Below are 72089 nucleotides of genomic sequence, written 5' to 3' on the forward strand. Positions count from 1 at the left end.
AAATATACAAGCATATGGAGGAAAACTAAAATAGCTTTATTGATAGAAGTAGTAGAAGAGAGGATTACAACCAGGCTGTCTGATCCAGCATCATCCTTCCAGCATGAAAGCCCTCTTCACCTCATACAAATCAAGATCACCCAACAATGTCTTCAAAGAGAAACCAACAACACTTCCTTGCAAATTACAATATTCCAGCCTCCAGATCTCTTGGATGAGGGATCCATATATAGATGTTTACAAGAGAGTGAGTCAGCTTCTAGGATTTTGATTAGTTTCATTTCACTAATAGTTCTTGGTTCCACTTGGAGATTTCAGATCTCTTACTCATCCCTGGGCAAATTTAGAGAGGCAAGTGTCATATGAGCAGTTTCTAGAAGATTCTCTGGGTTTCCGCCTAGCAAACTGCTTCTACCATTTGTCTACTCTCGCTCATCGCACCCTACAGAAGGGCTTTCCAGTATGCATCACACCCCCCATGTGTAATAGGTGAGATGCATCGCACCCTATGCATGGAGCAGTCTGTATGGTCCAGTTTTGACCAGTTCTAAGTAGTTTTTCATGGAGAACTTCTGGGAGATGATGTAATCAACTGACCTTGTTCCTTTAGGGTATGAAACAACATTTTTAGGCTTTAGAAGCCCTTGGTTTATGGACATATATGATTGGGGTTGCAGTGCCAAAATATGTCTATAAAAACTACGATTCAGTTTGGCAAGCACAGTGAAGTTTCCTGTGTTCAAAGGTTTGGGAAACGAAGATCCGCACCAATTTTGGTTTGTTGTAAGAGTTGTATGTTGGGTTGTTTTATATTATTTCAATGACTAGCCCACGTAGTTAACCGGGGGGTTAGAGGTGGGGTGGAGCCCCCCTTCGTTGCTCCGATTGTGTAGCGGGGGCGGGGGGGGTTCACAGGGGGTTTGAGGCATACCCGTAACCCCACTTTATGGGGTCTGGGGCGGACCCATCTATGGTTTTGTGCATGATTTTCACACTTGTTTTTGGATGCGATGGTTTTCGGTCCATGGTATTAGACACGATGCTTTTTTGGTCCATGGTATTGGATGCTTCGACATGTATAAATATGTATTATAACATTGAAAGGAAAATAATGAAAAATCAAGCTGGTAGTCCCAGTTTTGGGATCCAGGGGAAATATCTGTGTATATGTGTTTTATGTGTTATGCTCTCGCATTTTTTATTTTCCGTGTTTTTAGAATTCGTATGCAGGTAATTTCTATACGGGGTTAAAACCTACATTTGGTATCAAAGTTGTTTTGGCTTCAAGGGGACGCCTTTGTTGTTGATGGGTTTCGCTCGGGCCTGTGGTAAACCTTGTTCAATGGGAGATCTGCGAGATTGATTCTGGTGGTGAAAGAAGATGGTGAGCAGTGGAAATATAGAGATCGAGAAATTTAATGGTCAGAGTTTTGAGTTTTGGAAACTCAAGATGGAGGATCTGTTGGTGGATAAAGATCAGTGGATCGCAGTAGATCCAGGTACTAAACCAACAGGAGTGTCTGATGAAGAATGGAAGAAGTTGGATCAGAAGGAAAAGAGCACAATATGATTATGTGTCTTAGATTTGGTATTGCTGAATGTATCAGGGGAAGCTACGATGAAGGCTTTGTGGGACAAGTTAGGGACTTTGTACCAATCTAAGTCTTTGGTGAATAAACTGTTCCTGTGGAAAAGGTTGTATAACCTGAGGATGAAAGATGGAGACTTGGTGACAGAGCATTTGAACGCATTTAATACTGTGGTAAGTCAATTATCATTTGTTGATATTAAAATTTCAAATGAAGATAAGTGCATCAGTTTGTTGTGTTCTCTACCAGATTCGTGGGATAGTCTAGTTATTGCAATAGGTAGCAATGCAACTGCCTTGCAGTTTGATGAAATAGTCTCATCCTTGCTGACGGAGGAGATGAGACGGAAAAATATGGAGATCCAGAATGGTAATGCCTTGTCTGTACGAGGACAATCCTAGAACAGAAACAAAAATAAGCCATCGAGTGGGAGATATAAATCTAGAGGGAGATCTAAATCTCCAGGAAAACCTGTAAAGGTGGTGTGATGGAAATGTGGAAAGGAAGGGAACTACAAAAGGGATTGTAAATCTAAAGTTCTTGATAAAGGAAAGGGATCTAATGACGCTCCTTCTGCAGAGGTGAAAACCACCTCAGATGAAGGTGGGGATGTGTACTTGGTTTCTTCAAGTACACATGTAGATCATGAGGCATGGTTGATTGACTCAGGTGCATCCTTTCACTTCACTCCCCATAGAGAGTGGTTCTGCGGGTATGAGAAATACGATGGTGGTGATGTCTTCTTGGGGGATGATAGGAGGCTAGAATAATTGGTTGCGGAAAAGTAAAATTGAATTTGCAAGGTGGAAGGGTTAGAACACTTCTAGGTGTTCTACATATTGCTACATTGGCTAGAAATATAATTTTTGTAAGCAAGCTGGATGATGCAGGTGTAAAGACAGTGTTCGAGAGAGATACCTGCAAGATGGTTGGGGAGCACTAGTATTGATTCGGGGAGTTTGGATTGGAACTCTGTACAAGCTACAAGGTAGCACTGTTATTGATGGGTGCCGCAGTTCTGTGGTTCCTGAAAGTGGAGCAGAAAATCTAGTGGTCTCTGGAGCGAAGACCATGTTGTGGCATCAAAGGCTTAGACATATTGGAGAGAAGGGCCTTTGAATACTTCATGGTAAAGGTATGAGTAATAGCTCTTTGGATTTTGATTTATGTGAAAGTTGTGTATATGGGAAGCAGAATCGGGTGAGTTTCCCCTCTGGTGGTAAGAGGGCGAAATAGTTATTAGAGCTTGTGCACAATGATGTGTTTGGACCTGTGAAGGTTCCATCATTGGGTAAGTCTGTGTACTATGTATCATTTATAGATGACTTCTCAAGGAATACATGGATATATTTCCTTAAGAAGAAATCTGAAGTCTTTGACAGGTTTAAAGAATTTAAGGCTCTGGTAGAAAACCAGGAAGAGAAGAAGATAAAGGTGCTAAGGACAGATAATGATGGAGAGTTTTGCAGTAAGGAATTTGAAGAATTCTGTAAGAAGTGTGGTATATCATAGCAGAAGACTACTCCATATACACCTCAGCAAAATGGAGTTGCAGAAAGAATGAACAAGACGTTGATGGAAAGGGCAAGAAGCATGCTCAGTAGTGCCGGGTACGGACAAGAATTCTAGGCAGAGGCAGTGGATACTGCATGTTACCTGGTCAACAAGTCACCTTCATCAGTGTTGGAGGATAAAACTCCATAAGAGGTATGGACTGGTAAGAAACCCTCTCTTTCACATTTGAGGGTATTTGGATGTGATGCATATGTACATGTTCCAAAGGAGAAACGAACCAAGTTGGATAGTAAATCTGAAAAGTGCATCTTTATTGGGTATAAGGATGGTTTAAAGGGTTATAAGCTTTGGAACCTTGTAACAAGGAAGGTTGTGAACAGCTGAGATGTGGTGTTCAGAGAGGTGAAAGATGTTATTAAACATGAATTCCAACCAAAGGAACCTGAGGAGATAGAGTTTGAGCTTAAGGAGGAAGAATTAGACTCTACAACAGAGGCCGAGGTGGAGGAGGATCTGGGAGAGGTCGCAGATAGTTGATTTGTTACAATTGCGGAGGGCCAGGACACTATGCCCACGATTGCACCAATCCAACATGCCCGTCGTGAAAGTATTGCATGTTGTTCGATCATGAGACAGAAGATTGTCCTATGTTGATAGCTAGGAGATGCGACAAAGGAGCGCTACCGCCTCCCCCGACTCAGAACCTGTAGATGATGAGGTCTTAGCCACGCGAGGAAGAACCGAATGTGAACATTGTGCTTCGAAGTGGAATTGCGACGAGAGATGACAAAGGAAAACAACTAGAAGATAGTACTTGGGTTCACAATGCTCCAGTGAAGGAAGAAAAGTTTGATTTGGAGCGTACTCGGGAAACTTTCATGGAAGCTAAGAAGAGCTTCACTGATGCCTCCACTTCAGGAAGCATAGATAAACCAGAGCCGAAAATGGACCCATCCATGCTGACAACTTTCCTTGAAACATGTATGAAGTTACTGCGTGACAGTAAGGCTGTGAAAGAGTTACAAGAACTCATCAACAGATGCGCTGGGACTACGCCAGGAGAACCGCGCGTAGTTCGGAAGATCAAAAAGCATAAGACAAGGGCATGCCAAGAAATGAGACTAAGCATGTAGATTGGAGAATACGAGATGGACCAAGTCATTCTGGATTTTGGATCAGACGCAACTGTTTTACCAAAACATACATGGGAGTGAATGGGGAGACATGTGCTACAATGGTCTCCGATTCAACTGAGAATGGCAAATCGACAGAAAATAATACCTATGGGGCGATTGTAGGGAATAGTTGTGGATATTGAGGGAGTGAGCGCGCTGGAAGATTTCGAAGTAACAGAGATTATTGATGACAACAATCCCTACCCCACTCCGTTGGGAATTGACTAGGCCACTGATATGAATGGGGTAATTAATCTGAATAAGTGAAAAATTATCTTTGAAAAGAAGTCACTGCATGTAATTATACCCCTGGACCCTGCTGAAGGATCACGCTATACGGAGCTAGTCCACTACTATGAAAGTGATGATGATATGGAATGCATCTTCAAGATAATAGCGCGAGACCAAGACTGGGTGAATCCCACCACAGATGGACGGATTACAAGGGAACACGAGAGCTCTTGCACTTCAGATTCTGATGAAGAAATAGAGCGATGGTAGAATCAGTTACAGGAGGTAACCATACTGAATTGCAATATGATGACAAGGTCACTGCGCTGTGTGTCGATAGAAGTAAGAGATCTAGCTACTTATGATGGTCTAAATGAGGTAGATACCTTCTTGGAAGCCTTTGAAAGGGAGGTGCCAGAAAATAAACGCTTCCAGGCCTTGGATTGGGCACTGCGCGCTACACCTGCAAGATGGTGGGGTACGCACAAAGGAAGCTTTGATGATTGGCGTGAATTTAGGAGAACGATGTGAGTATGATTTGGGAAGCCTAAGGTGAAACTGACCAAAAAGTATGATGGGCAGGATGATCCATGCACGCATATGGCCAAGTGGACGCAGGCCTATGGAGAAAATCCACAACCTGAGTGGGTGCACCTGTTCTGTCATACCCTAGATGTTATACCAATGAACTGGTATATAGAAATAGAGCTCCACCATGGGACAGGTGAATGGATATCCTGCGTAAAGGGTTCACGATGACCTTTAGTTTTGAGGATGGGTGGGACAGTATTGATGAAGCACTACAAGAGGTAAAAGTAGCCATCTTTAGGATACCACAGGAGCTGGTAGACTTGATTCAACTTGAATGGGCTACTCAGCTGAGTCGCGCGCTGGAATGTTATAATGTCACTGCTGAAGAGGAGGATGAGGATCCACAGAATATTAACATTCCAGAAACAGAAGGCCACCATGAGGTTCACGGACCACAGATTGAGAACCTTGATATAACCGCACCGGTGAAAACTAAGTAGGTAAACATTGGTACGGAGGAAGAACCCAAATTTGCGAAGGTCGAAGACTATTGGGACGACACAATGGTGGATAAGGTTGCTAAATTACTCCGCAAATATAAGGACTTATTCCCAACCAAGTTTACAGATTTGAAAAGAATAATCGAAATCTAGGAGTGATGAAGATCACTTTAAAGCCTGACGCAAAGCCAGTCAAGCAGAGGCCTTACCACTTAAATCCGAAATAAAAGGAGAATGTCCATGTAGAACTAGACAAAATGCTCACAGCAGGCATCATTAAGCCTGTGGAAGAATCTGATTGGGTAAGCCCAATGGTGGTACACGAGAAGAAATAGAAGGACGAGATAAGGATATGCGTGGATCTCAGAAAACTGAATGAGGCTTGTGTGCATGATCCATTCCCAACTCCATTCACGGATGAAGAGTTGGACAATTTAGGAGGTTAGGAAGCATATTCTTTCATTGATGGGTTCTCGGGGTACCACCAGATCAAAATCATGCCGAAGGATAGGAGAAAGACAACCTTCGCGACTGAGTGAGGTTGCTTTCAATATACTGTCATGTCGTTTTGATTGAAGAATGCCCCTGCTATCTTTTCACGCGTGGTTGTTTCCGCATTCAGGGAATATATTCATAAGTTCTTAGAGGTCTATTTTGATGACTGGACTATATTTGGGCTAGTTAGGTGCCATGTAGTGAGCTTGCGCTTGATGCTGGATACCTACCGAAGATACCAAATCACGCTCAACCTCAAGAAGTGTTTGTTCCTCGTTCCTTTTGGGAACTTGTTGGTGCATGTGGTTTATAGACAAGGGCTGATGGTAGACCCTGCGAAGATCACGGTGATTCTAAACTTAGAAGCACCAAGAAGTGTGAAACAACGGTGCGCCACTTTGGGACATATGAGATATTACAAAAAGTTTATCAAAGGCTATGCCCAGATCACCGCATCGATGGAAAAATTATTGAAGAAGGATGTCACATTCGATTGGAACGATGACTGTAAGGAAAGCTTGGATATATTGAAAGAAAATATGGTTACTGCGCTGATTCTAGTCTTTCTGAACTGGAAGAAAGAGTTCCATGTACATGTCGATGCGTCATGTATAGCGTTGGGGGCAGCACTAATGCAAGATGGTGGAGAAGGCTTGGATCACCTCTCACGTTCACAAGTCGCAAATTATCCAAAGCAGAGAAGAACTATTCCACCACTGAGCGCAAGGTACTAGCTATGGTATATGCGCTCCAGAAGTATTGACACTACTTGCTAGGAGGCCACTTTAAGATGTATGCATATCACTCTATGGTAAAGTACCTGGTTAATAAGCCTATGTGGGGGGTGCGCATTTGCAGATGGATTTTATTACTCCAAGAATATGATTTCGAAGTCGTTGTGAATCCTAGACGATTAAACGCGGGACCAGATCACCTATCTCACATTGAGACTGGGGAGGAACCTACTGATTTGGAGGCAGGATTACCCGACGTGTAGCTCTTTGTTGGGCGCGTAGCAGATGGACATTTTTAAGATATAATACACTTTCTAACAACTGGAACTGCACCAAAAGGATACTCTGTCCAGCAAAAGAAGGAATTAGTGGTACGCGTGGCAGATTTCTCTGTCATCGCTGGGTATCTATATAATATGGGGAATGATGAAATACTGCAAAGACATGTATTGAATATGAAAAAAGCATCATCCTTACAGATGCTCATGGGGGTGCTGCGGGAGGACATTATGCAGGAAGAGCAACCACATAGAAGATTATACGCACTGGGTTGTGGTGACCAACCCTTCATCAGGATTCAAAAGCATGTTCCAAGGCATGTGATGTATGTCAATGGACAGGTAGGCTATCATGGAGGGACGAGATGCATTTGAATCCACAAATGACATTGCAACCTTTCAAAAAGTGGGCAATAGATTTTTTAGGACCTATTATACTCAAGGAAAGACAGGCTCGTGGTACATTATCACTGTGACAGAGTATCTAACTCGTTGGGCAGAAGCACAGCCGGTGAAGGACTAAATGGGCACAACTGCCATGAAGTTTTTATTTGAATATGTACTGACACGATTTGGATGTCCGAAGATCTTGATGAGCGATCACGGTACACACTTCCTAAATGAGACGATCAATGCAGTAAAAGAGGAATTTCATGTGTATCACCAGAAGAGCACACCGTATCACCCACAGGCTAACGGGACAGTAAAAGCGTTCAACAAGGTACTGGAAACCGCGCTAACCAAGGTATGCAATTTGCAACGAAGTGATTGGGACCTACACATACCTGTAGTGTTATGGGCTTATCGAACGACATACAAGAAACAAACGGGACAGACACCTTTAGGCTTGTCTATGGAGTGGAAGTCGTAATGCCTATGGAATACATTGTGTCTAGTCTACGCATAGTAGCGCTCACAGGTATGATGGAACACAAAGCCCTGGAGGAAAGGCTCGTGCAGCTGGAAGAGCTCAAAGAAGAACGATTTTTGGTTGGATTCCACCGGCAAGTCCAAAAGTAGCGCGAAAAAGCATGGCACGATCGACATATTAAGTTGTGCACTTTCAAGGTGAATGATTTGGTGTTGTTGTATGATAGTAAGTTTAATAAATTCCCGGGAAAGTTCAGAATGTATTGGCTAGGACCGTATGTTATTAAGGCGATTACCGATGGTGGCGCGGTACAATTGGTCAAGTTAAATGGATATCCCTTCCCAGGAAAAGTGAATGGCAGTCATTTGAAGCCATACATAGGTGGCTTGACCACCTGACTAGCTGACTGAAGCACAATATTAGCAATCCAGGCAGCTGAAAGGAGGCGCAGGACTATAAACTACTCTGTTTGGGAACTGCGTGATGTCAGGACTGTGCACAGTAGCAAAGTGTCACAATGAAGACAGTTGCACTGACGCATAGGTCTGCTGGAAAGTGACTGTTACAGTCACTATTCACGATGTGGTTCTTTGTTTGAGGCCAAATGTAGTGGGAAACATAAATTTAAGGCAAACTTTATGGGCTAGATTCTTGAAAATCTGCTGCCAATCTAGCATTAATGGATCGAATGTGGGGGGAATGGTTAAATTCAAATTCAAAAGAATCTATAAATTACAAAGGGATATCCACCAAACAACACTTGGAAATTTGAGAACTGAGTTGTTGTGCACTCAGATATTCATGAACCAATACTTGTTCGATATTCTGAAGGAAAATTCGTTACTTGAGAAATTACCAGAGAGAACTGTGGAATCGTACTATGGTAGCACCCGAAGAAGTCATGGATACCAGAGCAATGACCACTGAGGAAGCCGCGCAGGCAATTACGGAAGTGGAAGCCCTAGAGAGCGCCGGGATAGTCACTGAGATCCCTAAATCTGTTGAAATATGGCAACAAGAATATTCCAATTTAACTTGTCCTTGAATTAAATTGTGAATTAAAATCGAATTTATTCTTAACAACTACTTGGAAATAATTAATTAATTTATTTTAAATTAATTAGTTGGAGAAATTCAAGTTAGAATTCTTTCTGAAGTCATGCAAGAGTTATCCCTTAAAGTAAGGAGATAAGATTGGGTTATATTTGAGTTGTAATTAATTAACTCAATTTACTGAATTAAGTCCAATTAAATTAGTTCCAAACTATTTGAGGAACTAATAGTGAGTTAAGAGTCAGTTGATGCATTAATTCACTCAACTAGTGCTACTCCAGTTAACTGAAGATTCCCTCATAAAAAACTCATGCATGTCTATTCTGAGAAAGACCCAGTTGAGGTTAATGTTCAAGGACAATGTACTATCGTTGCATGTGTTTTCTTGTGGAGAAAACTCATGCATGCAGTCAAGGATTCATCCTTGAGGATTGTAGGTTTTAACCCCGTACAGAAATTACCTGCATATATATTCTAAAACACAGAAACTAAATAATGCGAGAGCATAACACATAAAACACATATACACAAAGATTTTCCCCTCGATCCCAAAAATTGGGACTACCAGCTTGATTTTTCATTTTTTATTACTTTCAATGTTACAATACATATTTATACATGTCGAAGCATCCAATACCATGGACTGAAAACTATTGCGTCCAATACCATCGATCAAAAACCATCGCGCCCAAAAAACATGTGCGAAAATCATGCACAAAACCATGGGTGGGTCTACCCAACCTAACATAGGGTCCAAAATCAAAATTTTCTGGGGTGTTGCCCGAGACCCCATAAAGTGGGGTTACGGGTATGCCTCAAACCCCCTATGACCCCCCCTGCTACACAATCGGTGCAATGAAGGGGGGCTCCGCCCCCCCAAACCCCCCGGTTAACTACGTGGGTAAGTCGTGGAAAGAATATAACAAAACCCAACATTATCCCACTTGTTGTTTTCTTTCCACAGGGGGCCACAAGAGAGCTTAGTCATTTTTCTATCCTTGAAATGCCCATTGTTTCTCTACACCAAGAGAACTTCTCAGAGCTCACAGATTTTGTCAATGCATCTGCAGTATTCTTCAAAGTGTCACCTTTACCAGCAACACCTTTTTTTCTTCTATCATATCCCTCACAAAGTGATACTGAACATCAATGTGCTTTGTATTTGAATGATATGCAGGGTTCTTTGCCAAGAAAATTGCACTTTGGCTGTCACAGTCTATCATTATAGCTCCCTGTACTAACCCCATATTTGAACACAATCTCTACAACCAAACTGCTTCCTTGCTTGCATGAGTGGCTGCCATGTATTCTGCCTCTGTAGTTGATAGTGCCACTACAGATTGTTTCTTAGTCATCCAACTGACTGCACCTCCAAATAGGTTAAACACATACCCACTTGTAGATCTTCTTTGATCCAGATCTCTAGCCCAGTCTGCATCAGCAAAGCCATGAATATACAACATTCTGTCCAATCCTGATCTTCCTTGGTAGCACAAGCCACAATCACTAGTGCCACACAAATACTTGAAAACCCGCTTCACTGCTATCCAGTGCTCCTTCCCTGGTTTTGACATAAACCTGTTCAATAATCCCATTGCATGTGCAATGTCTGGTCTAGTACAAACCATTGCATACACCAGGCTACCGACTGCACTTGAATATGGAACACGGGAAATGTCCTCTTCCTCTTCTTTGTCTTGGGACACTGTTCAGCAGATAACCTCACACCTACAGGAATAGGAACCTTCACCGGTTTACTATCCTGCATATTAAACCTCTGCAATATTGTCTCGACATACTTCCTCTGGTTTAACCAGAGCTTCCTCTTTGCCCATTCTCTTTTAATTTCCATGGCCAAAATATAGTTTACAGCACCAAGATCTTTCATGTCGAATTTGGAGGACAATTGGGTTTTCAAATCCTGGATAATTTCTTTGTCATTTCCAACCAGCAACATATCATCCACATACAAGACCAGATAAATAACACGGTCACCAATTAATTTAAAATACACATAGTGATCTTCTTTGCTTCTAGTGAAGACAAGTCCTCGTATAAATGTATCAAATTTTTGATACCACATCCTTAGTGACTGTTTTAACCCATACAGAGACTTCTTTACCTTGCATACTAGTTCTTTCTTACCCTTCACCGCAAAGGCTTCAGGTTGCTTCATGTATATTTCCTCTTCCAGATCCCCGTGAAGAAATGTTGTCTTCACATCCATCTGTTCTACCTCAAAATCAAAAGCAACAACAACAGATAAAAGTAATCTAATAGAAGTTACCTTGGCAACAAGAGAAAAATATCACCAAAATCAATTCCCGGCACCTGGGAATAACCTTTTGCTACCAACCGAGCTTTGTATTTGTCCACATTTCCTTCTGCATTTTTCTTCTTCTTGAACACCCTTTTGCTGCCAATGGGTTTCCTTCCAGCCGACAACTCCACTAGATTCCAAGCCTCATTTTTGTGCAAAGATGCCATTTCATCAATCATGGCCTCTTTCCAGAGTTTTCCATCCTCTGAATCTACTGCCTCCTTCATAGTTCTAGGATCATCGTCAGTAATAGATAAAGAAAAATTTGAACAAAAAGCAGATGGACTATACCTTTCTAGCTGCCTTCTTTCTCGAAATAATCTTCTCACACTCAGAGTTTGTGGCTCTTCATCTTCTAATTCCTTCTCTGTTGTAGAGTCTGATTCTTCCTCCTTAAGCTCAAACTCTATCTTCTCAGGTTCCTTTGGTTGGACTTCAAGTTTAATAACATCTTTTACCTCTCTGAACATCACATCTCAGTTGTACACAACCTTCCTTGTTACAAGGTTCCAAAGCTTATAACCCTTTAAACCATCCTTATACCCAATAAAGATTCACTTTTCAGATTTACTATCCAACTTGGTTCGTATCTCCTTTGGAACATGTACATATGCATCACATCCAAATACCCTCAGATGTGAAAGAGAGGGTTTCTTACTAGTCCATACCTCTTGTGGAGTCTTATCCTCCAATGTTGATGAAGGTGACCTGTTGACCAGGTAACATGCAATATCCACTGCCTCTACTCAGAATTCCTGTCCTAACCTGGAAACATTGAGCATGATTCTTGCCCTTTCCATCAACGTCTTGTTCATTCTTTCTGCAACTCCATTTTGCTGAGGTGTATATGGAGTAGTCTTCTGCCGTGCTATACCACACTTCTTATAGAATTATTCAAATTCCTTGTTGCAAAACTCTCCACCATTATCTGTCTTCAGCACCTTTATCTTCTTCTTTGTATGATTTTCCACGAGAGCCTTAAATTCTTTAAACCTATCAAAGACTTCAGATTTCTTCTTAAGGAAATATATCCATGTATTCCTTGAGAAGTCATCTATAAATGATACATAGTACACAGACTTACCCAGTGATGGAACCTTCACAGGTCCAAACACATCACTGTGTACAAGCTCTAATATTTGTTTTGCCCTCTTACTACCAGAGGTGAAACTCACCCGATTCTGCTTCCCATATACACAATTTTCACAGAAATCAAAATCTAGAGAGCTATTACTCATACCTTCTACCATACCTTTACCATGAAGTATTCGAAGGCCCTTCTCTCCAATATGTCCAAGCCTTTGATGCTACAACATGGTCTTCTCTCCAGAGACCACTAGATTTTCTGCTCCACTTTCAGGAACCACAAAACTATTGCACCCATCAATAACAGTGCTACCTTGTAGCTTGTACAGAGTTCTAATTCAAACTCCCCACATCAATACCAGTGGTCCCCAAACCATTTTGTAGGTATCCTTCTCGAACACTATTTTTACACCTGCATCATCCAACTTGCTTACAAAAATCAGATTTTTGGCCAATGCAGGAATATGTAGAACACATGGAAGTGTTCTAACCATTCCACCTTGCAACTTCAACTTTACTTTTCCATGACCAACGATTCTAGCCTTCCTATCATCCCCTAAGAAGACATCACCACCATCGTATTTCTCATACTCGCAGAACCAATCTCTATGGGGAGTGAAGTGAAAGGATGCACTTGAGTCAATAAACCATGCCTCATGATCTACATGTGTACTTGAAGAAGCCAAGTACACATCCCCACCTTCATCTGAGGTGGTTTTCGCCTTTTCAGAAGGAGCATCATTAGATCCCTTCCTTTATTAGGAGCTTTAGATTTACAGTCCCTTTTTTAGTGCCCTTCCTTTCCCCATTTCTAGCACACCACCTTTACAGGTTTTCCTGGAGATTTAGATCTCCCTCTAGATTTAGATCTCCCACTGGATGACTTATTTTTGTTTCTGTTCTGGGACTGTCCTCGTATAGACAGGGCATCACCATTCTGGCTCTCCATATTTTTCCATCTCATCTCCTCCGTCAGCAAGGATGAGACTATTTCATCAAACTGCAAGGCAGTTGCATTGCTACCTATTGCAATAACCAAACTATCCCATGAATCTGGTAGAGAACATAACAAACTAATGCACTTATTTTCATCTAAAATTTTAATATCAATAGATGCTAACTGACTTACCACAGTATTAAATGTGTTCAGATGCTCTGTCACTGAGTCTCCATCTTTCATCCTCAGGTTATACAACTTTTTCTGCAGGAATAGTTTATTCACCAGAGACTTAGATTGGTACAAAGTCCCTAACTTGTCCCAAAAATCCTTCGCCGTAGCTTCCCTTGATACATTCAGCAATACTGAATCTAAGACACACAATTGTATTGTGCCCTTTGCCTTCTGATCCAACTTCTTCCATTCTTCATCGGACACTCCCGTTGGTTTAGTACCCAGATCTATCCCGATCCACTAATCTTTATCCACCAACAAATCCTCCATCTTGAGTTTCCACAACTCAAAACTCTGACCATTAAATTTCTTGATATCTATCTTTCCACTGCTCGCCATATTCTTTCACCACCATAATCCATCTCGCAAATCTCCCACTGAACAGGGTATACCGTAGGCCCGAGCGAAACCCCTTAGCAACAAAGATGTCCCCTTGAAGCCAAAACTGCTACGATACCAAATGTAGGTTTTAACCCCGTACAGAAATTACCTGCATACGAATTCTAAAACACAAAAGATAAATAATGTGAGAGAATAACACATAAAACAAATCCTCCATCTTGAGTTTCCACAACTCAAAACTCTGACCATTAAATTTCTCGATATCTATCTTTCCACTGCTCGCCATATTCTTTCACCACCATAATCCATCTCGCAAATCTCCCACTGAACAGGGTATATCGCAGGCCTGAGCGAAACCCCTTAGCAACAAAGATGTCCCCTTGAAGCCAAAACTGCTACGATACCAAATGTAGGTTTTAACCCCGTACAGAAATTACCTGCATACGAATTCTAAAACACAAAAGATAAATAATGCGAGAGAATAACACATAAAACACATATAAACAGAGATTTTCCCCTGGATCCCAAAAATCGGGACTACGAGCTTGATTTTTCATTTTTTATTCCTTTCAATGTGTTATCACTCAAGTTGTCCCCAGGTTGGAGTAAGGGATACGGCCGAGGTAACCACAAACCAACTTTGGATTGCAGGTTCTAGCCCACCTGCAATCAGAGAGGGCTCTCTCTTTGGGATTTAGCTTTCTTGAAAATGATCTTAGGCTAGCTATTGAGTTCAGGGGTTTTTTGTTCTGATTTTGGTGGGAAAATTGATGTTTCAGGTAGAGAGGCAGAGCATAGTCTGAAAATTTCAAACCATTGGGCGTGGAGTCGAGGAGGAGGACTGCTGGTGTGTTTTTTTGGTCACCATAGGGAAAATGGAGCAAGATAGCTGCGCATAAAACAATGTTTCAGGTTTAAATGTTGGAAAGAATGCTAAGTAACGAGAGGTAGTTAAGAATCTCTCAATCAGCTTAACAGATGGAGGTAACAGAGCGCTACCTAGGGGCAGTGAAGAATCCCTAGATAATTGGCAAAGCACAGGTGAATCAGGGTAAATATGAGCCAGAAGGAATTCATATTCATGACCAATTCATTCACAGGAAAACATAAAGAAACAACAGAAATTGAGCATAGAGTGTATTTAAACAAATTCTAAGCTATTCTTTCTTTCTGCTATTTAGATAGTGGTGAACAATAAAACAGAGGTAAGATGCACTTATTGTTTCAGGTTGCAGCACAAGAATTCCATCTTCATATCTTCAAAACATTCATTTACAACAGGTAGTTTGCTCTCCAAGCTTTCAGCAATCTTTGGTTATAGAAAAAACTCAGGTATACAATGCGAGTCTCTAGTGAAAATTCTCAATTGACCAACCCTTGAAACAATGTAGAGAGTGGTATATATAGGGAAAAACTCTCTACAACTGCTTTTATTACAACTTGACCTAATCAGGTCCTAAAGAATAATTAATTTGACCTAATCCTATCAGAAATAAATGCATAAAATATCTTGAGCTGCGCTGAGGGCCGCCGTATCAAAACTGAGTAAATGATGTTGTCCTCGGTGGCTTGGTGCAGTGTTTTTGAAATAAATGTGTATGGGTTTATGCTTCTTTGTTGTCTGCTTGCATTTAAAGCTTTAACTATGATTTGAGGGCAGGATGGGCTTACGCCTCTTGATTTGACTTTCTGGGGGGCTCATCAATGTTCAGGTGCTTCGAGCCCCTAAAAAATCTTGGCTGATACTCTTTGACAAATGAATTGGGTCGCTTTTCTCCTTTGCTGTGGGTCTAATCACAAATTAATGGCCACTGTTCGGCCTCTATTTCCTTTAGAACTGTCTTCTGCTCCTTTCGGCAAGCTTCGCGAAGAAAAATGGGTCATTCGGCGCCTTTCGGGCTTGCTGGGGGCTGCGTGATGAAAAGGTTCCCTAAAGATTCCCCACTTTGGCCTATTTTATCAAGCGATGCAAAAACTACCTCAGAAACTGATTCCGGGGCTCCGGAGTGCGATTTTCGCCCTTCGCGCTAAAATTGCTGATGACGTCAACATGACGGACTTCGTACATGACGGATGACGTCAGCATGATGATGTGGCAGGATGAAATCAGCATGATGACATCATCACGTACGGAGGTGACATGGCAGTACGGCAAGGGACACGGTGGCAGGACACGTGGCAGGGTGACTCGGCGGTACAGTGGCAGGAGGCCACGCAGGCGGATGATGCGGCAGGTGACGTGGGGCTTACGTCACAGGGGGAGGGCGGTAAGTGGTTTCTAGGCGCACCGCCTTTGGACAGAGGTGGTTTCGGGGGAGGGGGCTCTGCCACAGCCCAGGAGGTGACGCGTGGCGGGAGTACGGCGGCAATACCGCCCATCTCCCGAACGCTAACCTTCGGGCGCGTTGGGGGACAGGAAGGCCCGCCCACCGTAGATCTGTGGGGCGGGCGATCTAACGGTTGGCGGCGAAGGTGAGGTGGCGGAGGGATAAGGGGCGGGGATTCCACGGAATATTCGGATTTAAATAAAGCGCGGCGGGGGTTTAGACTTAGGTTTTGTGGGTTTGGGGGGTTAATAACGGGCGGGTTAATATATTTACGTTCGGGACTTTAGCATAAGGGTTAAAACATGGGTTTTTGAGGGTTTATGAGCGGGGTTTTAACGATTTATGCACAAAAACTTAAGATAAGGGCGGAAATGTGGGTTTTTGAGGGTTTTAGGGCTAGGGGAGAGGTTGTTAGCATGACCAGGTGTCATCTAACTCCTGCTATGACACGGATGGGTTAAAAACAGCCCCAGATGGACCATTTTTTCCCTTACTTTAGAAGAAATATGGCTATATTGCCAGGGAGGGGATATTTACATGGGGGAGTTTTATATACATAGTTTTAGTAAGGGAAAGGGAAAAATGATAGGGAGTTATATACTAGAGTTAGTAGTTAATGTGGAGATGATAAGCAGGCGCTAAGGTAAGGGACCTTAGGCTGTTTTTTGGGGAAAGTGACTCATAAATGAGAAACAAAGAATCCTTGAGTGAAGCAGATCTTCACCAAGACAAATGACATGGAGAATGATGAAACTAAGAGGAATCAAGCAGATCTTGACCTCTTTGGGGAAATTAGTGACTTGGGGAATTAGAAGAAGGGGGAGTTAGTGATGTCCAGCTTGAGATCCTCCAGATGAAAACTGCCTGATAACTGTGATCTGAAAAGATAAAACACTTTGTAACACAAAATTGATCATAAATCATCATTCTGCAAGCTCACAGCTACCTACCCAGCCTACTCACCTAACATTTTTTCTTCTTTTGATTTGGGTGCACTTAGACTTGCAGACCCAGCTTTACAATTTTTCTTTTGAATGTTTCCTATCTAAATCTACACTTATTTCTGCCAGGGCCCAGATTAAGCAGTTGGGTCCCTTTGATTCTCTACCTATCTACAAATCTGCCAAGATTAAACTGTTTGGACAGATACATTCTCTATATTCTAAAACAGGAAATTGAAACCTAGGGAGACCAAGATTAGACTGTTTGGACCTCCCTCTAAAAACTCTTCAAAACTGGAACAACTCATCAAAATTGGAAAACAACAGTGCTATTTGGACTAAGCACACTTCATGGTATCCTGTGGAAATATGGAACACTGCAGCCTGCAAAGTATGACATATTTGGCATGTAAAAATGTCAATCATGAAAAATGAAACCCTGTTGCAACAGGAGGCTAACAGTGGCTCCACTTGGGGATGGCTTTTCCTTGTGAAAAGCCAAGAACAGCAGGTCAGACTGCCTTGATCTTCTATAGTTGCTGTAGACTGAGAACATTTGTTCTGGCTGCTAAAAATGTAAAACTTTGAACTATGAACAACCTCCTCCTCAACTGAATTACTGTGAACTGTGCAGCATCGCCTGCTTTCTTCTGCATGCTTGATAATTATGTACAATGCTGCTGGAGCACTGCCTTTTAAATCATGGGTCTAAACTGATGTATTTGCCTTGTTTCTTGCTTTGGGCAAGTATGCTGATATGAACTGAAAATACTCCTCTGTTTCGATACTTTTGACTGCACACAGTTCTTCTCTACCATGAATTGCTTGTAGTGTGATATTTCTCTTCTTCCTGTTTTGCTGAAATTGGTGTAGAGACGGGGTTTTTAAAACTGGACTACTTGCAGCGGCTGTATCTTTACAATTTACTGTTCCTCCTTAAACAATCGGCCTGTTTATAAATGAAAAACAGAGTGCTGATATATACAAATAAGACTGTACAAAGATATATACAGGGTTGCATTGTTTTCTTTAAAAGGGATCATGGTAATGTTTCAGCATACGGCCATTGACAGGGCCTTCTTCAGCAGAACTATCCTCTACAGATTTGAGAAAGTATGTGTTATTTCCTTGAACAGCAGAAACAACAAATGGACCTCTCCATAAAAAATCAAACTTTGCATGTTTTCCCTTGTCTTCTCTTCTCGAGTCCCATCTTAGAACTTTGTCACCAACATTGAAATCCTCAGCCTTAGCTCTCTTATCAAACATCTTTTTGAGCTTTTCTTGCAAAATTTGAGCTTTGTCATAAACTTGTTCTCTGGTTTGCTGAAGATGAATGGTCTGATTGATTCTTCTTTGAATGTCATTTGGTTCAGCCTAAATCTCTTGTAACATCTTGATAGTAGGAATGCCCAGGGATGAAGGAAATCTGGCCTCCATGCCATATACTAGCTCATAAGGACTCATCCCAATGGATCTCTTGCTCGAGAGTCTGTCTGCCCATAGGGCGTTCACCAGCTTTTTGTGCCAGTTCTTCTTGTTTTCTTCCAGCACTTTCTTTATGATGTTGATGAGGCTTTTGTTAGATGATTCGGCCAAGCCATTGCCTTGAGGGTAATAGGCTGTAGAGTGGCCCAAGGTAATATGAAATATGTGGCAGAAATTGATCATTTTTTTGGACTGAAGGGCAGCGGCATTGTCAGTGATGATTTTCTCAGGGCAGCCAAATCTAGAAAGGATATTGCACTCAAGGAATTGGATAATGATGGTGTCATTGGCTTGTCTGCAGGGAATGGCTTCAACCCACTTGGTGAAATAGTAAGTGGCTGTTAGGATCCATTTGTGCTGGCCTGAGGAAGAGGGATGGATTTCTCCAATGAAGTCAAGACCCCATTGTTGAAAAGGTTGTTCGGTTGAGATGGGTTTCAGGGGCAGGGGTAACAGCTTTCTCTTGCCCTCAAAAATTTGGCATTTGTGACATGACATGGCAAATTTCTTTGCATCTACAAAAAGAGAGGACCAATAGAAACCAACCCCTAAAATTTTATCAGCGGTGGACTTCCAGTATAGATGTCCTCCACAGTCACCTGCATGGAATTCTTTTATGACATTGTTAGTTTCATTCATGGTTAAACAATTAAGCAATATACCTTCATGATTTCTCCAAAATAATGCACCATCTATAACACAAAACTTTAAAGCCTTCATTTTCAAAAATCTTTTCTTGGTCCTGGACAATCCTGGGGGAGCACACAGGTTTAACAATGCAAAGCAAATATCAGTGTACCAAGGGCATTGCAGAAATATTTCACTGATCTGTGGAGTCGCCAGCTCTGATTCCTTGTCTAGTTGGTTAATGTCTAAGACTTGAAAATTTGTTTCGGACATCAGTTTGGCTAAACCTTGTCCCTTTATCAGCTTGGTTGGTTTTATTTCTATGTCATACTCAAGGATGCTTGCAATCCACTTGCCTCTTTTGCCTTCTAATCCTTCTTGTGTCAATATGTCTTTTACAGCAGCGTGTGGGACATAGGCAATCACATGTGATTATAAAATGTACACTCTGAAATCCTTGATGGCCTTAACAAGTGCGTAGGCCTGCTTTTCCATGATTGGGTACTTCAAAGGGGCGTCTCTTAAGGCTCGGCTGAAAAAAGCGATTGGCTTTTCAGCTCCTTGTTCATCCTTTTGCAAAAGGACAGCGGCTATTGTGTGATCAGATGCAAACGAAAATATGATAAAATCTTTCACAAACTGCGGGCTGGTGAGTACAAGGGTTTGGGTTAATGCAGCTTTGATACTTTCAAATGCTTGCTTGGTTTCCAGGGACCATCTTACCTTGGCATCCTTCTTTAACATGTTGCTTAACAATCTTATCAGTTCAGCTAGATTTGGAATAAATCTTCTTAAAAAGTTAATCTTTCCAAGGAATGCTTGCAGCTCTTTTATGTTTCTTGGATATGGGATTTGGAGGATGGCTTGGATTCTTTCAGCGTCAATTCTGATCCCATCTTTTGATATGATATGGCCAAGTAACTTGCCTTCTTCAAGGCCAAAGAGAGACTTTTTGGGGTTCAAGGAAATGCCATATTTCCTACATGTCATGAATATTTTCCTGAGGTGCTTGAGGTGTTCTTCATCAGATTTTGAGAATGGGGTTAAGTCATCAAGGTAAACAACTAGGAAATCGTGTATTTCTTTAGCGAATGCAATATCCATTGCTCGTTGAAAAGTTGCACCAGTGTTTTTAAGGCCGAATGGCATCTTTACATACTTGAATGTTCCCCAGGGTGGTAAAATTTGTTTTGTCTTGGTCGTCCGGGTGAACAAGTATTTGGTTGAAACCTGAAAAACCATCTAGCAAAGAGATTCTAGATGACCCCACTACTCTCTGCAAGATGTGGTCCATTTTAGGCAAAGGGTAATGGTCTTTTAGGGAGACTTGGTTTAAATTTCTGAGATCTACACAAAGTCTGATTTCACCTGTCTTTTTTCTTGTAGGAACAAGATTGGATACCCATTCAGAAAATCTGATGGGTGCTATGATGCCTGCTTCAAACATCCTCTTTACTTCCTTCTCAATCGGTGGAAGAAGCATAGGGTTAATTCTTCTAAGTTTTTGTTTGAAGGGTTTCTGGTTCGGTTTTAAGGGGATTGTGTGTTGGATCACCGAGGTGTCATAGGATTTCAAATCCTCATAGCTCCAAGCAAATACATCTTGGAACTCTTTGAACAAGTCAATGTATTTGGGCTTTTGATCGGGTGGCAAATTTTTGGACAGTTTGATCATTTTTGGATTTTCTGCCGTCCCAATGTTGTGTTCTTCTATATCAGTGTTAATGGGTTGTAATTTTGGCTTTCTAGGAACGTCATTGGCGTCAAACATGTCTTCTAATGGGGTTAGGCCAGCAGGCAGAAAGTTATCCTTTAAGTCAATGATCTCTGCCTCTGCTTTGGCAATGTCTTCCAAATGCATTTGTTTCAGCTGTTCTATGTTTTCTTTGTCAAAAAGAGTCGTGTTCAGGATTTTCTTGGCTGTTGCAGCTGTTATAGCTTGCTGATATTCATTTGTTTGTTGTTCCGGATCTGTCATAGTATCCAAGTCAATGTTGATATTGGAAAACTCATGCTCAAGAGCGAGGAAATTATTAATACGGGTATCATTTTCGAACAGTTGCCAATCCTTAACGTTATTTGGGACAGCGGGCCTATGTTTTATTTCAGCTGTGAAGTGATGGTTTGGGTCAAAAGGAAGCTTGCATGTACTAGCAAAGGTGACTAGGTTGTGTGCATGAATGTTATGTTCTCTTGAAATTTTGGCCAGCTTGAATTCAGTGAATGCATTGAGTATATTAGTGGCAGCAGTCCTATAGGCTCTCATTCTGTTGTCATTGGTTACAAAATTACCTTTCATCTATTGTATGATTAAATTAGAGTCTCCTAAAATAGACACTTTTGCAGCTCCTAGAGCTTTGAGCAGTTTAAGGCCTAGCAGCAGAACCTCATATTCTGCCATGTTATTTGTGCATTTAAAATTCAGTCTGTAGGCATGACCTTCTGCATGGTTGTTATATGTATTGTGAATCCAGACACCTGCCCCTGCTCCTAACTTGTTAACAGAGCCATCAAACTCTAAATACCATGTGATTTCTTGCTCAAGGTTAGCACTAAGAGTTTGAGTCATTATAGGATTGGGCAGATTTAAAGTTTCTGTTTGGGGAAGTTTTTCTAACAGGCTGGTTGTGTTAATTGTTGTGACAGTTTCACTAGTGTGTGCAACTGATTCTTCATTGATGTGTGCTTGTTGTTCTAGAGCCAACGGCTCATTCTTGGTTGGAGAATTTGTGTCGTCATTAAACAAAATAAAGGAATCCATATCAGAATGGATTGAGTAAATGGGAAAATTTTCTGGCTTGCTCTCACTACTTACCACATATTTCATGAGCGTTTTGTATACAGTCTCTTTGGTTGCCCAAAGACTGAAATGGTGGCATAGGAAAGGTCTAATTGAATGGATCCTTGAAGCTTTGCTCTCCATGATCTTGATAGGAGCATACCGTATTTTGGTGGAATGTCGGAAACCACTACATCCATGAGGATGGTCTTATTAGGATATTGAACTAAGGAGACACACAAGTCTTTGATGAGGCCTAGACATTTCACTTGACTTGAGTCAAATGAGTACAAGTCTTTGTAAGGTCTTGTAATGTCAAGGTTCAGTTTTTCCATAACTGCTTTGGGCATTAGATTGTGCGATGCCCCTGAGTCAAACATAGCATTGTGCAAAACTTTGTCATGTATATGCAAACTGACATAAAAGGGTGGGACAGGTCCATGTGTTGACTTTCCATTAACTTCTGGGCCAAACATCAGTTCAGGGGAATCATCCAAAACATTTACATCGTCCTTGTTTTCTGGAATTTGAAGTGACCTTTGAATTTGTTGCCTATATACATCGTGTTTGGCAAGTTCTGAGAGGGGAATGGATATTTTCAACTTAGCTATTTCTGCCTCTAAATTAAATGGCTTTTCCAATGGAGTCTTGTTGTTGATAAAGGCAGTTTTTTTCCTTTTCATTTAAATTATCTGCGATTTGCTCTTGTTTATCAGCGTTATGAGGACTGATAGCTTGCAGTTTTTTAGTTTCAGGAAAGTTTTTTGGAACACTGTTCGAGATTTCTTTCGAGGGAGAAGGTGGCAAAGGTTGATCTTTGGAAGGCTGTATTTTTGTTATGTCTTCTACAGTCACTTGATGCGGGTTTGGAACATTTGTATCAGCTGGTTCTGTTATGACAGCCTTGCCTTTGGTCTTGTTGGGCTGTTTGCCATCCTTTGTTTTACTAGGTTCCGAAATGTCAATGGTCCTAGTTCTCAGCTTATATTGTTTGTGTACTTCATACACAGCAGTATCGTAACCTTGTTTAAAATCAAAAGACTCGCCAGACTTAGTTTGAAACTGATTGTAATCGAGTTCATTTTGGTCTTCTTGGGACAGGAGAGTTTGGTGCTCACCCTTTAGATCCATCAGGTTCATGTGAGTGTCCTCTATGGGTTCACTAGAAGTAGATCCTTCAACATAGTTATCTTGAAAAGGGGGTCTTATGTCATGGTCTTGGTTAGACCTACCAGCATTTGTGTTCTGCGTTTTCCTAAAATTTGGATTCCTTATGGTATTGGACTGTTGTCCTTCCCATGATGCTTTTCTCTCAACATTTTCTACTCTTTCTCCTAGCCTTTGTAGGCCATTGATAATAGCATCAAGCTTTTGATCAAAGGCTGAGGGTTCTTCCTTAAAGGTGGTTCTTATTTCCATTCTAGCTCTGTTTCTCTTGGCAATTAAGTTAGCTTCTACGGTCACAGCAACATTTTGTGCATCTGCAAGGGTCTGAGGAGCTCTTTCTTTTAACTGGTATGCCATATCAGGGTCAAAACCATCCGGAAATTTGTACAAGGCTAGATCAAGGGGAGGCCTTAGGTTCTGAGGTATTGCGTTATATACATTATTGAATCTTGCACAGTACTCCAAAACAGTCTCTTGAGGACCTCTTTTAATTGTATCATATTCTGCTAGTATGTGCAAGGGATCTTTCTTTTTCTCCCATCTGTTGGTAAAAGATTGGTACAACTCATCTGGGGTGGTTATGGAGTTAGCAGCAAGTGATCTGAACCAAGTTCTTACATCACCTGTTAAGCTCTGAACAAAAATTCTCATTCTCACGCTATCATCATCTATTTCGTAGTTTTCAAAATAGTCTTGCATCTTTTTGGTATGTTGAATGGCAGTAAAAGGGCCAGTACTATCAAAATATGTGATTTTAGATTGGTACTCTTGAGGTAAAGCCCCAGCATTAGTAGGTAATTGCAGGGGTGCATATCTATTAGCCATATTGGCAGGGATAAGTGGAACAACGGGGATAAATGGAACAACTGGAGCAACGGGGATCACAGGAGTAACTGGAACGCTGGAAACAATAGTAGTGGTAGTATGTGCAGTGAATGAAGGTGTGGAAGGAGGAGTTCGAGGTGTAGATGATGAACTAGGGGAAACAGGGGCCGAATGAAACAAAACCTTGACAAGAGTCGGAATACAGCTAGGGTAAGCTATTTCAGGAGTTTTATCAGCGAAATTTTCCTGTCTTTCTTGCTTCCTAAGGATTTTCGAGATTATGTTAGGGTTTTCAAAAACAGTTGGAGGGTCGGGATTTGGATTTGACCTTGTATATCGTGGATTCTTCTTGGGAGCCAACTTCCGAATTATTTTTTGGGTATTTTTATGGGAATATTTTTGTAATTAACAAGGGACAGATCAGATTTTGGAATGGCTGTGTATATCTTAAAACTAGCATGAAGATTGACTAAAGTAGCTTTTATTTACTTCTGCTAATGTAAAACAGAAACAGTTTCAAAGGCTTCCTGGCTGACCTTCAGGCTTCATCTGTAGTTTTAAGAAATATACCGCAATTAGAAAATCGACCTTTTTACAGGGGATCTTTCCAACCTTCTTTGTGAAATTAACTGAGGATGTCCCCAGTGGAGTCGCCATTATGTTATCACTCAGGTTGTCCCCATGTTGGAGTAAGGGATACGGCCGAGGTAACCACAAACTAACTTTGGATTACAGGTTCTAGCCCACCTGCAATCAGAGAGGGCTCTCTCTTTGGGATTTAGCTTTGTTGAAAATGATCTTAGGCTAGATATTGAGTTCAGGGGTTTTTTGTTCTAATTTTGGTGGGAAAATTGATGTTTCAAGTAGAGAGGCAGAGCATAGTCTGAAAATTTCAAACCATTGGGCGTGGAGTCGAGGAGGAGGACTGCTGGTGTGTTTTCTTGGTCACCATAGGGAAAATGGAGCAAGATAGCTGTGCATAAAACAATGTTTCAGGTTTAAATGTTGGAAAGAATGCTAAGTAACGAGAGGCAGTTAAGAATCTCTCAATCAGCTTAACAGATGGAGGTAACAGAGCGCTACCTAGGGGCAGTGAAGAATCCCTAGATAATTGTCAAAACACAGGTGAATCGGGGTAAATATGAGCCTGAAGGAATTCATATTCATGACCAATTCATTCAGAGGAAAACATAAAGAAACAACAGAAATTGAGCATAGAGTGTATTTAAACAAATTCTAAGCTATTCTTTCTTTCTGCTATTTAGATAGTGGTGAACAATAAAACAGAGGTAAGATGCACTTATTGTTTCAGGTTGCAGCACAAGAATTCCATCTTCATATCTTCAAAACATTCATTTACAACAAGCAGTTTGCTCTCCAAGCTTTCAACAATCTTTGGTTATAGAAAAAACTCAGGTATACAATGCGAGTCTCTAGTGAAAATTCTCAATTGACCAACCCTTGAAACAATGTAGAGAGCGGTATATATAGGGAAAAACTCTCTACAACTGCTTTTATTACAACTTGACCTAATCAGGTCCTAAAGAATAATTAATTTGACCTAATCCTATCAGAAATAAATGCATAAAATATCTTGAGTTGCGCTGAGGGCCACCGTATCAAAACTGAGTAAATGATGTTGTCCTCGGTGGCTTGGTGCAGTGTTTTCTGAAATAAATGTGTATGGTTTTCTGCTTCTTTGTTGTCTGCTTGCATTTAAAGCTTTAACTATGATTTGAGGGCAAGGATTGGCTTACGCCTCTTGATTTGACTTTCTGGGGGGCTCATCAATGTTCAGGTGCTTCGAGCCCCTAAAAAATCTTGGCTGATACTCTTTGGCTCTTCTTCTCCATCTGATACTCTTTGACAAATGAATTGGGTCGCTTTTCTCCTTTGCTGTGGGTCTAATCACAAATTAACGGCCGCTGTTCGGCCTCTGTTTCCTTTAGAACTGTCTTCTGCTCCTTTCGGCAAGCTTCGCGAAGAAAAATGGGTCATTCGGCACCTTTCGGGCTTGTTGGGGGCTGCATGATGAAAAGATTCCCCACTTCGGCCTATTTTATCCAGCGATGCAAAAACTGCCTCAGAAACTGATTCTGGGGCTCTGGAGTGCGATTTTCGCCCTTCGCGCTAAAAATGCTGGTGAAGTCAGCATGACGGACTTCGTACGGCGGATGACATCAGCGATGATGTCAGCATGATGATGTCATCACATACAGAGGTGACGTGACAGTACGGCAAGGGACACGGTGGCAGGACACGTGGCAGGGTGACTCGGCGGTACTGCGGCAGGTGACGTGGCGCTTACGTCACAGGGGGAGGGCGGTAAGTGGTTTTTGGGCGCACCGCCTTTGGACAAAGGTGGTTTTGGGGGAGGGGGCTCTGCCACAGCCCAGGAGGTGACGCGTGGCGGGAGTACGGCGGCAATACCGCCCATCTCCCGGACGCTAACCTTCGGGCGCGTTGGGGGAGAGGAAGGCTCGCCCACCGTAGATCTGTGGGGTGGGCGATCTAACGGTTGGCGGCGAAGGTGAGGTGGCGGAGGGATAAGGGGTGGGGATTCCGCGGAATATTCGGATTTAAATAAAGCGCGGCGGGGGTTTAGGCTTAGGTTTTGTGGGTTTGGGTGGTTAATAACGGGCGGGTTAATATATTTACATTTGGGACTTTAGCATAAGGGGTAAAACATGGGTTTTTGAGGGCTTATGAGCGGGGTTTTAACGATTTATGCACAAAAACTTAAGATAAGGGCGGAAATGTGGGTTTTTGAGGGTTTTAGGGCTAGGGGAGAGGTTGTTAGCATGACCAGGTGTCATCTAACTCCTGCTATGACACGAATGGGTTAAAAACAGCCCCAGATGGACCATTTTTTCCCTTACTTTAGAAGAAATATGGCTATATTGCCAGGGAGGGGATATTTACATGGGGGAGTTTTATATACATAGTTTTAGTAAGGGAAAGGGAAAAATGATAGGGAGTTATATACTAGAGTTAGTAGTTAATGTGGAGATGATAAGCAGGCGCTAAGGTAAGGGACCTTAGGCTGTTTTTTGGGGAAAGTGACTCATAAATGAGAAACAAAGAATCCTTGAGTGAAGCAGATCTTCACCAAGACAAATGACATGGAGAATGATGAAACTAAGAGGAATCAAGCAGATCTTGACCTCTTTGGGGAAATTAGTAAGTGACTTGGGGAATTAGAAGAAGGGGGAGTTAGTGATGTCCAGCTTGAGATCCTCCAGATGAAAACTGCCTGATAACTATGATCTGAAAAGATAAAACACTTTGTAACACAAAATTGATCATAAATCATCATTCTGCAACCTCACAGCTACCTACCCAGCCTACTCACCTAACATTTTTTCTTCTTTTGATTTGGGTGCACTTAGACTTGCAAACCCAGCTTTACAATTTTTCTTTTGAATGTTTCCTATCTAAATCTACACTTGTTTCTGCCAGGGCCCAGATTAAGCAGTTGGGTCCCTTTTATTCTCTACCTATCTACAAATCTGCCAAGATTAAACTGTTTGGACATATACATTCTCTATATTCTAAAACAGGAAATTGAAACCTAGGGAGACCAAGATTAGACTGTTTGGACCTCCCTTTAAAAACTCTTCAAAACTGGAACAACTCATCAAAATTGGAAAATAGCAGTGCTATTTGGACTAAGCACACTTCATGGTATCCTGTGGAAATATGGAACACTGCAGCCTGCAAAGTATGACATATTTGGCATGTAAAAATGTCAATCATGAAAAATGAAACCCTGTTGCAAGAGGAGGCTAACACAATGTTACAATACATATTTGTACATGCTGAAGCATCCAATACCATGGACCGAAAAACATTGCGTCCAAGAAACATGTGCAAAAATCATGCACAAAACCATAGGTGGGTCCGGCCAACCTAACATAGGGTCCAAAACCAAAATTTTCTGGGGCACTGCCCCGGAGCCCATAAAGTGGGGTTACGGGTACGCCTCAAACCCCTTGTGACCCCCCCCCCTCGCTACACAATCGGTGCAACGAAGGGGGGCTTCGACCCCCCTCTAACCCCCTGGTTGACTATGTGGGCTAGTCGTGGAAAGAATATAACACAACCCAACAAGGATTGTGTGGTTTTGAAGGTTGTTTTTCCACTCGGTAATAGGCTAATCATCCACAAGGAACAATGCAAGGAAATAAGAGCTTAGAGGGTAGAGAGGAAGGCTGGAGAGAAGCCAAGATTGCCTGTGAGCATTTGTGAGGATTGTACTAAGAGCTGGCTAGCTGTGAGAGCTAAGGATTTTTATAATTCCTATGTATTTCCACCATGTATGATAATACAATAGTGTGGGGTTTTAATCTAAGGATTTCCCCAAAAGTATTTGCATGTGTATTGTGCCATTGATTCTTCTTCTTCTGGTTATATTGTTTAGCTCGATCTTTAAGCTTTCACAAAATTGATAGTAGAAGTAGGTTATAGTAATATGCTTTGATTTATATTGCATTATCGGGTTAACCTATCACAAATTTTGTACATGGTATCGGAGTTGTGAACAATATGCTAAGAAGAGAATTCGAAGTTTGAAGTTCGGGGTTGCAGGTGCAAATCAAATTCATATCATACTTCAAGGTTGGCCAATGGCATTCTATGGCTTGAGACTCGAGTATGCCTTGGAAGGTAGCTCGAATTACATAGCACAGAAAGGTAGAATGGAAGATGTATTAGAAGACAATGGCTTGAAGGAATTCATTGATCAAGAAATCCCAAAGCCATCTTCAACTAATGCACAAGAGTTGACTGAGTGGAAGAAGTGTGTGGCAAAGGCGAGATAGATCATCCTTGAGGGAGTTCAAGACCATATTGTCTTGAGTCTCCATGGGAAGGATACTCCATTTTCAATGTGGAAGACATTGAGGGACTTCTACCAGAACAGTAGCGACTAGAGGAAATTGGTGCTCAAGGATAAGCTTCGAAGAATCAAGATGGAGAAGGGTGATACTATTTCCACATATCTGAACAAGCTCACCACCTACAGAGATGAGCTTGGCAGTGTGGGAATAACTACTGCCGATGATGATATGGTGAGCCTCGGTCTCCTTGGCCTTCCAAAGAGTTGGAATAACCACCAGGGCTCTATGAATGGAAGGGAGAAACTACCAGATTAGGAATGAATGTGGTCGGATCTTATGTAGGAGGAGACTAGGAGGAGCACACGAGATGGTTCTTCATCCAAGAATGATGATGAAGAAAATATGGCCTTAGCTAGTAAGGCAAGGGAAGGGAAGGGGAAGGCTTCCCATTTCAAATTGAATTCTTCTCATGGAGGGAAGAAGGGTGACATGTCTAAAGTAACATGATTTAATTGTCACAAGATGGGGACTATTTTCCCATCGAAAAAATCCAAGAAGGGATCCTCGGAAGGATCGGAAGGTGATGCATTAGCCTCTTAGTTTGAAATGGACTTTATCCTCATTGCATGCATGGTGTCATCAATGATGGGTTGTGTCTAGTATCTTGACAGTGGAGCCTCATTCCACATGACTGGTGATAAGAATTTATTTAGTGCCTTGGAGGATAAATACCTCAAGATGTGCATAGAGATGGGTGACGACAAAAGGTATAGTGTTTTAGGAGTGGGCAAGATTGCTTTTAAGAGGGAGCATGGAGCTCCTCTCACCTTGACAGATGTGATGTATGTGCCCGGACTGAAGAAGAACTTGGTATCGGTCGCTATGTTGGAGGAAAAAGGCTACGATGTTGTCTTCAGTAAAGGAAAGGAGTTCCTAAGACACATAGCCACGGGTCAGACCAAGAGGATAGGGATTTAGGTGAAGAATCTCTATAAACTAGAGGTAGATGATTGTGCAACATTGAGTACGAAAGAAAAATTGGTGCAAAGCCAAGACGTTGGTGAGTTGTGGCACAGGCAGTTGGGCCATTTGCATCATGGGGCTTTGAAGAAAATGCAACAGATATCTACAGGACTTCCCAAAGGTAAACTTGAGCAAGTTGACACATTCAAAGGTTGTACCTTTGGAAAGTACACCAAGTCTTCCTTTTATGATCGAGACAGTCGAGAAGAGGCTATATTAAAGTGAGTTCATACTAATTTGTGTGGACCATTCTCGACAGCATCCATTGCGAAGCAAAGGTATCATGTGATTTTCATTGATGACTATTCTCGTAAATGCTGGATTTATTTCATGCAGAAGAAGGACCAAAATTTCACAAAGTTTTGTGAGCTCAAATCTTTGGTCAAGAAAGAGTCATGGAAGAATATCAAGGCCTTGAGAAGTGACAACGGTGGAGAATATGTCTCTCAATAGTTTAAGGACTTCTGTGCAGTGGAAGGAATTAAATGAGAGTTGACGGCACCTCATAACCCACAGTAAAATGGGGTGGTCGAAAGGAAGAACATAACTATTTAGGGGAAACACGGCAACGCTGCATGACCAAGGGCTACCACTTCACTTGTGGGCTGAGGCACACAACACAACGGTCTATTTACATAATAGAATCCCTCATCGTATGCTTGGGATGAAGACACTAGAGGAAGCTTTCTTCGGTAAGAGACCAGATGTGGGTCACTTCAGGATCTTTGGCTCATCGGTATATTTCCATGTGACAAAGGATGCACGGAAGAAGCTTGAGCCGAAAGCAGAGTTGGGGATATTTGTGGGGTACACTGATACACCTCACAACTATCGGGTGTACTTACCTACCAATCGGAGGATAGTGGTTCACAGAGATCTCAAGTGTGATGAGCAGAAAGCCATGCGATTTTCCCTTGAGAGGGAGCTCCAACTACAGGCTTTGGAGGAACTATTGGTTCCTAAGGAGGAGGAGCCTCAAACTAATGTGGAGCAGCCACATGCAGAGGTTCCAGGAGTGGAGACATCCACTCAGTCTTCCATAGATGGAAGAAAGCACACAAGAGAAGTTGACAGATTGTTGGAGGATGCGAGAGAGAATGTGGGAGCACCATCTTCTTAGTGCAGATAGAGGAGGTCACCTGAGAGGTACATTGTATACATGTCCCTTGTTGGGGAATGTGTTGAGACCGAGCCATCTTCTTTTGAGGAAGAAGTGCAACAACCGCTTTGGGTTGATGCTATGGTGAAGGAGTATGACTCCATAGTTCATAACAGTGTTTGGGATGTGGTTCTGAGACTGGAGAACAAGTCAGTTGTGAGTTCCCGTTGGCTTTACAACGTAAATCAAGCTGTTAATGGTAGTGTGGAGAAGCATAAGGCAAGATTTGTTACCCATGGCTTTTCATAGGTCGAGGGGATTGACTATGATGAGACTTTTGCTCATGTCACAAGGTACTCATTTATCATATCTATGTTGGCACTATCAGCATAGATGGGTTGGAAGATCCATCGGATGGATGTGAAGACTGCATTCCTCAATGGCCAGATTGAGGAAGAGTTGTTAATAGAGCAGCCAGAAGGTTTTGAGACCTTCGATCATGAGTCACATATGTGCCGACTCAAGAGAGCATTGTATGGGCTGAAGCAAGCACCTCATGCTTGGTACACTAGGATAGAAAACTACTTCACTGGGTTGGGCTTCACAAAGAGTGAAGCGGATGCAAACTTGTACCACATCATGGTGAAAGGTAAGCTGTTGATCATCGTACTTTATGTTGATGATCTCATATTGACTGGTGATGATTAGTTGATCATGTATTGCAAGGAGGACCTTGCAAGAGAATTCGAGATGAAAGACATGGGTCTCATGCATTATTTCCTTGGCATGGAAGTGTGGCAGAAGGATGGGGAGTTGTTTGTGTCTCAGGGCAAGTATGCCAACGAGATACTCAGGAGATTCCACATGGAGAAGTGCAAGCCCATGCAGACTCCTCTAGTAGGTAACATCAAGAGGCTACTTCAAGAGAGGTTGCTACTTCAAGAGAAGTGGTAGAGGCTACTGTGTACAGGCAACTTGTGGGTTCACTGATGTACTTAATGAACACACAACCAGATTGGTACTATGCGGTGAACCAGCTGAGTCAAGCGATGGTTCAGCCTACCAAGATGTTTTGGAAGGAGGAAAAGCATGTATTGAGATACCTCAGAGGCACATCTCAGTATGGATTATGGTACAGACGGATAGAGGGAGTGAAGCTACAATGCTTCACTGATGCAGATTGGGTAGGGAGTCCATCAGATTGGAAGAGCACATCAGGAGGGATTTTCAACCTTGGGTCAGTGACAGTTTCTTGGTACAAAAGGAAACAGAGGTTGGTTTCACTCAGCTCGGCAGAGGCTAAATACATGGCTGCAAGTTATGCAACATGTGAGGCCATATGTATGTGGAAAATCCTAGTTGGTTTGTTTGATCAGAGGATGGAGACAACTGTGATCTATTATGATAATCAGAGTTGTATCAAACTCTCTGAGAATCCGATATTTCATCATAGGTCCAAGCACATCGACATCTGATATCATCATCTCAGGGACTGTGTAGCAAGGAGGATCATGTTGTTGTAGTATATTTCAACAGAGGAGCAAGATCTTGACATTTTGACAAAGGCATTGTCAAAGTGTAAATTCGAGTTCCATAGAGACATGATCGAGGTGGAAAATAATCCATTTCTTGTTGAGAGGGAGTGCTGAAATATGGCAACAAGAATATTCCAATTTAATTTGTCCTTGAATTAAATTTTGAATTAAAATCGAATTTAGTCTTAACAACTACTTGTAAATAATTAATTAATTTATTTTAAATTAATTAGTTGGAGAAATTCAAGTTAGAAGTCTTTATGAAGTTATGCAAGAGTTATCCCTTAAATTAAGGAGATAAGATTGAGTTATATTTGAGTTGTAATTAGTTAACTCAGTTTACTGAGTTAAGTCTAGTTAAATTAGTTCCAAACTATTTGAGGAACTAATAGTGAGTTAACAGTCATTTGATGCATTAATGCACTCAACTAGTGCTACTCCAGTTAACTGAAGATTCCCTCATCAGAAACTCATGCATGTCTAAGATGAGAAATACCCAGTTGAGGTTAATGTTCAAGGAAAATGTACTATCAGTTGTATGTGTTTTCTTATGGAGAAAACTCATGCATGCAGTCAAGGATTTATCCTTGAGGATTGCATAGTTTTGAAGGTTGTTTTTCCACTTGGTAATAGGCTAATCATCTAGTTATATTGTTCAGCTCGATCTTTAAGCTTCCGCAAAATTGATAGTAGAAGTAGGTTATAGTATTATGATTTGATTTATATTTCATTATCGGGTTAACCTATCATAGATTTTCTACAAAATCACTGCACATGCCGAGACCTAAGAAGGATAAGCAGGCCATGATACCGGTGCGCATCTCGCCTAGAAATCCGCTGAGGGCCAAGCTCAAAATGGAGGAAAAGGGGAAGGCCATTAATTTAGAGGTCGATGAGGAGGAAGATTTTGAATAGATCCTGGTGGAGGAGGAGGATGTAGAGATGGAAGTCGAAACCCAGGGTGCGGACCCTCTCACCAGGCTTCCTGCATATGTTTGTCCATGAAAGTGTAAAGCCAAGGCGCCCAAGGATATAGATGAGAGCAAGATCTCTCTACAAACTCTGCTGCTCCCTAACGACATTATTTTTGAAGGAGCACACTTGGGACATGTTCCCATATTAAAATTTGAATATTGGGACCTCGCAAACCACGAGAAGTTCCAGCATTTAGCAACCATGCAGCTAATGCACCAGAAGAAAGACACGATGGCTGGAATAATAGAGTTGGAGCTGCGGAAATGGCTCAGAGGTGTTGAGAAAGCAGGGTTGCTAAACCTGCTCTGGGTGTTGCATTACCATCACGCCCCAGTGACCATTTTTGTCACCAGGCGGCTGCTCTACTTGGTGCATGATGGGTGCTTATGGCTGGAGGAGCCCAACCCCATCATAGACCATCTAATTCATCAGATCACATGGCTACCTTGTGCAGGGGAGGACCCAACAAACATTTCAGAGGGCAAAAGTGATGACTTGGCCATCGCAAAGGCCATGAAAAATAAATTTAAGTTGGAGAAGAAGAAGCGAGGGTATGCCATCTCCAGCATCAACAACCTTACAGTAAAGGTCGTGACACAGATATTGGCAGGAAAGGTGATGCGAAAGTGCCAAGTGGATGAGGTTCCCGTGCCAGTGGTTGCACTAGCAGCATAATGTGCAGAAGGGGTCCAGTTCAACTGGGAAAACTATCTATGTGGAGAGTTCCTTGCAAACTATCGCGAGGCATAGGATCATGGTAAAAAATTCCATTATGCATGGATCATATTTTCAATAGTACTGGTGGCATGGGAGTTGCCTGAAGATAGCTAGTTCCCGTCAATTTCGTAGGACCTTCTAGAGGAAGCAAAGTACGCTTCATTGTGGGCAACCAGGGATGCATAGAGGATAAGGGAGAGAAAGATCTTTTGGGTGTTCATGGAGATGAACATCAGAATCAGGATTAATCGCAAGACGTGGTTATCACCCATGGTCTACAACAGTATGTAGAGCTTCGCAGAGTTTAAAGAAGAATTCCACTATCTTCATCAGGGCTGGGAAGGACCCTATGAAGACGTGGCATGAGCTACCTTACTTAGCGACCGATGATGTAATTTTCTCAGTCCTTAAGTCTTTGCCTCCAGAGTGGCGTGCTCTAGTTGGCTCCACGGTGGAAGTAGAGAAGTCCGCCACACAGCGGAAGAAGGAAGAAACGAAATTGCAGATGGTGCAGCTGGTGGAAAAATCCAGGAAGGAAGAAGCAGCAGCTAAGGCCAAAGTGGCGCGTGATGCTACAAAGTTGGCTGAAGAAAAACATAAGACAACAGAAGAAGAGCGCGAAGGACAAAATTTTCCTACTCTTGAGCCAGAAACAAACATAAAACAAGGTGGCGCGAACCTGCATACAAGGTCCACCTAGATAAAAACTCTGCGCCCAAGAGAGTAGGTAGGGCTACGAAAGAAGACAAAGGCCTCAAAAACTTCGTTCGACCCAATCACCCTCACTGAGGGGGATCTACATGATATCAGTGAAATGGTGCAGGATGTCACCACGGAGGCCCTCCAATAGTTTGAGAAGAAACACCAGATGGTATTGGGGCCTTTCCATATGCAAATGCAAGAGTTGTAGGTGTGCACTCCGTAGGCTAACACAATGTCAACCAGCCTCTAGTCGGCACATCCGCGATCAAGGAAATCTTGTGTGCCAGGATGACCATCACATTAGTGCTACCAGATGGATCACTGGTGACAGAAAATGAGGTTGACATGCATATGGTCAGCAACTTGAAAGAAATCAGGTTAAACATGGTTGTGCTCCCTTGGGAGACACTCTATATTTTGCAGGATGGAGTCACTAAAGAAATACGCACCAGGGAGAGTCACGCACTACAGGTAATGAGCGAGCAACGAATCAACATTGAGCAGTTGAGCCTACAGCGCAATGAGGCAGTGGCGCAGAATAGACAGATAGTGCAGGTGGTGGAGGAATCCTACCAGATGGTCCTAGAGTTGGCCATCCAAGCAGAGGAATCGGTGGAGGCACGCGTCCAAAATTTAGTAGCAGGGGTATGTGACGCCAGAGCAGAAATGGCTAGGGTTCAGTTGGAGCTGAACCTTCATATAGTAGAACTGCAGTTGAAGGCACAACCTTCAACTCTGCCAGAGGTTAAGTAACAATGTACCACTGCGATCACAACAGCAATGACAACGGTTAATAGTGCAGTGATAGACTGCACGAAGTTATTCGAGCAGTTGTTCGAGGTCCTCACCACCTTGCAGGAGGAACCAAACATATAGCACCTGAAGACAAAGGCGCACGATCTCTAGCAAAGATACGACGAGGTAAAAGGGACCACGTAGACGGTTGCCCTTACGCAGAGGCTTGCAAGGATGCAGCAGGCAAAGGCGATCAAGTAGTAGGTGGATGTTGCTTGGCATAAGGAAGCAATTTTGAAAGTGCTCCTACAACCATGGATTGATGAGGCATATACCATGACAACCTCCATTGAATAAAAGTTCACGCAACTACAAGCAACTTAGGAGAGGATTCAGGGCAGCAGTTCAACGATAGCAGTCACCGAACAACTCATAGAGGAAGTTCAACAGGCAGCCGCTTAGTGCGATGTCGAACTTGCAGCGATCCAATCAGAGTTGGGAGGTCTTCACGCAAAGATCTCCACACCTATAGAGTGACTCCAGGGTGAATCACGATGTTTGTGTTGGCGCGGGATTCCCCAAGGGAAGTTTTGGGGCTTAGAGCCCAGATTTTGGTCAATTTTGTAATTCCAATGTAAAGGCTTCACATTTTGTGGGTGCGGAGCACGTAGTCTGTTAAAGAATCATAGTGTTGTTCGCCCTTATTTTGATAATATAATGTCGGTTGTAGAAGATCTACCCATGGTTCGTGGACCATGGGATTGTATAAATAGAGCAAAGTTATAAGTAGTTAAGGAAGATAATCACAAAATGTCTAAGGAAGAATGATGTATGCGAGATAGTTCTGTAGGTTTTAATCCCATACAGAAATTACCTGCAAATGAATTCTAAAACACAGAAAATAAACAATGCAAGAGCATAAAAAATAAAACACATACACACAGATATTTCCCCTGGATCCCAAAACCAGACTACCAGCTTGATTTTTCATTATGTTCCTTTCAATGTTACAATTCATATTTCATTAGTTGTAGAAAGAATAACACAACCCAACATTCTCCCACTTGTTGTTTTCTTTCCATAGGGGGGCACAAGAGAGCTTAGTCATTTATCCAGCCCTACAATGCCCATTGTTTCTCTACACCAAGAGAACTTCTCAAAGCTCACAGATTTTGTCAATGCATTTGCAGTATTATTCAAAGTGTCCACCTTTACCAACAACACCTTTTTGTCTTCTATCATATCCCTCACAAAGTGATACTGAACATCAATGTGCTTTGTCTTTGAATGGTAAGTAGGGTTCTTTGCCAAGAAAATTGCACTTTGGCTATTACAGTTTATCCGTATAGCTCATTGTACTAACCCCATAATTGAACACAATCTCTACATCCAAACTGCTTCCTTGCTTGCATGAGTGGCTACCATGTATTTTGCCTCTGTAGTTGATAGTGCCACTACCATAATCACTAGTGCCATGCAAATACCTGAAAACTCGCTTCACTGCTGTCCAATGCTCCTTCCCTGGTTTTGACATAAACCTGCTCAATAATCTCACTGCATGTGCAATGTTTGGTCTAGTACAGACCATCACATACATCAGGCTACCCGTTGCACTTTCATATGGAACACGAGACATATCCTCTTCCTCTTCTTGTGTCTTGGGACACTGTTCAACTGTTATGAAACCAGCTCACAAAAAGATAGAAAAGATAGATGAACGCCTTAGAAATAAGCCTCTTCGAGGGGGAAACCTCCTTTACATTACATAAATGAACAATTCTTAGATGATACAAATGACAAGACCTCATTTCTATATATAGGAGTCTAAGGGGTCATAATATAATCAGAGCTGAAATAAGAATAATAATGTAAGGGCACAATAATAACAATAGTGGGCTTCTATGGGGCACAATAGTAACAATATGGAGACTACATGGGTACAACAATATAATAAGGGGGTTGTACTAATAACAATAAGGGGTTACACTAGTAGTATAGGGGCCTAACATGTCCCTCTCCTTCAAAAAGTGTTGTCCTCAACGCTTGAGAATTCTTGATGCTTCTGTATAAAATTCTTGTCCTCCCATGTGGAATCTTTAGTGGGTAAGTTCTTCCACTTGATGAGATACTCTGAAATTGATCGATTTCGTAGCTGTCAGGTTCTTGTTTCTGTGACTACTACAGGTTCCAATATGATTTTTCCTTCCTCTTCAAGTTCTAGAAATATTGTTTGAATTGGGACCTTCTGCAACTTTTGAATGAGTGGCCACACTTCTTCATCATTCTTCCATTCATCCCTTGTTTCGTTTATCCAATCTGGTTGGATAATAGAAATAGCACAAAACAATGCTTCCACATCCTCATCCTTTCTTGAGAGTGCATCTGCAACAAAAATTTTATTCCCTTCTCTATAGATGATGTCAAAGTCATAACCCAACATATTTGTGGCCCATTTTTTTTGTTCTTCTAAATATAATATTTTCTCTAAAAATTATTTAAGACTATCATGATCCATTTTTACCTTGAAGTGTCTTCCCATTGGGTAAGCTCGCCATTTCTTAAGTACATGTAGTATTGCCAACATTTCCTTCTCATAAATATCTTACTTGAGATGTAGCCGTAAAAATATCCCATCACCTACATCAAAAAAAAATTCACGACGATGTTGATCTACCTGTTGTTTCCTTCGATTTTGCACCAAAGTGGTGTTATCCTTTAAAAGTTGGAGAGCTTGTTGTTGATGCTCGATGTGATCTTTCACTGCTTGAACCTTTTTCTTCTTGATAGTCCTTTTATCTTTAGAGTTTGAGGAGTGGTAATTTCTTCCAATCCTTTACAAGATATGGTCGGATTCATTTCTTGATGCTCGATGTGATCTTTCACTTCTTGAACATTTTTCTTCTTGATATGTCCTTCTATCTTGATATTTTGAGGAGTGGTAATTCCAATCAATGCATTACAAGATATGGTTAGATTCATTTCTTATTTCTCGATGCGATCTTTCACTTCTTGAACCTTTTTCTTCTTGATATGTCCTTCTATCTTGAGAGTTTGAGGAGTGGTAATTCTTGCCAATGCTTTACAAGATATGGTCGGATTCATTTCTTCTTTCTCTAGGTTTGGTTCCTAGTATATATCCTCTTCTTTTGATGTTTCTTGATTCTTTTCTTCCTCCTCTTCATAATCTATGTAAAATAATTTCTTCTCAGCACACTTATGACCTTTAGTGCATTTGCTATCACAATTGTGACAAAGCCCTTTTTCTCTTTTTTCTTCCAATTGTTGTGGTGTAACCCTTGTAGGTTGTGGAAGGCTAGGAGAAACAACACTTCCATCTTTATAGTTGTGAGGGGTATACTTCCTTGTTGCCATAATTTTTCTTTCCACTTTGTAACAAAGCCATTTTTCCTTTTTTTCTTCCAATTGTTGTGGTGTTTCTATAAAGAAGTTGTTGCTCTTTGTATCCTCATAATGTGCTATAATTTCCTCCGTGAAAATTGACCACGTGACAAGTGGTTTACAAGAAAAAGCCCTTTATACCATAAAAATTGATTTGATTCTAAATAATTAGATGCAATAAATACCTTTTGTAACAGTGGTACACCATGTAGATCAAAATATTTCTCCATCTATAGTATCCAATTTACCGGATCCTTGCCATCAAACTTTCTCATCTCGCTTGTTCTTGATTTTAGGAGCTTGATATTGAAATGATTATAACTCTGTAATTTCAGATCTCCAAGTTCTGAAATCTCTTCCTGCAGTAGTCCTTTGCGTCCTCTTTCCAATGCCACCAGTCTGATTGAAATTGGATTCTCCAAGAAAGAGTTATGCACAACCTCCTAAGATGACCTGATTATAAACTTTTTTGGAATAACAAACTTGTGTGACATGCCACGTGTCACTGTTTTGACCTTCGGATTTGACAAATACACAAAAAACTATATTACATCCTCTTTCTGTAACTTCTTACGAAGTTTCAATCTGATCCTTAGAGAGAGTTATGACGATTTTCCCAATGTCACATGTTTAAGATGTAATTCGGGAGTCTGCAAAGACCCTAACTTCCTCAGATCATATATCCTAAAATATAGTGAGACAAGATCTAAAATTTGGATCCAAGATTTAGAACGATTTCGGCTCAAATGGGTTTTTTTTGTAGCTTCTGAAACGTTGCAGAACACAAGTTGTAGTGAAAATTCCACGATGACCTGTTTGGAGCAGTGAAACCTTAGAATCCAAAGCTCTGATACCAAATGTTATGAAACCAGCTCACAAAAAGATAGAAAAGATAGATCAACGCCTTATAATTCAGCCTCTTTGAGGGGGAAACCTGATTTACATTACATAAATGAATAATTATTGGATGATACAAATGACAAGACCTCTTTTCTATATATAGGAGTCTAAGGGGTCATAATATAATGTGAGCTTACTTAACCATAATAATGTAAAGGCACAATAATAACAATAGTGGGCTTCTATGGGGCACAATAGTAACAATATGGGGACTACATGGGTACAAAAATATAATAAGGGGGTTGTACTAATAACAATAAGGGGTTACACTAGTAGTATAGGGGCCTAACATCAACAAATAACTTTACACCTACAGGAATAGGAACCTTCACCGGTTTACTATCCTGCATTTTCAACCTCTGCAATATTGTCTCGACATACTTCCTCTGGTTTAACCAGAGCTTCCTCTTTGCCCAATCTCTTTTAATTTGCATGCCCAAAATATAGTTTGCAGCACCAATATCTTTCATGCCGAACTTGGATGACAATTGGGTCTTCAAATCCTGGATAATTTCTTTGTCATTTCCAACCAGCAACATATCATCCACATACAAGACCAGATAGATAACACGGTCACCAATTAATTTAAAATACACACAGTGATCTGCTTTGCTTCTAGTGAAGCCAAGTCCCCGTATAAATGTATCAAATTTCTTATACCACATCCTTGGTGACTGTTTTAACCCATACATAGACTTCTTTAACTTGCATACCAGTTCTTTCTTCCCTTCACCACAAAGCCTTTAGGTTGCTTCATTTTGATCTCCTCTTATAGGTCCCTGTGAAGAAATGTTGTCTTCACATCCATCTGTTCTACCTCAAAATCAAAAGCAGCAGCAACAAATAAAAGTAATCTAATAGAAGCTACCTTGGCAACAGGAGAAAAAATATCACCAAAATCAATTCCCAACACCTAGGAATAACCTTTTGCTACCAACTTAGCTTTGTATTTCTCCACTTTTCCTTCTGCATTTGTCTTCTTCTTGAACACCCATTTGCTGCCAATGGGTTTCCTTTCCAGTTGGTAACTCTACGAGATCCCAAGCCTCATTTTTGTGCAAAGATTCCATTTCATTGACCATGGCCTCCTTCTATAGTTTTCCATCCTCTGAATCTACTTCTTCCTTCATAGTTCTGGGATCATCATCAGTAATAGATAAAGTAAAATTTGAACAGAAAGAAAATGGACTATACCTTTCTGGTTTCCTTCTTTCTCGAACTGATCTTCTCACACCCGGAGTTTGTGGCTCTTCATCTTCTGATTCCTCCTCTGTTGTAGAGTTTGATTCTTCCTCCTTAAGCTCAAACTCTATCTCCTCAGGTTCCTTTGGTTGGAATTCATGTTTAATAACATCTTTCACTTCTATGAACACCTCATCTCGGTTGTACACAACCTTCCTTGTTACTAGGTTCCAAAGCTTATAGCCCTTTAAACCATCCTTATACCCAATAAAGATGTGCTTTTCAGATTTACTATCCAACATGGTTCGTTTCTCCTTTGGAACATGTACATATGCATCACATCCAAATACCCTGAGATGTGAAAGAGAGAGTTTCTTACCCGTCCATACCTCTTGTGGAGTCTTATCCTCCAATGTTGATGAAGGTGATCTATTGACCAGGTAACATGATGTCTCCACCACCTCTGCCTAGAATTCCTATCCTAACTCAACATCACTGAGCATGCTTCTTTCCCTTTCCATCAACGTCTTGTTCATTCTTTCTGCAACTCCATTTTGCTGAGGTGTATATGGAGTAGTCTTCTACCGTGCTATACCACACTTCTTATAAAATTCTTCAAATTTCTTACTGCAAAACTCTCCACCATTATCTATCCTCAACACCTTTATCTTCTTCTCTGTTTGGTTTTCCACCAGAGCCTTAACTTCTTTAAACCTGTCAAAGACTTCAGATTTCTTCTTAAGGAAATATAACCATGTATTCCTTGAGAAGTCATCTATAAATGATACATAGTACACAGACTTACCCAGTGATGGAACCTTCACAGGTCCAAACACATCACTGTGCACAAGCTCTAATATTTGTTTCGCCCTCTTACCACCAGAGGGGAAACTCACCCGATTCTACTTTCCACATACACAATTTTCATAGAAATCAAAATCCATAGAGCTATTACTCATACCTTCTACCATACGTTTACCATGAAGTATTCGAAGGCACTTCTCTCCAATATGTCCAAGCCTTTGATGCCACAACATGGTCTTCTCTCCAGAGACCACTATATTTTCTGCTCTACTTTCAGGAACCACAAACCTATTGCACCCATCAACAAAAGTGCTACCTTGTAGCTTGTACAGAGTTCCAATCCAAACTCCTTGCATCAATACTAGTGCTCCCCGAACCATCTTGCAGGTATCCTTCTCAAACACTGTTTTTACACCTGCATCATCCAGATTGCTTACAAAAATTAGATTTTTGGCCAATATAGGAATATGTAGAACACTCAGAAGTGTTCTAACCCTTCCACTTTGCAACTTCAACTTTACTTTTCTGCAACCAATGATTCTAGCCTTCCTATCATTCCCTAAGAAGACATCACCACCATCATATTTATCATACTCGCAAAACCACTCTCTATGGGGAGTGAAGTGAAAGGATGCACCTGAGTCAATCAACCATGCCTCATGATCTACATGTGTACTTGAAGAAGCCAAGTAAACATCCCCACCTTCTTCTGAGGTGGTTTTTGCTTCTTCAGAAGTAAAATCATCAGATCCCTTTCCTTTGTCAGGAGCTTTAGATTTATAGTCCCTTTTGTAGTGCCCTTCCTTTCTGCATTTCCAGCACACCACCTTTACAGGTTTTCCTAAAGATTTAGATCTCCCTCTAGATTGAGATCTCCCACTCGTTGAATTATTTTTGTTTCTGTTCTGGGTCCGTCCTCATACATACAAGACATCACCATTATGTCTCTCCATATTTTTCCATCTCATCTCCTCCGTCAGCAAGGATGAGACTATTTCATCAAACTGCAAGGTAGTTTCATTGCTACCTATTGCAATAAACAGACTATCCCATGAAGCTGGTAGAGAACACAACAAAATAATGCACTTATCTTCATCTGAAATTTTGATATCAACACATGATAATTGAATTACCACAGTATTAGATGCATTCAGATGCTCTGTCACCGAGTCTCCATCTTTCATCCTCAGGTCATACAACATTTTCCATAGGAACAATTTATTTACCTGAGACATAGATTGGTACAAAGTCCCTAACTTGTCCCACAAAGCCTTCACCGTAGCTTCCCCTGATACATTCAACAATACTGAATCTGAGACACACAATTGTATTGTGCTCTTTGCCTTCTGATCCAACTTCTTCCATTCTTCATCAGACACTCTCATTGGTTTAGTACCCTGATCTACCACGATCCACTGATCTTTATCCACCAATAGATCCTCCATCTTGAGTTTCCACAACTCTAAACTCTGAACATTAAATTTCTCAATCTCTATATTTCCACTGCTCGCCATCTTCTTTCACCACCAGAATCGATCCCGCAGATCTCCCACTGAATGGGGTCTACCACAGGCCCGAGCGAAACCCCTCAGCAACGAAGGCGTCCCCTTGAAGCCAAAACATCTCTGATACCAAATGCATGTTTTAACCCCGTACAAAAATTACCTGCATACGAATTCTAAAACAAGAAAAATAAACAATGCAAGAGCATAACAAATAAAACACATATACACAGGTATTTTCCCTTGGATCCCAAAACCGGGACTACCATCTTGGTTTTTCATTATGTTCCTTTTAATGTTACAATACATATTTATACATGTCGAAGCATCGAATACCATGGACAGAAAACCATCACATCCAAAAACATGGAACGAAAGCCATCACGTCCAAAACCATGCACCAAACTATAGTAGGTCCACCCAACCTAATATAGGGTACAATTTTTTTTTATTTTTTTATTTTATTTTTATTTTTATTTTTAGTTTTTTCAGGGCATTGCCCCGGACCCCGTAGAGGGGGGCTACCCATCCCCCTCAAACCCCCCGGACAAGGGGGGCTACTGCCCCCCTGTGACCCCCTCACTGTGCAATCAACGCAACGAAAGGGGGGCTTTGCCCCCCCTCTAACCCCATAGTTCACTACGTTGGCTAATCATGAAAGGAATAACATAACCCAACAAGTTCTGAAGTGTAAAGTCTAGTTGTGGGTCATAACGTAGGAAGAGGCTTTGCAGCTGAGTGCACAAAGGCCTAGTAGTCCGTAGCTGAGTGCGCGGACCCCTGCAGCTAAGGGTATAGGGTGAGTCGAGTCTGTAAACAATGGAAGTATTAATAAAGAGAAGTTTCTATCAATTCTGCGTCTTTATTTCCTATTTTATGCATCTGTTATATTGGGTATGAATTTCACTTTTAATGCTTATATGATGCGTGAATGTGTATAATTGTATTGGCTAAGTGAACGCAAGATAGAATATCTGTTTACGTGAAGATAATTAAGACCTATTAATAAGATAAGTAAGATACTTGGCGTAGTTTAGGAGATATCGCAGTTTCTACCTTAGCAGCACGAAAGGACTTCAACCCCTAGTTAGGGCTACGCGAAAGTCGATTATAACAAATCATGAAGGTACTGAAGGGTAGAACAGTGTGCGAAAGCGACCTGCGCGAAGGCAGGTTTAGTTGGACTAAACTGACATCACATCCATCTCAAGGGTGCAGAAACTTGGTTCCAGCATCCCCCCATACTACTTTGGGTGAGACTTCAGTTCATGCTCCGCGGGATGATGCCGAAAGGGCCAGTTTTGTAGGGATTTGTTTAGATAAATAACTCTGAACCTAGGTCAGGCCCCCATAAGCCAACATGGAACAATGGCGAAGATGGATTGTTTTGGCCTCAACATGATGTCGAATCAGATGATATTTTGTATTTATGTGCTTTGTTCGATCATGGAACTTTGGGTTCTTGGCCAACTTTATTGCTGAGGTATTGTCAATCATGAGTGGAGTCAAATGTACTTGTTTTACCTGCAAATCTTCCAGAATTTTCTAGAGCCACACAATTTCTTTTGTTGCCTCAACTTCTGCCACATATTCTGCCTCTGTTGTGGAATATACTAGAACTGATTGTTTGCTTGATCTCCATGATTCAATTCCTGATCTATCATTAACCCGAAGTAGATTTGTCTGAAATCTGAATCAGAGTATCCAATCAAGATGAAGTCTGTGTATACTTGAGTCCAAAGTCTTGAGTTCCCTTTAGGTACTTTAGAACTGCAGCAGAACAATATCTCACAAGGCTTTTGCATAAACCTGAAGAGGATTCTGTCTAGTCTGGTATTAGTCAGGTAGTTGAGACTTCCTACAAGATGTCTATACTTTGTTGCATCCTGGATGTGAGCTTTAAGTTTTGTTCCATTGGAGTCATTCAGCCATGCCAAACCTGTTCAACAGATCTCCAATGCACTTCTTTTGATATGGATTTCATGTTGAGTTACTTCAGATAGTAATGAACATAGTCCAAATCAATCATTTCAAAACCTTTCCTCAATATGGATGCAATGTAGCTATTGTTCCCTGTCATCAAAAGATCATCCATACCATAAGATATACAACTGTTTTGCCAACTTTCTTGACAAACAAAGTTGCATCATCAAGATCATAATGTTTGAAATTGAGTTTCAGAAGATGCTCACTTAGTTTTTCATACCAGGCTCGCGGTGCTTGTTTGAGGCCATACAAGGATTTCACAAGTTTGCATACTTTATGTTCATGTCCTTTCACAACAAATCCTTCAGGCTGGGACATAAAAACATTCTCTTTTATATCTCCATTCAAGAAAGTAGTTTTTACATCCATTTGATGGACTTGCCAACCATTCTGAGCTGCTAGGGCAAAGAGTGTCCGGATGGTAGCCATTTTGTTATGGGGGAAAAAGTCTCCTCATAATGGACCCCTTCCTTATGTGCAAAACCTTTTTCCACAAGCCTAGATTTATGCTTGTCAAGTGAGCCATCAACTTTATACTTGTTCTTGTAGACCCACTTGCAGCCAATTAGTTTGGTTCTCAATGGAGGATCAACCAGCTTCCAAGTGCCATTCTTTATCAAGGAATCATACTCCTTTTGCATTGCTTCTTTCCACTCATCATGAGAAGCAACTTCTTGGAAGGAAGTTGGTTCAAAATATGTAGACAAATTCAATTCAAAATCATAAGAAACATCCATATCAATAGGTGAATCAGAGTCATCCACATCACCTCCATTTTGCCGGGTTGAATTTCTAGTTCCTGTCTTTCCAACCTCATCAGGACGAACACTTTCAAGTGTCTTTTTCAGTGACTTTGGGGACCTTTCTGATATGGTCCAGGCTACTCTATTGATTGAGTTGGGATTGAATCAAGATTGAGTCTCCTAATTCTGTCAATCACATCACTCGAAGTATCATCCATTGTTGGAGTTTCATGCTGGGGAGAGAGTTCTTCAGAAGAATATTCCACAGGTTGATCTAGTATAGGAATCCCCCCTTCAAGATGTGGAATATGATTATCAAATTCTTGAAATGTTTTTGCATTTGCGAATCTATCCAAGCAATCATGTTGCCGCTCAACAACATTGTCAGTTTTGGATGATTCAAGAATGATTACATCTCTAGATACAACAAAATTTTGATTGACTTCATCACAGATACGGTATGTTTTGGAGGTGTTTGAATACCCCAGGAAGATACACTTGCGACTTCTTGCACCAAGTTTGTTTTTATGTACCTTTGGTATCAAGGCATAACAAGTGGAACCAAAGACCCTGAGATGCTTTACCGAAGGAATGTGTCCATACCACATTTCATAAGGAGTCTTGTTTCTAATAACATTAGATGGACATCTATTCTTTACATATACAACACATAGAACTGCATCAACCCAAAACATCAATTTTACATTTTTGAAAAACATCACGGAGCGCACCATATTTAATATTGTCCTATTCATTCTTTTAGCTACTCCGTTCTGTTGGGGATTATAAGGCACAATTGTTTGATCTTTGATCCCATGTTGGCGAAGATAGTTTTCAAATTCATTTGAAGTGTATTCTTTCCCATTATTAGTGCGAATAGAGCCAATATGAGATTGTGCATCATTTTCAATCCATGTATGAAAGTTCTTGAATGTTTGAAAAACATCAGATTTGTTCTTCAATAAATAAACCCAACACATTCTGGTGTAGTCATAAATAAATGTCATCATATATTAATTTCCATTTGCAGAAGGAACCGGCATTGGACCACATAAATTTGAATGAATGAGTTCAAGTTTTCTATGTGCTCTGGAATGTGAATCATGAAAAGACTGTTTGCTATGCTTTCCTAGAATGCAAGCATCGCATTGCTTAAGTTTCCTAGGAATTGTAGGAAAACCAGTAACACCATTTTTCTTCAGCAAGAGGAGGCTCTCATAGTTTAAGTGTCCAAATCTAGCATGCCATAATAAACTTGATGGAAATGTACCTTCTTCATAATGAGAATTGTATGCAAAATTTTGTGCACGAGCAGAGGTACCCTACAACTTGAGAAGCCTTTCTTCTTCTATCCCCGTCATGACAAGTGAGTGGTCTCATGATTTTATCACCTCAAGCTTGCCATCAAACATATGAATGGAGTGTCCTTGCTGGTGGATGTGGACCAAGGACAACAAGTTTCTCCTCAACTATGGGAGATATAAAACATGATGCAGAAGAAAGTTTGGAAGACCAGGCAATTTAAGCTTGATTGAGCGAAGCCCTGATGGCTTGTGTTTTGATTGGTCTGCAAAGTATACTGCTCCATCAACATTTTCAGTAAATTATTCAAAAAAATCTCTTCTAAAAGTAATGTTGCAAGTTGCTCCTAAATCAAGCAACCAATCATTTTTCCAAGAAGAAAGTGAAGCATTAAATAAGTCTTCATCTACTCCAATATTATAGTGTGCCACAACATAGTGAGTGGATTCAGGTGCTTTACCTTTCTCTTTGTCATTAATTTTACCTTTGGGTTGGTTTCTTTCCCACTCAATTCTATCCCAAGGCAACTTGCATGTGGATGCATCATGTGATCCATCTCTTTTGCAGCATATGCAATGCAAATCTGACTTTTCTCCTTGAGAGTGTTTGCCCCCTGTGCCTTTGAAATTTCTTCATGTTCCTCTTCGACCACCTCTTCCTCTGGAAGAATCTTGAGAAAGATTCTTCTCTCTATGTGCAAGACACACAGCCTCTTCAGAAGACCGAGGAACTGTCTTCTTCCCAAAATCTTTCTCTCTTTCAACAAATTTTTTCACAAGGGAGTCAAAGGTAATATCTTTGAGGTTTCCATTTGCTTGCAATGACTCAAGATAATTTGAGTAAGTGGGATAAAGTTCCTTGAGAAAAGCTATCAAAGGAATGTCCAGTTCAACATTAGTGACTTTGATATCATGCATAATAGATTTTACTTCTGATGCAAGAGTAATAGGAACATCATTTTGTAATTCAAGGTTGAACAATTTAATAATGAGTTGAAAAACTTAAAGTGCAAAGTGTGAGTCATAGACTTCCTTCAATTTTTGTAAGGATTTGAAAGAATTTGAAAATAGTGAAATATGGTGACTCACCTCTTCATTCACTGATGCTGCAATCAATGCATAAGAATTGTTGTTATTATTTTCCCAAATGGCGAATTCCTTGTCTGAGGTAAGCTATTCTGGCTCTTTGTCTCCAACTCCAACACACACTCCTTTCCATAGTTCATTAAAAATGAGAGTGTGTTTGGTTTTCCGTGACCATTCTGGATAGTTCTCCTTGCTGGTAAGAACCACTCCGACAATCGATATCAATGAATGCATTTTAAAAAATCTGTGTACTGTAAAAAAAAATTTACCTCTGCTACCAATATGCTATAAGAAATTGCAATTCTAATGTATATAACAGAGGTATATATAAAAAATGTACCTCTGCTACCAATATGTGTCTCAATGTTTCTCTTCTAATTGCCAATATCCAAATTGTTAGAAAGTGAAAGGACTATTTAGACATGGAATGCAGTGTAGAGTTTGTGCTTCAGGAGGCTGTAGTTAACACATACACTACACATAAACTATTCACCGCACATTACTTACCATTCAAAACACGTAGTTCACCATTCAATGCACATACCAGAAGGACATTCATTACACCATTCCCATGTTTCATTCCCACTATTCAACACTACATTCAAAACTATATTCAACGCTCCATTCACACACTACAACACTGCATTCAAAATTGTATTCAATGTTGTTTTCTACGCAGTTCAACCTATGCATTCAATACAACCTTCACCACAGTCCATTCATTGCACATAGACTATGAATCGATGCACAGACATTGCACAAACATTGTATAGCCAAACCAAGCACACAAATCAATGCATATGAACCAGCGTACCGACCTGAGCTTAAATTTGTGGGTAGACTCTATGCATTTATCAACAGAGCATAGCACCAACTCCAATATATAATAATAGTCATGAGAGCAAGAAGGGTATGTGTTACTAGGAGCAGAATTGATTTTACAAGGCAGAGAACTTCAGGGAATCAAGACAAAATGCAGATTTTCTATATACCAATGCACATGCAGTTGCCAAAATACGTTGGAGTATCCTAGGTATGGAGGTATAGATCAATGTTCAGGCCAATGTTTAGGCGGCATTCAATACTCGGTTTCGACATGACCAACAAGGGCTTTACAGGTCTTAGCTTTCAACGGTGGAGTGTCATAAATCTTGTGAAGAATTGCCTGTAGCTGCAGGCTTGATGCCCTGAATTAGCTCGAACGATGGCTCAATGGCGCAATGAAAGCAGGCAGCAAGAAAGGAACATTTCATTTCTCTTCATGTCAGGTTCACCGGAGAATGGGGAGATGAGTTGTACAGGCAGGACGCATATGACAGTGTAGGTAAGGTGGGTTCAGGCCTCATGAGCATGACAAAGGTGTCAGTTCTGCAAAATAGGCAGAACATAGGCAGGAGGAAGATACAAGGGCAAATTATAATGCCAAAAATAGAGTTGGCTTTGATACCATGTCAGGCCAGGAGGTAACTCCTAAAAATGAGATTGTATATTCATTTAGGATATTCATTATTATATACATGAGAGAGTGACTATTGAGTTTCATCTCCCGATGACTCTCCATTTTCTCTATTATTTATTTACATTATTTATAGTTGTTCACCCAATCCCTATGATTAGGTGTCAACAGAGTGCTCTTGTGTATAGATGTTGCACACCTCTACCACATTAATAGGGCATTCTCTTTCAGTGTGCTAACATATGCATTTAGGATAGAAAATTGCCAAGGAAACATTTTGTTCTTCTTGTTTCTTTTTATTTTTTAGAGTATCTAGCTGGTCACTAATGGTGTTTAGGATATATGTTTTAAATTTTTCCAAGAGGTTCCCTAACTCAACTCTAGTGACACCACCTTGTACTAGTTTTGAATTCCTAGACACATAATCCCTTGAGTTGTCCCAAATCCTTTTTCCTACCTTAGCTTGACTTCTAGAATAGGTTCTGCATAATTCAACTATTTCAGTAAAGGGCTTCTTATAGATATCACCAAAACTTAGGAGATTTAGTGTTTCAATGCATTCTTCCCTTAACCCCTTCAAAAAGACAGTCCTAAAGGTTCTCTCATCCATATTACCCACTCGTGATTTGTGATAGTTATAAAGGAACCTCTCAAGGTATTCCTCCAAACTCTCATCCTCCATTTGTTGCATCCTAAAAATATCATTAACATCTCTGCTTTTACAGTAATATTAATATTTCTTAAGGAAGACATGATTCATGTCATCCCATGAGTAAATGGTATGCTTTCCCAAGATCACGAACCATCTTAGGGTTGAATCTTTTAAGGTGTCAGGGAATAATTTAATATTGTGTACATCATCATAATAATTATAACTTCTGCAAAAAATATCAAATTCAAACAAATTCGAGTTAGGATCTTCAGAGGATGTAACATGGAAAAGTGGAAGGGATGCCAAAGGTATGTTCTTCATGGTGATATTTCTGGTGATGTCTAGAATAGGAAATCCGAAGGTAGTTTCTGCATCTTCATCATGATCCTCATGTCCCCCTCTTGGCCCATATTTTCGATCATTATTACCTCCGAGTAAAGTATGGATTCTGTCATTATATCCAGCATGATTTTCCCCATTATTTATGTTTTCCTCCACTCCTCCTACGTTGGCCATATTCACAACAAGTTCAGAAGTAAGCTTTGGTATAGTGTTCCAAATAGAAGAATATTCGACTGGATTGAGCTTAATGTAACGAGGTCCCAAGTCCTTTTGAGTTACTCCTGATACTGACTCCACTTGTGAAACTACCACCAATTTTGTACCTACAACAACTCCCAAGACAATTTGACCTTGCTATGGTATACTTTGTGATTGTTCTGCCTATTTTTTATGTGGTATTCCTTTTTCTGATGCCACATTGCTGGTGGAGATTTCTCCCTCCTCTCTGAACCCACGTAACAATCAACTGGATTAGTTGGGGGTGTATTTCTGGAACCAAATAATTCTAAAAATGATTTTGTACTCTGAATATATCTACCCTTAGTATCTCTAGGCCCACCTTTGCTTTTGCACACAAGAGAAAGAAAACACTACAAAAATTCACTAAATACAACCAGAATTTGAAGCAGCCCCACCATAGTGGACACGTGGCTCTTCATTCACATCTTATCATACACTCTCTTCCCTCTGATCATCCTAAAAAATCCTTACCACACATAAACTCTAAAGAAAACTATTGCCTGGACGGTTTGCAACTCCCCGGAAATGGCGTAAAAAATGTTAAGGATTTTATGTCATTGGATTCCCTAAATTAAATTTTCAACCGAAGTTCGTAAACTTCGAGTTGCAATGCAATTTGGTTTACATTCAAATTTACCCTATACAGTTCTAGTACGAAATGCTCAACTCTATGTCGAATAATCACACCTAGAATTGTTGAAGTGAAGAATCCTATTTCATTGTAATCTAAATTACCATTAACAAGATCTATTTTCTATTCAAAACTCAAATCACTATTTTGTTATTAACTATGATATATTGTTGGGTAGTGGATCCCTTGCGTAACGTTTTTGGGGCTTAGAGCCCACAATTTTGGGTAATGGTATTATAAAGGCTCCGTGAAGTGTGTGGAGCATGAGTTGTAACAAGTCAAGTCAAAGGGTTGTCCACCCAAAAATAATGTAAGATAATAGAAAGTGAGTCAGCTTGCCCATGGTCTGCGAACCATGGGAATGTATAAATGGGGCAAGGTTCTAAGTGTAGAAGTCAATTTTAGTAAGCTTTTGTTGGGATCTGAAGTGTATGGGTTGTTGAATGCGATAGTTACTCTGAGTCTGTAAATCCGAGTCAAAGGTGGTATTAGTAGGAGTAGGCTCTGCAACTGTGTGCGCAGAGGCCTGGGATAGTCCGCAGCTATGTGCGCGGAATCATGCAGCTGCGCGCGAACATCGCGAATAGGTTTTCTACTGTCAACAAGGTCTCCCTCCACAGTATTCATTGTCTTTGTCTTTTTGTGTGGGGGTGGCTGCTCCTGGTCGCGTGGCCTCTTGAGTTGGGTCACTTTTGTTGTAAGTTCTGCGCATTCCTATGTCTCTACCTCCCCCTGTATATCCTGCTCTTTGGACATTTCCTGACCTTCCTCGGTCTCCTCAGTGGGCGCGTCGTGGTTTGTACCATCTCCTGTGGTCCAACACCCTTCCATACTACCTCGGGTGAGACCTCAGTCTGTGCTCCACGGATTGTTGCCGAAAGGGCCGATAGTTTCAGGATTGTTTGGCTAAAACACTCATGAACCTGGGTCAGGCCCCATCAAGCCAACAAATGGTTTCGTTGCCGGGATTGGTATCTATCTAAGGTATGTCTGATGTCGGAACACTGGAACCCTAGGAAGAAGGAAATTGAAGATTGGTTGGATCAGAAGCTTCGCCAGTTAGTGATACATGAAAACAAAACCCCGCAGATATTTGAGAAGAGGTGGTTGGATTGCTACGTATATACAGAAATCCACGAGATCTTCTTTGCGTCTTTCTCTTCAAAACTGTATGATTGAATCGCGAGGTTAACTGATAGCCAGGGAAGGTATAAGTTCAATAAACCAATAGTGTGGACTCCAGAGTTGGTGCGCAGGCTAGAGGCATCAGAAGATAAGATCGCGTGGGCCATAGACCATTGGCTCGATTGGATAATAGGAGGGTTTATCACTGAATTTGTGATAGACACGACTGTAAGCTACAGCGAAGCAGAAAGACATTTTCTCAAGGGACCGCGAGGTAAGTACATCAAATCTTTGAATACCTGGATTAAGATGTTGTTATGTGAAAAATGGGTGATGCGAATACATTAATGAGTGGAACGACGTGGAGCAAAAAGGTCTACAAAGGTATCGAAGGGTTAGGAAATAGTCCTTTAATTTCACCTCCGTGAGTGAGCGAGGAAGAGCGCACTTGGGTTTCTCTGAGGAGTACAGTCAGTTTGATAAGGCAGCACATTCCGCAGTTTCCATCCCCACTTACGCCACCACTCACATCACCTCCTTCACCTCCATCTTCACTCACACCACCTCCACAAAACTAGTAGTTTAGCATGGCGAGCATGATCAAGCTGCCGCTATTCAGAGGAGTAGGGAACGAAGATCTAGATCAATTTTGGTTCGTAGTAAGAGTAGTGTGGGAAGCACATGGGGTTACAGATGACAACATTAAGAAGGCCACATTAGTAAGCGCACTACAAGATTGCGCGCTGAAATGGTATATCAAGCACTCGAATGATCACCCAGATGTAGGAATAGTAGAGATCCACATCGCGTTGAACAGATAATTTAGGTGGCTGAAATCCGAAACGCAGTCGATCATCGAATTTAAGGAGATTGCGATGCTTCCAAGCAAAACCCCTCGGGATTTGGATCAGAGGCTAAAAAGGATGATCCATGAGGCTAATATGACATTGACAAATGCGCAACAACACGCGTGGTTTGTTGCATCTTTGACACCACACCTGAGGACGACACTGTCACAGAAGAAGCTCTCAACCCAGGTAGAAGCCTTGGAAATGGTGATGAGGTTGCATGAAACACCGATACAGGATCCAGGGTTAGGAGTCCAAAAATCCATGCGCAACTACAAAACCTATGCTTGGAGATGTAGAGTTTGAAACAGGATAGGCCGCCTCGGCCAGAAGCGTGTGAAGAAGTGTGGTGCATAAAATGTAAAGTCTATGGCCACGATAAGGATCAATATCCAGTATTAGCGAACTACTGGCGGGAGGGGGACCAATGCCATTGAGACCAGAGGCTCAGTTAGGGTTAAATGCGGCACCTGCGCTTTGGTGCACGATTTGTCAGGTGGGGGCCAAGCACACTACGGACAACTATCACCTGTTACAGAAGTATACATAGAGTCCACACCAGCTATTTTGTAATTTTTGTAGATCAGTAGGCCACGATGAGCGAAACTGTTGGAGTTATGAGTTGTTGATGGATCGAACACCTACCTACAGGATGCAGATCAAGGCACGAGGTTAGGATCCAGCCGCAGCAATAGCGCATGGTGGATTCGAAGGACGCGGACAAGGACAAGGAGGAATGGGACTCGGATGAGGGTGCGAATAGTTGATCTGCTATAATTGCGGAGGACCTGGGCACTACGCGCATTACTGTATGAACCCAACCAGAACATGTTGTCTGTATTGTTATCAGTTTGATCATGAAGCGGTAGATTGTCCAACGTTGATCGCACAGATGCGTGAGAAAGGGGTACTACAGCCTACTCCGACTCAGAATAGCCAAATGATGAGGTTTGAGTCGTGGGAAGAAGACCCCAACATGAACATGGTGCTTAGAAGCGTTGCGACCACAAGGGAAGATAAGGGAAAGCAACCCGAGGATGATACATGGGTTCGCGAGGCTCCTACGAAGGAACCTGAGTTTGACTTGTAGCATGCAAGGGAAATGTTTATGGAAGCTAAGAAGAGATTCACGTAGGCCTCTACTTCAGGTAGTAATGATCAACCAGAGCAGGGAATGGATCCTTCTATGCTTACTACCTTTTTAGAGACATGCATGAAGCTGCTACGTGACAATAAGGTGGTTAAAGGGTTACAGGAGTTGACAACTAGGTTTCTGCACCCTAGGGATGTCTTATAGGGTTTCTGCACCCTAGGGATGCCTTGATGAAGTGTTGAGCTGCTTCTGCTCAGCTGCCCTTTCAGTGCAACTACCTTTGCACGACTTGGATGATGAGTGCAATTGTTCCTTACCCTTTATTGTGTTTATTAGTATTATAGATCTTGAATTAAATTAAGTGGGCCCAATGCTTTCCCTTACCATTCAACATAAATAGACATGTGCGCAATCATAAACTTTAAATAGATGCATAAACAAAAACAGAGCAACAGATATGCGATATTCCAAAACCAACTTATCTTTATTAATGCTTTTCCTAGTTACAATCCACTTCCTACCCTGCGCACACAGCTTGTGGGGTCCGTGCACACAGCTGCGGACTTTACTAGGCCTCTGCACACACAGCTGCAGAGCCTACTCTTACTACTACCACCTACGACTTGGATTTACAGACTCAGAGTGAATATTACTTTCAGAAACCCATACACTTTTGATCTGAACAAAATATTTCTAAAAATTGACTTCTACACTTAGAGCCTTGCTCTATTTATACATTCCCATGGTCTGCAGACCATGGGCAAGCTGATTCACTTTCTGTTATCTTACATTATTTTTGGGCGGACAACCCTTTGACTTGACTCGTTACAAATCACTCTCTGCACACTTCACAGAGCCTTTAAAATACCATTACCCAAAATTGTGGGCTTTAAGCCCCAAAACTGTTACGTGGGGGATCCACTACCCAACAGGCCCCCAACACAAACATCGTGACTCGTCCCGAGTGACTTGGACGGTGTGGTGATATTTGTACAAAGTTCATCCAACAATCTATGCGCTTCGTGGATGTCTGCCACACATTCCTCCGCTGTCTACTGTATCAATCATGCGCGACTCTATGATGCATCATTGTCAGAGGTACCCTCTTGCATTTTCGCATATGTGTCCTGCATCTGGGCCAACTTCCCCTCGATCGTGGGGGTGACCATGAACGCTTCTTCAAGCCAAGGCTGGATGCGTGCTTTAAGCCCTACTTCTTTCTGGCGGGTGGCGTCCACCTGTTCTTTCAGAGTCTGGGCCTCCCTCATCTTGGCCAATTGCTGGGTAAGGGCGACCGTTTGCACGGTCCCCTGAACATTATCATAGGCCTGCTGTAATTCCCGTGCTTCAGTCTCTAACTGCTGTAGCGTTGGGTCCTCCGCTGTATAGTGTGCTCTATCTCTTTCAACCTCGATTGAATGGGGCGGCGGCGTTGCTCTCTAACTTCAGGGGGTATAGAGGACTGTGCCTTTAGTCACAGCTCCATGATTCGCAGGTTCAGCTCCAACTAAACCTTCGCAGCCTCCTCTTGGGTCCTGCGAACTCTAGCTGCTAGTTGATGAATCTTTTCCATGGTGGGGAGTGCTGCTGGCATGACCAACTCTGGAATGCTGCTACAGGTCTCCTCCATTGCCTATTCTAATCCCTAGTTTTGGGAAACCAGGCTATCACACTATAGGCTGAGCTGTTCTAAGTTCACCTTCTACTCACTCAAGAATTGGAGAGCGCGGACCTCCCTGGCGTGAAGCTCACCAGTTACCCCATCCTGCAACTGGTAAAGGGTTTCTCTGGGAAGGGCGGCCAAATTCAATTCCCATCACCTCATGTCACCTTCAGCTTCTGTGAAGATGACGCCTTCTAGTAACATCAACGTATTCGTTGTGTGTGCGCACACCATCTTCTCAGCTTTGGCTATATCTTCCGCAAGGTGTAGTGTCATCACTCTTGGGGGTTGCACCTGTAATGCCTGCAACTGCTCTCTGAGCACCCCCAACACAGTTGTTTGCTCCGTCATCAACTCTTCTAGAGCATCCTTAGTGACATCAAAAATGGGTTTGCTACTGTCAACAAGGTCTCCCTCCATAGTCTTCGTTGTCTTTATCTTTTTGCATGTGGGTGGCTGCTCCTGGTCACGCGGCCTCTTGAGTTGGGTCACTTTTGTTGTAAGGTCTACACATTCCTGTGTCTCTACCTCCCCCTGTATGTCTTGCTCTGTGGAAATTTCGTGACCTTCCTCGGTCTCCTTAGTGGGCGTGGTTGTGGTTTGTACCATCTACTCTATTGCTGCTGCCTCAGCCGCCTTCCATTGCATGGCCGCTTCCTGTTCCTGATGTTTTCTCTCTACCAGCTTTGCGACACGCAACTTTGTATCCCTCTTCCTCTGCTGTGCTATGATCTTTTCTAGTTCTGCCAAGTTTGGGGTGCGCCACTCTGGAGACCATGACACCATTACTTCAAAGATTGCATCATCTACGGCAATGAACAACAGCTTTACCCACTCTTGGGCTGGATCCGTGTGCGCCTGGATATACAGGTTATGCATATTCGCCTTGAATTTTGCTGCGCTTTGTAAATTGTCATATACTGTCGGGGAAAAGCATGGCCTGCGGTTGATCCATGTTCGTAAGCTCACCTCTACGAATGCCCAAAACACTTTTATCTCCCGAATCCTCATCATGTCTTTTGTTTCCTAGAGCGAGGTGTACCTCACGGCCTCGGGTAGGTTCCTCTCAATGGTGGGAAAAAAGCTATCCACCGACAGCTCCCCGACAACCAGCAGGATGGATAAGAGAAACCACGCATAGTGGAAGGTCTTACCCTGCTCCTGGGCTTCCCTATAATTCGTCAAAAATTCATCATAGAGAAACTACGCCCAGTTGAATTGGACCCCTTCTACACACTGCTCCGCCAACGCAATTACAAATGCGGGCACTTTGTCTGCACGAAATTCCTCATGAGCTTGACGGTCAGCAGCTAGGCGGCAACGCGCACCCCTTGGTCCTTGATGCTTGCTATTACATACCCTCGCTTCCTTTTCTCTAGCTTATGGTTCGCGATGTCCACACACAGCTGCAGGGGTCCGCGCACATAGCTGCGGACTCGACCAGGCCTCTGTGCACACAGCTGCAGAGCCTACTCCTACTACTGCCACCTTCGACTCAGATTTACAGACTCAGAGTAACTATCGCATTCAACAACCCATAAACTTCAGATCCCAACAAAAGCTTACTAAAACTGGCTTCTACACTTATAGCCTTACTCTATTTATACATTCCCATAGTCCGCAGACCATGGGTAGTGTTATCACTCAGGTTGTTCCCCAAAAGATCTGAGAAAAGGGAATACGGCCGAGGTAACCACTAACCAGTCTTTTAGCTGCAGATTCTAGCCAATTTGCAACCAGAGATGGCTCTCTCTTTATGATTTAGCTTTGTTTGCTATATGTTAGGCTAGTTATGAGGCACAAGTATTTGTTTGGTATTTGGAAGGTGACATTGAATAGAACATGTCTGCAAAATATGAGAAGTTCAGACCACAGGGTTAATGGAGTCAAATGAAAATAAACTTCTGGGTATGGTTTCTTTGGTAAGAGGAGGAACTACAGAGCAAGATAATTAAACACAGAACAATTTTCAAGCTGGAATAAGATGAAATGAAGTTAGGGAATGAAAGGCAATTAAGAATCTTTCATTATGCTAACAGAGGGAAAATGAGTGAATACTACCAAGGAGCAGTTAAGAATTCCTTAATTGTATTCAGGGTGCAAGAACCAGGGAGACAGGAGCAGTCAAGAATTCCTGCCTATGCTAGTCTTGTAGAAAACATAAAAAATGACAGGAATTGAACACAGAGTACAGCAAAGTAAATTCTGGGCTATTCTTTTTTCATGCAATTTGGAACATGATATATAGATGATATGTAAAACATAGTAACAGTAAAACAAGAGTTAAAAGACTTATTGATCCATGAGGTAACACAAGAATTCTGTAACATATTCTTCTGCCATTAATTCCACAACCAGTAAGTTCATCAGCAAGGCATTCCAACAATCTTTATTCAGAAGAGTTCTCAAAAATTTAGAGCATAGGTCCAGAATGATATTCACCAACCAACAAAAATACATCTCTAGAGGAGGTATTTATAAAAAAGAGTTACAAAATATCTCATGGAGAAAATATCAAGCATTAACTTCATCCATCTGCTTCTTCAAAGGCAGTAAATGACATTGAAAACAGAGCGCAATGAATGCAGGAGTAACTTCCGCTGTACTAGCTGCCTTAGGTGGTCTGATATATTTGACTTTTTGACTCAACAAGTTGGCTGGTAGCTGTCTCTTTAATTTGCGTCCCTGCATTGCTGTCTCGACCCTTCCATCTGTGCCCGATTCCCCTTTAATGCATTTTGGCGTGAATTCCTTCCTCGCTGTTTTCATTTTTATGATATGTGGCATGCACATTGAATTTGATTAAATGCAGGCAATCAAAAAGAATTAGCGCCAACACTACCTTGGTAAAACCTCCAACATGCCCTGCCACCATTGGTCTGTTGACAGCTGGTGTCTTTGTAGTTTTATTAATGTTTCATCATCTTCAGTATACCTGTAGTAATTAGGTTGGACTTCAAAAAGATGTGTTATCTCATGTTCAATGTAGAACAAATTTTCCAATTTGTCATATAAGCTCTGTCCAGAGGGAGGTACTGTGTCTTCTAAAATGCTTGATGATGTTGTGATCTGGTTGGTAACATATGTATTTACCCTGTGAGCATATTGTTCATGTGTCAACAGTCTTTGATTGCTGGTTAACAAACTGGGTAGACCCTTTTGCTGCAAGACTGTAAACTTTGCTGTAAAAGCATTTATCTCTATCTGCATTTCTTGACACTTCCTCCCCAGATTTTGTATAAAATTCCTCATAGTCAACACCCTTTTAATTGTCAAAATAGTGCCTATTCTCTCCCTGATATCTAGAGCCGCTAGTTCTTCTTTGGTATGAGTGTTCAAAAAATTGATTAATCTATTGGCTTGCTCAGGCATGTTTCCCAATAATGTCCTGGCCTTTTGAATCTCTATTTGGGCTATTTCTATCAATTCAATTTGCTCATAGATAGTTTGTATTGATCTCCATTGATCAGTGATGGACTGGCCAATTTTAGTCCACAAAATTGTCTTGATTTCTGTCAGAGTTTTATGAAGAGTAAGGTCTTTCTCCAAGGATTTTACCTTATTTTCCAAGGCCTTTACCTCTCTTGTTTTCTCAGCCACAGTTATTTTTTATTTATCATAGCTTACCTCTAACTTGGCCAGTTTTTCTTTGACTTCCTTTAACTCTGTCATTTGGAGTTCTAAGGCCTTTATTTCCTCCATCATCTTGTCCATGCTCATGCTAGTATTTGGTACTGTTGTTGTGTTATGAAACCAGCTCAAGAAAATGTAGAAAAGATAGATCAACGCCTTAGAATTCAGCCTCTTCGAGGGGGCAACCTCCTTTACATTACATAAATGAACAATTCTTGGATGATATAAATGAAAAGACCTCCTTTCTATATATAGGAGTCTAAGGGGTCATAACATAATCAGAGCCGACATAACAATAATAATGTAAGGGCACAATAATAACAATAGTGGGCTTCTATGGGGCACAATAGTAACAATATGGGCACTACATGGGTACATCAATATAATAAGTGGGTTATACTAATAAAAATAATGGGTTACACTAGTAGTATAGGGGCCTAACATGCCCCTCTCCTTCAAAAAGCGTTGTCCTCAATGCTTGAGTAGTTCTTGATGCTTCTGTATAAAATTCTTGTCCTCCCATGTGGAATATTCAGTGGGTAAGTTCTTCCACTTGATGAGATACTCTGAAATTGATCGATTTCGTAGCTGTCGGGTTCTTGTTTCTGTGACTGCTCCAGGTTACAATATGATTTTTCCTTCCTCTTTAATTTCTGGCAATATTGTTTGAATTGGGATCTTTTGCAACTTTTGAATAAGTGGCCATACTTCTTCGTCCTTCTTCCATTCATCCCTTGCTTCGTTTATCCAATCTGGTTGGATAATATAAATAGCACAAAACAATGCTTCCACATCCTCATCCTTGAAGAGTCTTCCCATTCGGTAAGGTCGCCATTTTTTAAGTGCCTGTTGTTTCGTTTGATTCTGCACCGCAGTGGCGTTATCCTTTAAAAGTTGGAGAACTTGTTGTTGATGCTCGATGTGATCTTTCACTGCTTGAACATTTTTCTTCTTGATATGTCCTTCTATCTCTAGAGTTTGAGGAGTGGTAATTTCTTCCAATCCTTTACAAGATATGGTCGGATTTATTTCTTGATGCTCGATGTGATCTTTCACTTCTTGAAAAAATTTCTTCTTTATATGTCCTTCTATCTTGATAGTTTGAGGAGTGGTAATTTCGAACAATGAATAAGATATGGTTGGATTCATTTCTCCTTTCTCGATGTGATCTTTCACTTCTTGCACCTTTTTCTTCTTGATATGTCCTTCTATCTTGAGAGTTTGAGGAGTGGTAATTCTAGCCAATGCTTTACAAGATATGGTCTGATTCATTTCTTCTTTCTCTGGGGTGGGGTCCTGGCGTATATCTTCTTCTTTTGTTGTTTCTTGATCCTTTTCTTCCTTCTCTTCATATTCTATGTAAAATAATTTCTTCTTAGCACACTTATGACCTTTAGTGCATTTTCTATCACAATTGTAACAAAGCCCTTTTTCTCTTTTTTCTTCCAATTGTTGTGGTGTAACCCTTATAGGTTGTGGAAGGCTAGGAGAAACAACACTTCCATCTTTATAGTTGTGAGGGGTACACTTCTTGGTTTCCATAATTTTGCTTTCCACTATGTCACAAAGCCCTTTTACTCTTTCCAATTGTTGTGGTGTTGCTCTAAAGAAGGTGTTGCTCTTTGTATCCTCATAATGTGCTATCATTTCCTCCGTGAAAATTGACCACGTAACAAGTTGTTTATGAGAACAAAGCCCTTTGTACCATAAAAATTGATCTCGTTCTAAATATGAAGATGCAATACATACCTTTTGTAACAGTTGTACACCATGTATATCAAAATATTACTCCATCTGAAGTATCCAATTTACCAGATCCTTGCCATCAAACTTCCTCATCTTGCCTTTTCTTGATTTTAGGAGCTCTACCTTGAAACGACTGTAACCCTGTACTTTCGGATCTTTAAGTTCTAAAATTGTGACCTGTAGTAACCCTCTGTGTCTTCTTTCCAATGCCACCAGTCTGATCCAAATTGGATTCTCCAAGAAAGAGTTATGCACAATCTCCCAAGACGACCTGATTATAGACTAGTTCAGTAGAGCAAACTTGTACGACGTACCACGAGTCACTGTTTTAACCTTTGGAACTGAAAAATGCATACAAGAAACTACAGTCCGTCCTCTTTCTGTACCTTCTTACGAAATTTCAATCCGATCCCCAGAGAGAAAGTTATGATGATTTCCCCAGGTCACCTTTTTTGAATGTAATTCAGGAGTCTGGAAAAAGACCAACTTCCTCAAATCATATCTCCGTAAATATCGCGCTAAAAGCTCTGAAATTCGAACCCAAGGTTCAGCGTGATTTCTTCTAAAATGGGTTTTTTTGTGACTTCTGAAACATCACAGAAAAAAATTTATAGTGAAAATACCACGATGACCTGTTTGGAGTAGCGAAACCCTAGAATGCAAAGCTCCGATACCAAATGTTATGAAACCAGCTCAAGAAAAGATAGATCAACGCCTTAGAATTCAGCCTCCTCGAGGGGGAAACCTCCTTTACATTACATAAATGAACAATTCTTGGATGATACAAATGAAAAGACCTCTTTTCTATATATAGGAGTCTAAGGGGTCATAACATAATCAGAGCCGACATAACAATAATAATGTAAGGGCACAATAATAACAATAGTGGGCTTCTATGGGGCACAATAGTAACAATATGGGCACTACATGGGTACATCAATATAATAAGTGGGTTATACTAATAAAAATAAGGGGTTACACTAGTAGTATAGGGGCCTAACATGTTGTTGTTGCTATTGTTGATGCAGTGCTTGGTGCTGTTGATACCGGATCAATAGGAGGGATTGCTGTTGTGACTGTATAAGGAGTAGTTGTAACAATTGGAGCTTTTTGAGATGGCTGAGAGGCCAACTCTCCCTGTTTTCCTTGTAGTGCTTCTTCCAATGCCTTCTCTGTCTCTACCAACCTCTCATTCATCCTCATCAGTAAACCCACCATGTCCTCCTCTTCTTTCTGCTGTGCAACTTTTGTGGTTTGAGGGTGCATTGTAATTGGCAGCTTGAGCTGCTTCCTGAGAGCTGTAATATCTTCTTCTTTCTTTTTTATTAATGCCTAGATGCCCTTGGGATCCTTGGGATCATGTCCCAGCTCAATAATAATTTCCTCCAAGGATTTGATCCTGTTATCCTTGGCTAATGAGGAGGCCTTCTCCAATTCTAATTGGGCAGAGGTATTGTGCAATGAATTCTGCAATTTGTGAACTAATAATGCTTTTTCTGCCAAGGTGGAGTACACCATTTCTCCGGTTTGTTTATGTAATTCAATCTGGTCCATTGGGTGGATGTCTTTAGAGAGAACTTCCAGGTTGGTCCTGATATAATCAGCAGCTGACTGTGGCTACTGCATTGTGGGCCTGAAGTGACTAAGGGTCATTTTCCCTTCTTGAATATCATAGGCTGCCATTAGCCTTTGTTGATTTGTGGGGGTTGTTCTCAGCAATTGATTATAAAGTTGGATCCTTATTGGGTCATTTCTAGCCTTTATTTCAGTAAAGGCTTTCTTGATATCCGAGTCTTGCTTGCTCTGTTGTTTGCTCTGTGGCCTGGTGGATGTGACCTCTTCGCCATGCTGCCCCACTAGCTCTTGCTGATATGAGCTAGTTGATGTTTCCAAAATTGGAGGAGTCTGTTGTTCAGTTCTTTCCTCACCTCTCAGGTTGCCTATTGTCTCTCCTAAGAGTTCCTCTTTAGATTAAGGATTTAACCTTTGCCTCTTTTCCCCTTGCTGTTCTGCTGATCCACTCATGGGTATGTCTTCCTGCCTGTATCTTTTCTTGGCTCTTTCTTCATTGAGAGGAGTTTGTAACACAAGGATTTCAGGTACCTTTGTGTGTGTTGAAGGACCTTGCCCTTGGCTTTGTTCCTTTGATGTATCTGGGTGATCTACCATTATTTTTTGTTCCCCACCTATTACCTCCTTGCCTTTAGCTGATGCTGTGCTGGCCTTTTGTAATGGTTGTTGAGAAGTCCCGGCAAAAGATGTGTCGCCTCCTATGTGTTGGGGTAGCTTGAAGGATACCTGTCCAAAAGAGTCCAGGTCAAGTGTTTTTTCAAGCCTTTTCATAGCCTTTTCCAGTCTCTCTTCCTCAGTAATCTCTTCTACTAATGTGCCTTCTACCCATTCTTGTTGGTTAGCATATTTTTGAATTTTAGGGATTTTATGGTGCACATATCCTGTAAGCTTATTTTTGACTCTCCTATTACTTATGAAATGTTCAAGGTCATATGGTGACCAATGAAAACTTTGTTTCAGCATAAGTTGATCCCTTAAAATCTTATCTGCTTCTTCCCAGGCTTCTTCCCTTTTATTGAAGATAAAAGGGCCCAATTGATTTCTTATCTTGAGCTGTGCCTTTTTCCTAGCACCATAGAAATGAGTCAAATCTGAACTACTAAATTGCTGGAAGTATTCCAAGGCAAATAGTCTCATAGGGACATACTTTGGAAGCTTGTAGGGGGATAGTTCACAACCATAAATCTTGATCACCGTGTGATTTTGGTAAAAATACCAGTCACCAATACTGTAGTCCTTTGAGAGATGTATAATTTTCTGTATTTCAGCAGAGAGTCTGGCAGACGGAGTTATCAATAATAGAGAAGTAGCTAAATATATGAACAGGTCAACAAACTCACAATATGTATAAGGGGAGTTATGGACTTCATGGAATACTGTGGTCTAGAAAATTACAGATCTCCTTTCTCCTTTGAGGTCCAATCTTCTAAGAGAAATTTGGAAACTATCAGGTTGATAGTACAACAGCAAATGATATATGTAGGATGTGTATTTGAACACTCTTTCTCGGTCCAAGTTCATGAATTGCTCATGGATTTTATTAGCTATGAAGGAAGCATAATCATACTTGATAGCAGGGGGCTGTCCGGGAGTAAATATGGACATCAACACTAAGACAGTTTCATCAATATGCTCACTAGTTTTGAAACCCAAGATATATGAAATCATATCAGTAATGAATATACCAGCTTCATTGAACCAGACTTGATTAAGAGGAGGTGGCTGCCTGGGCTGGCATCTGGTTTCATGAATAATTGAGCTATTCTTGTTATCTCTGAACTGGGCAGTTTGGCACCTTGTTCAAGTAAGAATCCCATGGTGAGAGGAGACAGAGGCTGAGTTGGCTTAAAGTTCAGCATCTCATGTATGGATTGAGGAGTAATATGGAAGAGGACAGTCCCAGATGGAGCCAAAACTGCTCTTTGTGTGGGGTCATAATTTGCACAGCATAAATGGATAAGATCAGGCAGCACATTTACTGAAGGAAGGTAGTAGATAGGCATGTTGGACTCTCAAATTCCAAAGACATTAATATTGCTTCTGTAGTTATTCCTAATTTCACAAAAGGCTTGAAGGTGAGGCTTCTCTCCAATCATATCAGTAATTTGGAAATCTCTGTCAGCAAGGGGCATCCACTCCAACTCTTTATGTGGTGCATTCAAGGGGGAAACATTCAGGGCCACTGGAGCCTCCATTTTCAACAATTTTTATAACCTTTTCAACTTGTAATTAGGGATTTTTGCAGTAATAGTATGGTGAAATGACAGTTTTGCGGGCTTTTTTGTGGAAATTGCAGGCGGAAAAGGCTTGAATTTTAGTTTAATGGGCAATTTTGTAGAGGAGAATGTAATTCACAAGATTTCTTTGAAAAAACGGGTAAAACAATGATTTATAATGCAGAGGTTTGCATGCAGCAGCATGTTTTAACTCGAATTTTAGTTCCCCGAGCGATTTTTATAGAGAAACTCGGAAAAACAGGGTTTATGAGCGAATTTCGGGTAAATACCTGTTATATGGGTGCCTGGTACGAAATGAAGGACGAAGACTAAGCTAAGGGGCCAAGCTGCGGAGTGAATTCCCCTGGGTGGCGGATTATGCAGCAAAAATGGTGTTTTGAACATAAATAACCATTCAGAGATTTGTGCAAAACAACAAAGAGAAATGGACAAAAATGACGTTTAAAAAGACTTTTTAACAAAATTTTGATTTTGGCGGGTTTTTGGCGTGCTTTGGTCGAGTGACATTAGCATGATGTCATCTTTGTCGGGTAGCGGGGGTACGAAAGGTGACTCGGCGCTGACGTGGCGTACACGGCGGACGGAACAGTGGTGAGGTGGCATCTGACGTGGGCGCTGATGTCAGCGGTGGGAAGGGGGAGCAGTTTATGGTTTTATCGCACCGCTTTAAGTACGATGGTGGTTTTTGGCAGAACGGACGCGATACAATATGGTGGTGGCACGCATCCCGCAGTACGGTGGGAATACCGCTTTTCATCAGAGCCTATCGTTCGGTCATCCGGGCACCTCCGATATTGACGTGGATCGTCCGATGGGAAAGCTCGAATTGGACGGGTGACGGAGGGGTAAGTTGTCGGAGGTTTATGACACGGGGCCCGCCCATATATTAATCTTTTATAAAGTTTGCGGGGGGGGTTTAAACTTTGGTTTATTGGGGTTTTTATATGGTTTATGTTCACGGCCCTGGTTATTTGTTTAACCAAAGGTTTAAGCAAATCCAGACGGAGCGCGTGGAGGGTTGTTATTGGCCCCGGGTGGACCAATAGCTCCCGACATAAATTACAATATGGCCATAACTTTAGCCGCAGGGAGGATATTTATAATATTTTTTGGGATTTTTTATATATTTTTATCAAATAGGGGTGGGGAAACATTATAAAGGAGCTATACAATAAAATTAATGTTAATATGGTTTTATGAATGTAGGAGGCTAAGTTTGTAAGGTAAAAACTTAGGTTTTTAGGGAAATGAAAGGATCTTTTTACACAAGAAATGTGGTTTGTTTTGGCTAAGCAAACACAGAGTTCCACTTAGTATTTTTCATGAAATGAAGTGAACTAGGACCACTGAGCAGATCTCAATGACCTTGAGGGAAGTTAGTAAATGTTCTTGGAGGAATGGGAGGGAAATTAGTCATGCTACAACTGTTTTACGGCCACTTTGCCATGGTACCTGTGATATCCATGAGATAAGTCTTTTTCAAAAAGAAAAAACTAATCACAAACTTGCTTCTACAACACCAAACTGCCTACCCAGCCCAAAACACCTATCATTTTTTCTTCCTTCTCCAGGGTGCATTTGAACTAGCAAACCCTTTCTCTCTTTTGTTTTCTTTTGACTGTCCTCTTATCTAAGTCTGCCCTTATCTCTTCCATGGGCTCAGATTTAGCTGTTGAGCTCCCTTTGCTTCTCTACCTAACTATTTGTCTACCAAGCTTGAACTGTTTGGACAGACTTTATTCTCTTATTTCTAAAACAAGTAAATTCAAATATGGACTTGGCCAAGATTGAGTTGTTTGGCCCTCCATCGGCTGTGGTAAAAGTCAACTGATTACATACAATTGAATTCTTCAAAAAATGACATAGTAGTGGCATTTTGGACTAGCACACTTTCCTGGTCTTTCCTTTTGGGGTTCATTTTCTTTGTCTTCTTGACCAATTCATTCTTTTTGCCCTTTGATTTTTCTTTTAGGGCATACCCTCTTTACATTTTTTAAATTTTTTTGGTTTTATGAAAATATGGAACCTTTGCAGCATGGAAAGGATGATCATATTTGGCATTTCCACAGTCAATCATGAAATATGACACCTATTGGTATAGGAACCTAATAGGTAGGCTGACTCACTTTCTATTATCTTACATTATTTTTGGGCGGACAACCCTTTGACTTGACTCGTTACAACTCACGCTCCGTGCACTTCGCAGAGCCTTTATAATACCATTACCCAAAATTGTGGGCTTTAAGCCCAAAAACCGTTACACGGGGGATCCACTTCCCAAAAGGCCCCCAACACAAACATCGTGACTCCTCCCAAGTCACTTGGACAGTGCGGTGATCTTCGCGCGAGGTTCATCCAACAATCTCTGCACTTCGAGGATGTCTGCCACACATTCCTCCGCTGTCTATTGTATCAATCATGCATGACTCTCTGATGCATCATTGTCAGAGGCACCCTCTTGCCTTTTCGCATATGTGTCTTTCATCTGGGCCAGCTTCCCCTCGATCATGGTGGTGACGGGAACGCTTCTTCAAGCCAAGGCTGGATGCGTGCTTTAAGCCTTGCTTCTTTCTGGCATGCAGCGTCCACCTGTTCTTTCAAAGTTTGGGCCTCCCTCATCTTGGCTAATCGCTAGGTAAGGGCGACCATCTAAGTAGTCCCCTGAACATTGTCATAGGCCTACTGTAATTCCCGTGCTTCTATCTCTAATTGCTTTAGCGTTGGGTCCTCCTGTAATGAGGTGAGGGTGACGAGTGACTTGTCCAACAATCCTGTGCAGTCCTATACAATGTGATCTATCTCTTTCAACCCTAATTGAATGGTGTGGTGGCACTTCTCTCTGGCTTTCGGGGGTGTAGAGGATTGTGCCTTCAGTCGCAGCTCTGCGATCTATAGGTTCATCTCCAATTGAACCTTCGCAACCTCCTCTTGGGTCCTGCGGACTCCAGCTGCCAGTTGATGAATCTTTTCTGTTATGGGGAGTGATTCCGGCATGGCCAACTTTGGAATGTTGTTACAAGCCTCCTCCACTACCTATTCTAATCCTTGGTTTTGGGCGACCGGGCTGTTGTGGTGCAGGCTAAGCTGTTCTAAGTTTACCTTCCGCTCACTGAAGACTTGGAGAGTGTGGCCCTCCTTGGCGTGAAGCTCACCAGTTACCCCATCCTACAGCTGGTAAAGGGTTTCCCTGGGGAGGGCAGCCAAATTCAATCCCCAGCCCCTCATGTCACCTTCAGCTTCTGCGAAGATGGCGCCTTCTAGTAACATCAAGGTGTTCATTGTGCGTGCGCGCACCATCTGCTCAGCTTCGGCTATATCTTCCACAAGGTACGTGTCATCACTCTTGGGGGTCGCACCTATAATGCCTGCAACTGCTCTCTAAGTGCCCCCAACATAGTTATCTGCTCCATCATCAACTATTCCAGAGCATCCTTAGTGACATTGCGAATGGCTTTGCTATTATCAACAAGGTCTCCCTCCACAGAGTTCGTTGTCTTTGTCTTTTTGCGTGCAAGTGGTTGCTCCTGGTCGCACGACCTCTTGAGTTGGGTCACTTTTGTTGTAAGGTCCATGCATTCCTGTGTCTCTACCTCCCCCTATATGTCCTGCTCTGTGGACATTTCCTAACCTTCCTCAGTCTCCTCAATGGGCACAGTCGTGGTTTGTACCATATGCTCTATTGTTGCTGCCTCGACCGCCTTCCGCTGCATGGTCGCTTCCTGTTCCTGACTCTTTCTCTCCACTAGCTTTGCGACATGCAACTTGGTGTCCCTCTTCCTCTACTATGCTACGATATTTTCGAGTTCCGCCAAGTCCAGGGCACGCCACTCCGAAGACCATGATGCCATTACTTCGGAAAACTCATTCAGAAATAAAAAAGTCAACCATCACAAATTATATTCTAAAACCAATTTAACATTAACCCTATTCATAACCAGTGCACAAGCTAATCCTCGGGGTACTATGAACCAAGATCAAACTCAATGATAACTCAAATCAATGCCTATGTGCTACTTAATTCAAAGCAAAATCAACATTTAAAAGACATAAATGATGATTTCCTAACTTAGAACTAATCTTAATCAACACACACACCTTCAAGTTATCTAATGATGAACATAAATAAAGCTAATCAAAGCTTCTTATGAAATCAAACAAATAACTAACTATTGTTGAGTCTTGAAAATGTCATTCATTTCCATTACAATTTTACTATTATGTCCATTATATCACCTTCATTTCACTACTATGTCACCACATCCATCCCACTTTCATTATCATTGGGCCATATTTATGTTTTTCCAATCTTTATTAATTCTAAGCCTTTTAAGTGAATTTGTGTTTAAAAATTAGAAAATAATGTGCATATGCTTATACCTAACAAATGGGTTGAGATTTTTGACATGTGTAGGTTGAAAGGAGGCTTCTAGAAGACCCTTATGTGGCACTCTAAGGCCAAATTCGAATTTGAGTGGAAAGAATCATGGGATCATGAGGATATGTGTCACATCTCCTAATTGTATTGTAACTCTAAGAAGACATGTGTTTTATCAGTTCCTATTTTAATTAGGACTCTAGAGGTAGAGGGAGAGATTCATGGGTTCTCATTAATGAGATGGCTTCTCATCTTTTTGTATAAATAGGAGATCTCTCTCCTTCATTTGGGAGCTTAGCTTATTAGTCTTTTTAGCTTGTGAGTTCTTTAGCTTGGAATTTGTAGTTCTTGCTTGATGGCTTTTGAAAGCTTTGGAGAGCTTTGTTGTACTTTGTAATTTTGAAGAATTTGAATAAAGCTTTGATGTTCTCAACATGGAAGGAGATGTGAAGTAGATGTCATGGAGCATATTAGAATGTAAGGTAGAGCAGATTTCATTTTGTAAATTTTGCTTTGATTTCATTATGTCATTTGATTGCTTTCAAGTTTGATAGATTAGATTTTTCATTCATGCAATTTTAATTCATGCAAGAGTGTTCAACCGGTTGATTGTAGATTAGTAATGCACATAGCTTTTTAATGACTAATGACATGAAGGAATCATCTTGTCCTTCTTCTGATTTATTTTTTGAGTTCTAATTCCAACATTGTTATTTCTTTCAGCTTTGTTTTGCTCATTTACTTTCATGCAAATTTAGATATCATATTGCTTAACTTGTTCATGATTGCTTCCCATAAGGTAGATTGAGCTGAAGGGTAAAGGATCAGAAGAGTTGAAGTAGTGTGATTAGTTTCCTTTATGCAATTTAATTTCTTGTAATTTAGATATCATATTGCTTAACTTGTTCATGATTGCTTCCCATAAGGTAGATTGAGCTGAAGGGTAAAGGATCAGAAGAGTTGAAGTAGTGTGATTAATTTCCTTTATGCAATTTAATTTCTTGCAATTTAGATATCATATTGCTTAACTTGTTCATGATTGCTTCCCATAAGGTAGATTGAGCTGAAGGGTAAAGGATCAGAAGAGTTGTAGTGTGATGAATTAGTTGCTTTGCTTTCAGTCTTTGAGTTGCTTTAAGTTTAGTTTTTACTTTATTTTTCATACAGCAGCAAGGATACTGGGTTTCATAGTCACTAGCTCATTGATTGGTTTTTGCATTCCATTTTGATTGAAGTAGCTGCATATTTACACTTTTGTTCAAGTACTAATTCCACCAATAACATGTTTTGAGATCTTTTGAAGTGCTAAAGTTTTGGAAGTTACCATTAGGGACTTAGGCCTTAGGCCTTGTCTTGAAATCTCTATCCATACTTGTCCTTTAAAATTATTCTTAAGACCTTAGAATAGGATTTCCATTTGCATTAGAAACTTTAGGAAACCAACAAAAACAAAACCCCAAAACAAAATAAAATCTATAAAACAACGAAGTAAGAAAAAGGTTAACTAAGCACATATGGTGCACCACACTTCATCAGTTTACGATACCCGGATTGATAATTTATGTAGAGAAATTTAAGACGTTAAATTGACTAGACAACTATCTATTCAAATGTTTATTTCACTATGATTCAAGTAAATCTCACACAAGAAATCAAACAATATACTACAAATGACATACAATTCCTGCAGAATTAACACACAATTTATTCTAAGAATGATACTTTGTCTTTAATTGATTCTAAATATTCAAACAAAGCATAAGCTACATGAGTCTCATGCCATTGATATATAAATTCATAAGCAAGGAAACACTTCCATTCAAGACAAGAGATTCAATCTAAAACATAAGAATTTACTCCTTCATAAATTCATTTTAAATCAAAACTTCCTTTTGCAGCATTCA

The sequence above is a fragment of the Pinus tabuliformis genome, chromosome 9 (genome assembly GCF_031772625.1).
Source record: "Pinus tabuliformis cultivar Carrire ecotype Pingquan chromosome 9, CPIR1, whole genome shotgun sequence".
Classification (NCBI taxonomy): domain Eukaryota; kingdom Viridiplantae; phylum Streptophyta; class Pinopsida; order Pinales; family Pinaceae; genus Pinus; species Pinus tabuliformis.